At 41.0% G+C, this 72,089-nt stretch overlaps 1 protein-coding gene across 1 annotated transcript; it reads left to right on the top strand.

The window, feature by feature from the left end:
- The first annotated feature begins 40,463 nt into the window (after nucleotides 1-40,463).
- prkx (protein kinase X-linked) lies at nucleotides 40,464-62,469 on the top strand. Its single transcript, XM_053417263.1, has 8 exons — nucleotides 40,464-41,124; nucleotides 44,639-44,807; nucleotides 46,183-46,446; nucleotides 52,295-52,414; nucleotides 56,927-57,022; nucleotides 58,373-58,430; nucleotides 59,757-59,834; nucleotides 60,115-62,469. Exons 1-8 carry the CDS (start codon nucleotides 40,977-40,979, stop codon nucleotides 60,238-60,240), a joined length of 1,059 nt encoding a protein of 352 aa, XP_053273238.1. The 5' UTR covers nucleotides 40,464-40,976; the 3' UTR covers nucleotides 60,241-62,469.
- The last annotated feature ends 9,620 nt before the right edge of the window (nucleotides 62,470-72,089 follow it).

Genomic DNA, 72,089 nt, shown 5'->3' with positions numbered 1-72,089 from the left:
GGATAAGACCACTGAACCCTCCTTTTGAACCAGAGCCAACACCAATATGAATGGCTCATTTGCAATGTAAAACAAGATCAATTAGTAATCCAGCATGGAGGGTGCATGCAAACCACCCTTAACCTAAAATATAAAACCTGCTTCTTGAAATAATGGCATGGTGTGCCGTTTCAAGTCGAACAGGATTACACAGTTCTGCATGGGCTACCATGGATTGTGAGACTGTAAAGGAATTTGTTTCTCTTGAAGGGAAAATAAACCTAATTTATTGCACAATTGTTCTTCTTGAGTCTTTCAACGCCACCGCAAACCTTTCCTTTTGACTCTTTATCGGGGTCACAGCAATTGTGTTGAAGTAAAGATGATTCTGAATGCATCACGACCTTTCCACCCCCAATCGAAACAGGCCTTGTCTGTCATTTCTTATCTCTTTCACTCTTCCTCTGCCCTCTATTCTCTCATTCAAGCACTGCCATCAAGCAGGCAGCAGAAAAGATTACTGCATAATTCAAGATGCAGGGGTTGAGGACCTCATTTGGGGGATATTCCATCTCTTATCCCATATTGCAGCCGAGCAAAGAGCTTTCTCCTTTACCCCCAGCTGTGGCGCTTACCAAAAAGAAACAGTGTTGGTTCTCATGAGTGGCAGAAATGCTCAATTATCTTGTTAAGGCACAGGAATCATTTCGGTTTGCCAGGATCAAGTAACCATCAGAGGGAATGGGATTCATATCTGTAAGCTCTGCATATGCTGAACTAAGACATTAATAGGAGAGTGCCGCGAAGTAAAATAAGGCACGAGGCTGAAATTTCTCTCCTGTCTTGCTCAGCTCTTCAACCCCCTCGTAATGGACTTCACACACAACATTATCCCCCATGGTGGTTGCTTTTCATTGAACCTGTCTTGGGATTCATCTCTGTTTCCATCCAGTGAACCTGGGTGAGTGTGCTGTTGTGAGAAACCTGATAAAGACCAAAGCTAGTGGAGCTCAAAAGAGGAGCCGTGCATTCAAAATGGTTCCAGTTAGAAAACAATGGAGCAATATTCTGTGAACGATCTTACCTCTGCTTAGCTATTATATGAAAATGCAGTAACATGCAGACAAGGACCATTGGAAGGGAAGGGACATTAAGCATTGGAGGCAGTGTTTTGTTCCCGGCACAACAATGGCAGTGGATTTTGGTTCATCTTTTCTATTGTACAAATTCCACTGATCCTCATCATTGAAAACACAATCGGGTTTATAGGCTTTTGGAAAAAGAGCCGATTTACATGGCCATGTTCACAGACTCTACAGTAAAACTGATCACATGAATGGAGTTAGTACTTCAGACAGTGTAACTGATTTCAGACCTGCCTTGCAAGCCCGAAAATCTCCGGATATTCCTCGGAGGAGCTTGGCCACACCTTGATATACAAGGTTATTGTAGTAAAGGCAAAACACAATCAAACTAAATCAAGGAATGAAAATGTTTGACCTCTTCTGAGCCTGGTCAGCCAATCTCAAAGCTTGCATGTGTTTACTTGTCATTCTAAGAAATTGTGACAAACTACATTTCAAATGATTGTGTGAACTCCTCCCACCACTTGTGGTTCCCCAAAGCTCATCAGCATCGGATCAGGGATATGTCTGGAGAATTGGGTCTGGAGCGCGTTTTGCTTTTCACACAAGCTCAACGCAGCAGGAGTTTCTCTGCACGGACGCATTCACAAAAGCAACAAATCCTTGGCATTATCCAGGCGAGGGGTGGTGCAGCTGGGTGCAACAGGCGGAGGCAAGAAGCAGCGTATACATTCAGCTGTGGAGATCACATAGACACTGGTGTTGGCTCCTATCACCACAAACACTAATGACACATCGGTCAGTGTGTTCTATGTGTATGACATCACTTTTACACCGGGAGATATTTGTCATTTTTACCCGTTTTTATAGCATCAAATAAAAATTTTGAAAGCAACTTCGAAAAAAACCACATTTCACAAATATATTTGTGTACCTTTTTTAGTTTGGTCAATGTTCCATCTGCTAACATGGAGGAGGTGGGATTATTGAACATCTGGCTTCACTTTTGAGGAGGACACATGTCAATCCATCTTTAAGAGTCAAGGACTTCAGCTGAGAAAAATAAAACAACATTGTATATTTGTAATTGTTTAAATAATCAATTGAGTTTCTGGCGGAAAAACCTGTTGTTTTTCTTTCTCTTAATTTTTGTATTATTTGAGGACAAAGATTGAAATAATCATTACATGGCTCCAGTGAGTAAAACCATTGTTACAACAGGTTGGTAGGTTCATGGACACATGCTCAGAAGATATAATTATACCCCCTGGGCCTTTGCAGATGTTGACACACTCGCCTTAGAAAATGTCTGCATTAGGAAACATAAACATTCAGATATATCTATTATGCCATCACTGTTTTAATGCCACACTGAGCTCACATGTTCAGTTATTAACCACAGATTGTCATTTCATCTTATTCAGTGGGCACATTACCTCTGCACGTATGGACGAGGACTCCAAGCGAATAGTGCATTATAGAGAGAGAGAGAAAAAGCTGATCAAAGCCCCCCCCTTTGAGAAACAGCTTCTGAGCTCGTCCCAATTAATATAAAGTGAGCAGAAGTATCCCGCTGCGAAGCCATCACATAGGTATCATGGCCGTACGTGTGTCGCATTTCAGTGCCGCACTTGACAGGAAGTTCAAAAGTGTGTTCATATCTGGCCCACTCATTGGCCCTGTACTCGTCTATTCCTATTTCCACACAGTCAAATGTGAGAAGACCTGTTTTCTTGGGCCTTTTGATATTTACATTTCAAAGCCAACAGAGCACGTGCGGCAGGAAGCGAGGAATGTGGTACAATCAGCGGAGCTAATGGATGGAAATGTGGTCACCACTCAGGAGAATTTGATGTGCCCCATAAACACTGTTGACCTATCAACGTTCAAAAACTAGAACTAATTTCCCACTCTTGTCTCTGAGTCACAACACATAAATGACTGCTTATCAGCAGGTAGTTTTGGGGCGTAACTGGGAGAGACATGGAGGTCCTTACAAAGAGCTACTCTCTACAGAATGGTTATCCTGGTGAAGAGACTTGGAGCTGGGGAGGAACAGGCTCAGAAGTGCCCTGATCTGTATGGGTTAGCCTTTAGCCTAGTGCGTAGCCCGTCTCGCTTCCCTCATTTCGGGGAGAACCTTTTTCCCAAATAAATGTCGTCTTTGAGGCTGGGAGGACCTGGAGGTTAACAGGCACCAAGAAGGAGACAAGGAACCTGTTCTATCTATCCGGAGTCTTTATTTCTAGATTGAATACTACTGCACATGACACAAACATTTGCAGATATGGAGCATCAGAGCTTTCTTCGGGTACTGGATCACACCGAAGGAGACCTGGTACAGCTTCTTATTGAGGATGACCTACAGGCCTACACTCTCTGAGGTCTACAAACTGCTCCAGCTTATGCTCACTATACCAGCTACCAGCACATCAGCAGAGCGCACCTTCTCCTTTCTAAAGAGGATAAAAACATAATCACCGAATACGTCTGGACAGGACAGACTGGACAACCTAGCTTTGCCAAAATGACAGATAGGAGAATGGCCTTCCACTTCAAATAGGAGTTAAATGTACTCTCCATTTTTCGTTGTGGGTCACCTGTTGAATTGAACTAAAGGTTCCTTGCAACTGTGTGCAATTTGGGATGTGGTTGTATTGCTTATTGTGTCTTTGTTTGCATGTGCAAGGCTCTACGTGTTTTTGCATGTAAATTCAGCACCAGTGACGGCACCGACCGCTTCAGGCTACCCGAATAGATGAGATTGTTGTTTATAGCCTCTGGGCCTGGTAGTTGATCGTCTTTTAGGTTGTGTTGTAATGTGAGCGTGGGTGTGTATGTGTGTGGGAGAGAGAGAGAGAGCTTGTTTTAGCTAACCTCAGAGATGAAAGGCTCTTGTTTAGTGTGCTGGTTCGACAGGATGATCGAAAGTTGTGTGAAAAACTCACTCAAATGAATAATTTTCCTGGAAAATGGGTTTCGTTGGTGTGTCACTGCATATGTGTGTGTGGTTGGTTGATTTGTGTTCCTACCACATGAACAAGTTGTAGCTCATGGGTGTGAACATATCATTTGCCAGTCAGGTCAGCAAGCTGCTAATTGTGTAGTTTAGCATCTCAATTAATCTTTAAAATGAATCAATTACAAATTCAATTGTAATACGAATAAGATAAAGATAGCAATGTTTGAATGAAATGAAGTCAAATTCAAGAATTTAGTGATTTAGAAAAAGCATAATACAATGCTACATCACCCTGTTAAGATGTTTTTTGTAAACTAATTATTTGAGTTATATTAATATTTTCTGTAAATTGTATCCACAGTAATGATAGTACTACACAAGAGGATCAGTATTAATAGGTTTGAAAAGAGAAGATTAGAATATCAGATATATCCTACCATTTTGGCTTATTGAAATATACCATCTGTATTTTGGTTATTATCTGACTAACGCTGTTAAACAGACATTTAGGTTGCGTAAAGAAAATCCGGACAAATGGTTGCTTAAGGATTTAGCTCCAGGCTTAAAGAAACCCTCTTGAATGAGTGTGTGATGAATAAGCTGATTTAAATGTAAATTAAATGTTTTGTGAATTAGCTGTTTCCAGCATTTAGACTGGACTCCATATGCCACACCAGTACAGAGACGCCTGTACTATATGGTGGCATTCAGTGTTTGCGACTGTTTTAACACCCCAGGCCATATATCTCCCATTACTCTGTGAGATCTGCCACCCTCTGAGCTCATCTATAATTCAGTGTGAGTGCGCTCCTTGACACAGCGCAATTAATTAGTCTTTTTGTTCATTAAAGGCATGGCTTTTAGAAGACCATCATGTTTTATTTTTGTTTTAATTACTTTGTGCTTTGGCAGGGCTCTATTTCAAAGATTTATGGGAGGCAGGCCCCAACCACGATCCAATTAGAAGGAGATCTTCTTGTTTATCCAACCTTACGCGGAGAACCGAACATCAAGTGAGGCTTTCATGGTGTCGGAGAAATGTACGTTTCGTTTTACATGTGATGCAATGAGATATTCATACCTTTTTTGAATTGGTCTCCAGTTCCTTTGGGTCAATTGAGTTGACACGCAGTTTTAAACAACCAAGAGACTGTACTGCAGATCAAGGCAACACTTTGTTTGACAAGAGATGAAAGCAGACATAATTTTCACTGTCATACATTAATGGAACACACTAATTCTCAAACTGTAAGTTATGGCAGTCAATAATTCTGCTACTTTGAATAGGATTGGAAAAAAATGTGTCATATGAACTATGTACGCACATGAACTACACTCAAACCAGCAAATGCAGTTGGTAGCAGTGCCACTTTGTAAAATAAACATATACTGAATATACTCACACGAAAGACACATTAATTCCTGCACAGTTGAAGTCTCACAGGAAGTCTCTGGTCTGGTACAGTTCAGACACAGAATACATCCCTTTCTTTTTTCAATGGCCCGATAAGATAAGATAAGAAGTCCTTTTCTTAGTCCCACAATGGGGACATTTGCTGTATTACACCAGCAGGAGTTAAAATGACATCAGCAAGTAATAAGTTGCATGCAATACTTAGGTGTAAAGGATTATACTAAATATAGAAATATATGAATGTAATTAAACTATACAGTCAGAGAGAGGAATAGATATATGCAGTAAAAGAATATGCACAGGGATTGCACATTAACAGTTGATATTGCACGGGCAGATGAATAAAGCACAGTGAATACTGCACAGTTGAGACTTAAAGTGCATAATAATTGTGCTGAATGTGTATTTTACTGGGACCAGAGCTGGTAGTCTCACTGCTGCAGGAAGGAGCGCTGGCGTGTGATGCTTTGCACATTCCCAACACGTGCAGTGTCATCCAACTCATCCCCTTAAAAGAATATATAAATACATTTAGGAGGAACTGCACGTCCAACTTAAATCAAGCACTAAATTATAGCATTCACACACACGCCAACCCCCCACCCCATGTTTCTCTCCCTCGTCTGTCTGTCTCCCATCCCCCCCAACTGTCTTTCTCATCCCCCTGTTCTGTTATTGTCTGTCGTTTGTTTGATTTATGTTTATTACGTTACAATGTTGTCAAAGCACTGACAAACTATAGAATTATAATAGACGTCAATAAAAGAAACAACAGACAATAACAGGGAACAATAACCTGAATTATTACGGAAGTGGGACAGGTGGTATCTTGCTGCAGGTTTACAGCAGCCTTCCCTCTTTCCCTGGTAGTCTTGCCCAGTCTTGCAGATAAAAGACATTTAGTTATTTTTGTAAAATATATATCTGTAATGTCTTTGCAGTAGTTGCAGTTTCTCAAAAGGTGTTGGCGGGCTCCGGAGAGAGGACACGTCTAGATGTAAATATATATAATATACTTAATAATGAATGGCCTATTCTAGAGTAAAGACAACAACACTTTGTACAATTTGGATGAGTATACGCTGAACCTTTAAGAGGAGCAGCTCGGCCTCTGCTGCTTCCCTGGACATAGTAAGAACACAACCTCTCCGGGTAGCCAGGTCTGCCAGTTTGTGCTCACCCACTCTGTACTTCAGTCAATGTCTTCCCCCCATTACCTCAGTCAGCTCCCCCTCTCTTTTCCTTTCTATTTGTTCCTACCCCTCCTCTCTGACTCAAACACACACAAAGCATTGTATTCATTCACTCACCTGGATGAGTCCCATGCAACAACACTGAAGGAGGCTTTTGTCCAGAAACCCAAAATGAAAGAGCCTGTTGTCTCTGAGGTCTGGAAACAAGGATAAACCCGAACACTGCTCACTGCTTGTGAAGACAGCCTCATTAATACTCTATTCTTTGTTTGCAGACACCTGCTCCCTCTATGTATCTATCAGGGGTGCCGTCTGGGGGAGAGTGGACGGAGAAACGCTGAATGCCTCTGACACGGCCATTTTCGATTCCAAGATCACTTCACAGCTCCAGAGCGGCTGACTAAACACACACTCCAATCGACTTTGGGTCACTTCCTGTTGTGTGTTTTTTCGTTTGGTCCTTTAGAAAAGTGACTTCTTCATCTAAGACATACTGCCTGCGTTAATGACACTCTTCTCGAATGTGGCTCCTTCAAATCAATCATATCATATTTACTTTCTTGTCCCATAGGGAAATTTGCCTCGGGCCAAAGTGCTAAAGCAGCTGCAGAAAAGTACATTGTACAAAGAACTACAACAACAAGAAATATCCCAGCATGCCCTTCGCTGCTGTGAGATTTTACCCGTTAATCGCAGTGTAAACATCAAGCTCCGTTGCCTCAATGCCTCTTGCCCTCATTAATTGTACCTTAAGTGACGCTAAACACAAGCAGCGTAACTGCTCAGGTGTCTCTCTCGGGCGGCAGGAGGATTCTTCACTTCAGGGCACCACTTTTAATTAAACGTGGAGTCATTAAGTGTTGATGAACTTCCAACCGAACATCTGTGGTTCTGCCTCGTGTAGACCCAGCAGCCGTGTTTGACACGTCCCCGTGGAGCTGCACACAGTTCGGAGGAAGTCAATAAGCCGTTGAACTCTTCTGCACAATAATGACAGGCTATAACATCTGGATTAATCTAAATCCCCCCTCTATTATAAAATAGTTAGGGAAACCTTATGGTAAGTAAAGTATCATTAATTCTTGCATGATTCATACATTATTCTACTCATCATTATTTAAATCATAAATCATCTGTTCAAAGGATCATTCCTGACCTTGTACATGAACAACAAAAAAATAAACACACTGACTAAGATGACTATATCATCATCGATTATGATTTGTTAAACTGGTTCTGGGAACCCCCCATCCAATGTTTGAGTATTACGCTTCCACTCAAAGAGCTCAAGTGACACCTGTTAAAAAGCTACAACTTTTTTATCATGTCAAACTGCAGCTCTGTTGTTAGGCAATACCATATAAGTGCTAGCTGGTGACCACGATCACAGAAAGCCTCTGTGGATCAGACCGTCTCACGTCAGCTGAGACGGTCGGGTCTACCCATCCCACAAACAGACTCAACAGACCAACTTGTTAACCACCTCGTTAGTGCTATTTAACACAGAACCTGACATTCCGAGACAATTTTCAAAAAATATATATCTTGAATTAAACTTTGATTATGTTCCGGTCAACTAAAGGCTTAGGACAAGTTTGACCCACAGCCAAACTTTCTTTCCAACCCCTGTTCTAGACGTTATTGATGTTGTGCAATGCAGAGTATCAGCAGTTGAAGGTGGAAGGCTCTAGTTAAATAACAGATCAAATCCCCTCAGCTGTTTTCTATCACCATGCAATTTTGTTCTTCTTTTTGTCATGGTATTTTGTACCTTTCCCTTTGATGGAATCCGATGTGTGCTGTTGTGAAACATCTTTGTCAGAGATACAGCTTCAATTGCAGGCTGCCTATCAATGTGTCTGGCTGTCATTTCACAACTTAAATAGATTGAGCCTGCTTGCAGAGTGTTAAGACTATGATTTTTATACCTTCTGGATATCACTCCGGTAAAGGCCCTGAGGAGAAACAAGTTGGTGGAATAAAGATATTTCTTCCCGTCTCAGCTAGTGCTGCCGAGTTGTTTGTTCCCATTTGATTCTATGCTACTGGAGCTCCTTGTTGGCTCGTGAAGTAGTGACAGCGCTGTCCTCCTACAGAGCTAAATATCAGACAGAAGGATCAAAGCAGTTCCACCAGTCGCAGCCCTTTTGAAGCCATGAAAGATACACAATTAAAACCAAGCAAAGTTTGGGCTTTTATGCTGTCTTTGTTTACTGATCTGTGAGGCATGTGTGTTTTGGTTTGTGTTCCTCCCTCCTGTGTCACTGGGCGCCATGCCTCAGATCTGATATTTATGCTGCGGGCCAAAATTCAGCATTGGTCCACTAAAAGAGAGAAGGATGAAAGTGAGAGACACATCTGGCCAACTGCGAAGTTACAACTCCCTCAGGACCTCCTCTGAGCGACTCTGCTGGCTCACACTACTGCTTCGGCTTTTAATTAGACAGGTAATTGGAGGGGCCTCATTTGCCCGGCTCCATTTTCCAGAACTTATTTGATCTTCAATGGCCTGCAATGTCAAGATACAGCAATGCAGCATCACCATGCAAAACAGGTAGACATTGAAAGTCGATTGCTGTGTCAGAGGGGGCTAGGTATTGTATGCCTGAATATGAATTAGATTGAATCCAGCCCTCATTAAGCTCTTTAACGCACACAAATGATGTCATAGCACACATTTTTATTTGTCAAATAAAGCAATGCATTACATTAGAAAGTCTATGTTCATCAGTATCCCATGTACACAACAAGCCAGCCTATCCACCGCTACACACTGGCCCAGTCAGGCTGAATAATAACCACACTCCTGCAGCAGGAGCATTAATGCAAACAGGGCACAGAGACTTTTCATTGCGATGCAAGCACACGTCCATTTCAAAGGACACCTTGCACCACATTAGTTTCATAAAAGTTTTGAAAGTGGAAAATTTAAATGGAGGAAAGCAATGGCCCCTAATGTTTCCACATTAGGGGTACTTGGGGCACTGCCCCACCAGATCCAGATGCGATGTTGTGCAGAAAGCTCAATACATCTGTACTTTGTGGCACAATATATCTTATTTTATTTTATGTGCAAAGTAGCGTGAATGTGTGTGTGAATAAACTTGACTCACAAGCATTATAGTCTTGTTTTGGAGTCATTTGATTAGTGTGTGTTTCTGTCTGTGTGCTTGCTCTGTGAAATGAGCTTCTCTCTTGCCGTCCGTCTCTGCTCTGGGGGCAACGGCGCAAGCTTAAGACTGTTACCATGGAAACACCAATGAGCGTGAACCACAGAGGCCGAAGTTAACATTGGGAGATGGGCGGAGATGAGGCACTTTCAGATGTGCCCCACGAAATCTGCCTAGCAACTCGACTCGAATAATGCGAAACGCGACTCGAAACTGCTCGGCTTCACCTGAGCTAACAGGCTATCCCCATCAGTGAACACTGACCGGGGATGTGGAGAGGTTTCACTCACATATCGGATGAATAATACGGTTTGATCTTCGGTTTGTTCTCCTGACAGAGAAGCTAAAGATCTCTGCGCTCCCGTTTCTGTGGTAAGTCAAGTTTAGGATTGCATTTATGTGTTGGTAGTGATGAGCAGGTACCTGTACATGTTAGTTTAGCTCTGCTAGCCTGGACAGTTATTGACCCGACATGAAGGGTAGGGAGAATCCTCTTGGATTTTTGGACAGATCAATCCAGGTTCGTCTTTTTTTGTTGTTTCTTCGTGGAGTCGAACCAGAGACGAACCAGAGACCTTTTCTGCCCATAGTCCAAGTTTTTGCCACTAGTCCACCGCCTCTCCTACTGTGATCAACTGAAAAGTGAGTATTTAAAGTCACATCTGCATTTTAAGAGCAGCTGTTTGAAGTAGCATTACGTCTCCTAAAGCTCTTTATTCAGAGTATTGATGTTGACGTTGATGTGAAGCTATGTGTCTGTATAATCTTTTTACTTTTTTGCAATCATTTTACTTTAATGCTGTATTATAGGCAACATATTTGTGTCGCGCTGAGCGCTAAAGCATGTAAAATGTATTTGAAATAGGATTTCTGCTCCCTGCTGGCACTCAAAATGCAGCCCATAGTATATCTTACTGGTCTATATAGGCCTACTGCTTATAATAATCAGCTACCTCTATTTTTGTGACGGTGACATGACATCATACAAAATTGCCCTACCAGAAATTTCAGGCTAAAATCGCCACTGGAGAAAAGATATTCCTCGAGTCATGTGTTCTTTTTAACATGCTGCACCCCATGCATGCTGCTCTCTGGGTTAAAATAATTCCACGACCTCAGGTTGTCCTGTCCATTTCGTCAAATGTCTGCAGCGAGTGCACATAGCTGCAGACCGGGATCCAGGGTGAGTTTGAGTGAGACGGAGGCCACAGTCCTGCCAATCAAGATCTAAAATAGCATTAGTTACTGAGTTATAAGCCTGCTTAGAAGTGGCAGACAACAGCTCACAACAACTTGACCTTATAAACGGCCTTGAGATCATGATTTGGCACTATATAAATAAAACTGAATTGAATTGAACTAAGTAGGATATAGTCCCTACTTTTTATTGGATATCAAGTGTTTACAAAAAAGTTGTTTGCACATTACTAATTTGCCCTGATTATAGTCAGTACACGTTGGCTTGGAGGTATCATTTGGGTTCTCTTGACCCTGCTCTCACCCTGAATGTCCCAATAAAACCCCATTCAATAATCTGGAAGTTCATTTAAGTGTTGCTCGATAGTACATATAAATGTAATACGACAGCCAAAGCTGACACAAAATAATTCTTAGCCTGGAACCACCCTTTACTGGATATTGAAAATGACATGTCTGCATGTAACACCGCCCCTAATACAAAATGAACTACACGCGTGACAATGCATCTGCAAAAATGTTGTCTTTGCCACGGATGTGTTAGACCAGTGGTTCCCAAACTTTTTACAGTCTCGTACCCCTTCAGACATTCAATCTCCAGCTACGTACCCCCCCGACGCACGTATACAGCCTATAACACTTGAAACTTTGAAATTGTCAGGGATTTCAGGACTTATAATAATCGTAGATGACAAAATAATGTCATCTACGAAATTCTTAAGGATCATTTAATCGATTGTCGATTAATTATGCCCATCCCTAGTTTTGACTAACGGTCACTAACCTACCTGTAACTTTTTTTGGCAGTGTAATTATTTTGCTGAATATGGGTATTTTTGGCAATGCGAGTTGGCTATTCAGACTATTTAATATTGCGCGATTATTTATAGCTCAGTTTGAAAATGTAATGGGCTTTTTCACTTTGAAAACGCAGATAAAATGTTCTCCCCACGTACCCCCTGAACCACTTCGCGTACCCCTTGGGGTACATGTACCCCAGTTTGGGAACCGAGGTGTTAGACAGACAAGGAAAAAATGCTGCAGTAGAAACTGTCCCTCCTGCAGAAGAGTTCTCATATACAGAATATTGGGGTTGATGGATGCATTTGTGTGTACATGAGATATGCATGGCTAAACCAAATTACATTTCATTTTGGGAGTGTTTTGTTTTTTAGAAGCCAAAAGAAGTAGAAGCACAACGCAACAAAAGCCAGTAATTGTATTATTGGTATAGTGAGTGATACTAATTTCGTGGAGATTCATTCATCAGCAGTCAACAGTGCTTCTTCTTCACGAGATGAAAGATGCTGGTTTTCTCTGCCGTCTCCCTAATGTGACCTGCTCCATCAACATGACAACCTTGGCCCTCGGCGGCCCACCTTAGGTCAGTCCATCAACACAACTGGAGAGTTTGGTCAGTCAGTGCCGGAGGGAGAGCTACAGATAACGTTCTCTTCCCACTGAAACCACTCCTGTGCTGCAGTCTTTGAAAAGTCAAGAGATAGCAGAGGGACGAGCTAGAAAACAGCCAATAAGTGGGATTTCTTTTCGGCAGACGTGTACCCGACCTAATCTCAATCAATCAACATTGTCTGGGACTTTAAGCTCCTGCTATTGCAGATATTCACTAATCTGGAGCTACAAGGGCTACTGCATTGAGATGAATCCGGTGCAAATTGGATATCGCAGGGGGACAGTGCTATCCCACTCCCGGGTTAGATTGCTTCTCAACTGTTCTTCATTAGAGGAAAATCGCTTTGGGCTTCACACTGGACGGACAGGTAATACAATTCTGTTAAGACTTGAGGATCCAATGGGCAGAAATTAGAGGCCATTCACTGACTAACTGTCTGAAAGCACATTAGCAGCAGACAGAAACGGCAGCCTGGGAGACCTGTTGAGGAGCACAGCAAACAACACATCTTAAAGTGGGAGCAAAGTGATTCCTTAACTTCCTGTGTGGATTCCTTCACTGGTCTTAATGTTGTAATAGGTGCAGAGATGGAGACAAATTTACACAGAGTAATGACCACTAGAGCTTACAACTAGTTTGATCAAAAGCCATGGCATTTAATGAAATACTGAAAAATGGCTGCCATTTAAATCTCTCACTGTCTCTGATGATCTAAGCAACTTTATAATAGACGTTGGACTGTGGTTGAAACTTAAAATGCCATTTTGAGCATAGCACTCATGAAGTGACATTATAACTTGTATATATATTTGTTTTCTTCATCAATAAACCTAGATCAAAAATTACATTAAATAGTAAAACAGTAACACATGATGGTAAAGGCCTTACTCTCAGGGATGGTCAAAAGTCTAGAACTGCAATTGATCTACAAGTGTCAAAGTATCCTATAAAGCATCTTATCAAATACGTTAATCATAAACATTTATTACATTTGTGTGTTATATGGGAAAACATTGCTTGAAGCATTTGCTGAGGCCAAGAGTAAACTGCATTTTTCCCACCATAGCTCCCGCTGCCTCTCCTCCCAGTGGGTGGAATCCCACTGAACAAGGCTGGATTTCACACTGCGTATTAGTGAGGAGTCTTAGAGTCTGAGATTATCTCAGTGTTGCATACAGAGGACAGAAAAATTGGAGAGGAAGAGAAAGGCATGACATCCCCTAAAGATCATGAATCACATCCCAATCTCTAACCGGATTACATGGTCGGCACTTGGGCTTTCAGAGCCACCAGAGTGGCACACTGCAGAGACTGGCCTTGAGGCTTATGTTGTGGCCTTATGAACTGACGTTGAATCAGCACTGCTATTTGGAGTATCAGGGTTAGGGTAATTATTATTGTTGTTGACATTTCAGTTGTTAGAATATGTTGAATGTATTCAAATAGACAAATGGGTTTCCCTTACTGTTACAATGGGGAGAGTAAACATCATAATGGACAATGTTAAAAAACAAAAACAGCCGTGAAACTTATATTTCTGTATGGAATGAGTTTATTATTTCCTGACTTACATTGAAATTATATACTTTAGCTGTACCCCAAATCACTGACTAATCACTAAATAGTGCGGAATACAGTGAATTTGCCATTTTTTGGTGCAATCCAAATTTGTATACCCAATATAGTGGAGTCATTGCATCCCACAGAGCATCGTGAAAAGCTGTGTGCAACCGATGGTCACTCAACGAGCAATATATACCATCATGCATTGCACTAGCGCCATTGACAGGAAGGAAAATGGCAGAGGGAGGAGAGGAAAGCCTTCTTTCTTTAATACTTCTTATTGTTATCAAAATATTTGAACCATCGCAAGGATAAAGACAAGCAGGTTTATTTTTGCAGATACTTTCAAGGTGTAAAGTCTTGACGTTTTCCTCAATTCAATAACTCAATCAAAATCTTATTGGCATGGCCCATATTAAAAAAATAGAATCCTTTAACCAGGAAAAGTGAAGGTGCCAACACAACTTATTTTGATGATCGTGTATTATTTCTATACTAATCACACAGATTTGTTAAGATCTTTCTTCCCACACTCCTCTTCCTAAGTGCAACTCATCGTAATGTAGACCGAAGTTTAACTTAATAAGACTCTCTCCTCGGAAACTTGCTTCTCTTTTACGGCACAGTGTGCTATAAATGTGGCATTCAAATCTGGGTTACATTTCTCAACATGATAATATCAAACAAGTTTACTTCAAGGAAATGTATTGCAATACCAATTGGGTAGATAGAGAAGTAGAGGGACAGGAGCAGTGAGTGCAGCCTTTGAATGGCCGAGGAGACATTCGGAGGAGACAGCAGTGTTGGTACACGGACTTCTCCGCCTCTCCCGGCAGCCAACCTTATCGGACACTCGCTTGTGAAGAAAGGCTTCAGGAAGTTTTGGTGGAAAGTGAGGCAGGTAGACTTACAAAGGCCCATCACTTTCTTTATATAGTGCACTGCCTGTCCAGAATATAGATCGGGTTGCGGTGCGGTATCTACTCCTCTCTGTTCTGTCCTTGAGAGGCGAATGGAATGGAAAGAGAGACGGGGAGTGTTTCTTCCGTGCTAGACTTCTGGAAAAGTCGGTCCGTCTGCAGAATAAACAGAACTGGCAACATTTTTGATAGCATTGATCGGACAGAGATGGGGGGGGGGGAACTGAATAGCACTTGGGAAGTAGCTCCTCAAGCATGTCCGTGTAATATTATTTACATACCCATTCCCAGGAAGATCAGGCAGCAAATAACATTTCCATTGCTCTCTAAATTATGAGACATGAGATTGAGATTCACACATTAGCCTGTACTTAAAAGTTCAGGTTCACAAGTAGGTTCGTATAAAAGGCTATCACCTTTTCTACAAACAGTTTTGTTAACATATAGACAATTTGTATATTTGCAAATGTTTTTTAAGGAACAATTATTTTAGTATGTGTAATTAGGTGCAATGAGGAAAGGTTCTATGTATTTGGCCAGTCGCATATATATATATATTGATACAGATGTTAGATCTTGCAATACTACAATCCACTTGTATTGAATCCAACATTATTGGGTTCTGTTCTCACAGTACTTTGTTAAGGTTTGTGAAAAATCCTGGTCGGATTTAATACAGAAGGTTCATAGTGACTTCAGACACAACCTGTTTATTTAAATTTAAGTAAAACTATCATAATTTACTGACTTTATCCAAAGTGTTGTTGTTGTCTAAACCCTGAACAAGGATGCAGCATGTGAAAATGCTTACACACTGAAAATGAATGCTTAGACGAAAGCATCAACACTTATTGTGATCATAACTTAAACTGAGGCACCAAATGTACTAACATACCTGGTAATTGTCAACACCACACCCACACACACACACACACACAGAGACACCTGAAATAATCATTTTGAGCTTTAACACTGCAAAAAAGATCTTCGATAAGAAGAACTTGCCACATGTAGTGAGAGCAAAGAACAAAGTAGACATGTGGAACAAGAAAGGGATGTGGAGGTGGCTCAGTGAGCTACTCTAGGTGAACCAGGGAGAGGGGATTGGCACAGTTGAGACTAGTTGGCCAATCAACTCTCCCTGGCTTTCAAAAGGCAGCAGCTGAGCTGCCAGAGGGAGAGACCCGCATGGGGAGAGCTGAAAGCTAGACATTCAGCAGAGGCTGCTGGAGTATCTGGGTTGACTGTTGTGAGTTTATTTCGGAGTTAATTAAAAGTATGCTGAAAAGCAACACCTTTGTCCGTGGCTGTGTGTGGGAGACCCCGGTGTCCTCGTCAATTGTCACAGGGGATCGGGCAATAGACAGAGACATATTTCAGATAAAGTGGGTCCCTGTGTTGTCCTGAGTCTCTACATGGTAGGAACCCTAACACAAACACATTAGCTTTGTGTACTAAACTGTTCCTATGTACATCATTCTGCATCACAGAACAATACAATGAGGCCCTACTGTACAGTGTTAGGTCTATGTCACTCAGTGAACAAAACAAATAGTCACTTTATAGTGCTGTGAAATATATGTGTAATAGCAAAGTTTTGACTTTAAAACAAACCATTGCGATGCAGTGGGAGATAACAACACTACCGGCCTACGTCCACTACAGGAGCAGATCAGTGCAGATCAAACAATGATTCCACAATATCAACCGTGTCCTGATTTCAACACTCTGCTGCATCTTGCGTTCCACTGAAGCAGCTTAACAGAGTTCCATCTGAGAGGAACATCATTCGATTCAAACTTCTTCACTTTGACGAGGTGCGAGTGAATGTAATCCGCATACTTTAATACAGAAATGGCAATAGATTGTGTCCCATTGGCACAACACATTGTCGTCTTGTGTCTTGAGTGACACAATATCTAAGGTCTAATGTGTACATTTTCTGATTTAGACTGTCCTGGGGCTGTGCGCACAAAATGGGGTCTGAAATTTGCATATGCCAGTCCTCGCCCAAACGTTGGGATTTATGAAAAACAACCTAGACGAAAAAATGTGCGCACTTGAACGCAAACTCTGACCGATGAGCACAAACATTTTCGGAGATGGGAAAGTGGCCGTGCATATGTGAGGTGGTGAACTGAAGCAGACTATTGATCTACTTCATCATTACCTTTAAAACCAACAGCTTTAGTGGTGCTCGCGCGACATGTCTGTTCCCTATGAACCTTCAATTGAAATATAAGATACAAAACAAACTCTACCATATTACGTTCAGATGTCATTAAACAGCAGAGTTGCAGAGTCAAGTCATTAATAGCATTTGATAGTTTCTTCTACTACTGTGTGTGTATCATTAAGGATGAGTGTGTGACATTGTTGCAGTGAACGTGACTGTGCCATCAGGCTCTAAGAGCTCACTGGAGATCACTCACAAAAACCAAAGAAATGCTCTTCACTTTCAAACTTCTATTTCCAAATAATATCCCAGAGTGGAGGTAAGGATAGGACACACTGATGTGTGAAGTAATCAGGAGGAAACGAGGGTTCAGCGATGACTGATCGGCTGATATAGATTCGGTAGATCTGGAATCTTTGTGCTGACCTGAGTCCAGTATCACACGGATCGACCCGACGGAACCAAACCCTCCCAGTACAAACACAAGTATAAAAATATATTTGTTAAATTTTATAGATTTGGGAAGATCACAGCTGCTCTGAATTTAATAATCCTGCAGTTTTGGGTCATTAATATACGTACAGGGGTTATAAAAAGTTCCCTAACATTAAGTGTGAAGCGATAAATAAAAGTATATATAAAGAAATTGATAAAACAAATTGATGAAACTTGAAATATATTAATAAATGTATAAATAAAAATATATAAAATAATGTAAATTTTTTTTAATTGTATAAATACACATTTTGTAATTTATTTAGGCATTTGATTATATAATTAGGTATTTATTTTTGTATCCTTTTGTTTATGTTTTTGTATAATTATTTATGTATAATACTCTATATATAGTTTTGGCCCAGGAAACCCTCCATAATTGTAAGCTTAATGAAAGCAGTGAGACAAAATGTCACTTCAGTCTGTTCATAATGATGTTGTATGATGAACAAGTGAGAACCTAACAGAGAATGTTCATTCTTAATTCATTGGTTCATACAGAAATAATACACTTACCTTGGCCTACAATCTTTTTCTTTAGTTAAACAGCATATGTAACTTTTTCTCACTGTGGATGTTGAGCCTTTTCTTTCGGCTGCTCTTACACAGTGTCACAAGGTCAGTTTCCTCTCGGCTGGAGATAAGAGAGGATTCCCCATCAGCGCTAACAGAGGTCTCTAAGAGCGCCAGATAACACCGCACCTGCATTATCTTTCATGTTAAAATCCCTTGCCTTCTTATAGTATGTTAAATGATGGATCGTCCTCTTGGAGTTTAAGGGGCCTCCGTACCCCTGCGGCCTGGAAACCCTGGGGCCCGGTGATAGATCACTACTTTTATCTCATCGGGCTGATTATTCCTCCTCTATCATCAGAGCTAAGTCTGAGCAGGAGTGCGATCGCCTTGTAATGTGGCTTGATTATGCTCAAGTTCATTTTACCTTGTTATCAGCAAGGATTTTACACACACATACACACACACACACTCACACACCAGCAGCAGTCTGTCATTATTGTGATGATGGTAAATTGAGACTTCCTGTTTGAAAAATGGATGGCAAAGGCATAAAGGCAAAAGCTGTCACATGTTTTTTACTATTTGTGGTAAATATGCATTTAATATCATCCTCACTGGTGTCATTGGTTTTAAACCCAGCATCACTCAAGATACTAATTGACATATAGCACACATTAAGGAACTGGCAGCATTTTACAAGATCGCCGATTATTAATGTCATCAATAATCCGAGCTAAACTGTATTGCTGCATAAAGTCAGAGTCTTATCATAATTCAGCATGAGGTCTGACCTTCAGCTGGGAATGACAGCCGAGACAATCTGATGACACACTCGCCTTGCTGTGGCTCACTAGTGTGTTTCACAAAAAATGTGTCTGTCGCTGGGATCATTACTCACACCAGGGTGACACCCAGAAACACAAGGGAGGAATAACACACATTGGACTGGCCACTCACAATCCAGCTTTGTGTCAAGTTATCAGAAATAACAGGGTAATTAACAAATGAAGACCGAATTAACAAACAGTGTTGTGCACTTCCCCAAATTTGGGAGACAATCGCACACAAAAACACTACCAAACACACACACACACGCAGACACTTTATCATACACATATCACAGAACAAAAGTAGATATAGTCAGTGATGTGTTATGTGAACAACACGAGCGATGGAGTGAAAGGTTGTGTTAATATCTCAGTTTAATCTTTTCTGAACACTTAAATGCGACAGGATTCATCCTAGTTGCATGAATATCTACAGGGTTTGGTTCTGTTTTACAAATGTATGACCATGAATGACCTATTATGGTATTTTATAATCATGTTTCAATGTTTGTGGTTTTATTTGATGGTACTAGTAAACACTCATTTAAATCAACAAAATATTGTTTTAACATTTAACTTTAGATCTATAATTATCATTATGTGTGGAAAAACCCCTCCCACACAATAAAGATAATTATGATTATAATAATTAATAATAGTATTGTTGCTTGTATTTATTTACTAATATGAATTATAAGTTAACCTATACCAAAAGCATTGCAGATGCTTGATGCGATATACTGTATATACTCATGTCATTGTTATCATATTGGCAACAATATGTCAATGAGGTGAATGTACATTTTTGGGGCAAAGGGAAAAAAAACACAACCAGCACAATCAGCACAGTTCAATGATACAATACACTTACAAACAACAGACAATGTGATCAAAAGGAGCCTTTTGGAAACAGTTTGATGCAGTTTTGTTTTGGAACCGGGATATATATGTGGATACACTTTTAATTTGAACCGCTGAATTAGTTAAAATGTGACACTGTTGCTGAATTTGGCTTTATTGATCTGGAAATCAATGAAGGTGTAATTTGTCTTAATGTCATGTTCTGTTCCTGTGTGTGTGTGTGTGTGTGTGTGTGTGTGTGTGTTTTAATTAATATTTTTTCTCCATGACAGATTAAGTAAGGGGTAATCAATTCAAATTCACAGTGGTCTAGAGAGAGAAAATACCCGCATGCAATTGCCTGGAACATCATAAAGTCTAAGCAGCATTATGATTCAGAGAAATATATATGTATAAACATCTGTATTTGATCAACAACTGACTGACAGATCAAATGCAAAAATATTTTAACAATATTTATTGTCAGTTTTAGCAAGAACCTCTTGAAACTCCTTATTCATAGGGTAAGGGTTAGTCCCATTTACACACATGTATTTATTTATATTTATACTTATACAATATGAGTACACAGAGAGTAGCAGTAGACTGGAAACAGGTTTACATGTTGATTGACAGCTGCGAGCTACTGCCCCAGACTTTAGCCCTCTCTGATTTGTTAAAAGGGTGAGTTCAAGGAATCTGGGTCACAAATACTTGTCAGAGGAAACTTGTCAGCAATCATTCATTTTTGCTGTAAAGTTTGGCATTTTAACATGCTGGTGGTATGGACTTGGTTTTGGGGCCAGTCTCGGGTCTGTAAACAGCAGTTTTTGGCACTTCTCCTATTGGCTTATGAGAAGGCATATGTATTTTAAGCTTTGATTTACCTCCGGCTGCTCTGCTGAAGGCAGCTCCCAGTCGTTGGTGGGAGAGCTTAGCAGAGAAAAGGTGAAAAAGAGACAAGATTATTCCATTTTTTTTTTTTTTTTTTTTTTTTTATCGCCATGCACCCATATTGTCAGAAAATGTTAATATACGTACAATCTTTGGCCGAACCACATAAGAAAAAACGCCGGTACAGCCTGGAGAAATTACTGTTATTGGGCTCTGAATGGAATTGGAGCCCTGTGGGGGACTCTGACAGCGCCTTTGTTGTTTGTTGTTCCATCTCATGCTTGGCACTTCGCTGGCAGCTCCTCCATGGCTGTGTCTCAACACTGTGTTAACACAACTTTACATGGAGCTCATGTCGCTCCCGACAGTGATGAGAAGCGGTGAGCAACAACCTGCTGTGTCTGTCGGCACAGGCTGGAATGCAGGTGATGCCTACAGGTGTGTCTCTGTGTACAGTAGGGTGGAATGTAAAGCCACAGCTCTGAATCACCCACAAATAAAATCAAGAGGGGAGAAAATCTATAGAATTATTCATGGCTCCTCTTTTTTTATTCAGCGGAGAGATGACAGTGTGAGGCAGCAGCAGCAGCGACAGACATGGAGCCCCGTGGTACGCTTCTGAGATGAGAAAATAAACTGAATCAATATCCCCTTTGTTGATGCCATGTGGCAGAGATTGATACTCCGCTGGTGCATATGAAATATGCATGCCTTTCTAAATCCAAAAATATTGTTTTCATGAAACCGACCCATTAAACTGCAGCAAACTTTTAGATTGTGTTACAGGCAGCTGAGAATACATACACATACGCCCTCAATACTGAGTGATGCATGAAACCCAGGTTAATGTCATTCAAGTTTTATAATGTGATACACAATATCATTCATGATAATAATAACAGCTTTTTAAGCAATGGAGAATAAGCTTGCGTAATGTGCCAGATCTTAGAGAAACATTGTCTGACCAGACAGTCACCTTGGATGATATAAGCTTGGCCCCCAGCTCTATTGTTACTGGAGAGTTATATTTGACCCGGACATGTAATTTAACCGACACATAAAACAAGTCTCTAGAACAGCCTTCTCCCACTAGTGCAATATCTTAAAATTGACAGAAACATAAGTTATCTAAAAAAGATGCTGCGATATTAGTCCATGCATTTGTAACCTCCTGACTAGATTATTGTCATGTTTTATTACATGTCCTAGTTAATGCCCTAGTATATAATTGAATAAATAATGTCTAAACAGTGATAAACTAGGCAGTTTAACAGAAAGCGTGAGTATGATTATCTGTGTGTGCGTGCAAGTTAGTGTCTGTGTGTTGGCAGACAACCGGAGGTCAGTTTAAGTTTAAGGTGCTTAACATGTCACATGTGTGTTTTTTATTCCCATACTACAAGATACATACATAAGAGGCCAAACGTTTTAAAATATTTTTTTTAATTAACATTTCAAACACGTTGAGATGTTGTTTATGCATCTCCACTTGCTCTGCATGTCCTTCACCAGATGGGTTAAGAGCAGAGGTTAAATTTCCCTACCTGCATGAGTGTGCCTGTGCATGTCTGTGCATGTGTTTGGGACAAATAAATGTATCTTAATCTTAATCCTAATCTTTATTTATTTATGTTAAGTAGCAAGTTAATTATAATGCCATTAGCAGTGTGGGTACAAAAGGAATCCAGATACCGTTAAAAGATAGTGTTTGATGGTTATCTATATTTTGTAGCTTCCATCATGGACATGGAGTCATGTACCTGTTCAAAGCAGATCCAAAGAAATATTTGAGGAGGAATGATTGAATGCCCCTACTCCAGGGATCAGCAAACTCCCAGGTCTAGCTGGTGCTTGGAACTTCCAACTATGTTCCATTTTGTCTGGTTTCTTTGTTTTGGCAAATATTGTTCCAGATTTCATGTGCAGGTGGATCCAAATGCAGAATGCGTCGGAACAAGAGGAGCACGGTGGCAGGATGACGACATGATGTGACCAGGAAATGCGATGAACCAGGAAAAGACGACAAACTGATAAAGACAGAGGGAAGCACAGAGACTTACTGTATATACACAGGGACAAAGCACAGGGGCTCAGGCGGATGGCCCAGGGGATGAAGGCTGGAGATCTGCTGTCGTCTGACACAAGAGCCGGAACCTTGACAGAGGCTGCAGGGTCCTCAAAAAGCCAGACGAGTCCCAAAATACGGATTCCTGGTTGTCTCAGGGGAGGTAGGTGGGAGGCTGGCAGGCTGGATGTTTGCATACTCATGACTCTAAGCAACATACACAACAGTATAACATTGGCCCAGATATGAGGTAATAGTTCTGGAGAGTAGGTTTGAAAATAAGTGTTTATCCTCGTACACTTGAGAAGAAGACCACCCAGTGTTACACAGACTCACAGGAAATCTTGTCATACAGCCCAAAATTAAAGCTGCCACAGATGATGAGCTCAACAAATACTGTGTAAAAAGCCTCCTGTCAGAGAGGAGTATTATTAAGCTTCAATAGTCTGACAGGAGAGAGTGTGGCTCTGTGACTGATAGACAAGATACACTTGTGTGGTATTTTCCAAGTTACTGTATTTCATGTTTTCAGTTCTTACAAAATAACCTAAATGCTGCAAGTTGTGTCAGAGCCTCACTGATCTTGATTGTAAACACAAACATGTTTGATGATTGGCTCAGAGGGAATACTGAGCAATTGCCAATGGAAGCGAGCTGACCGGGAAGTATCACCAACCAAGAATCACTATACTAACTTATCGTACAACATATAAACATAAACCTTATGTATACCTGCATGTATATTTACATAAAATGTCCCCACCATTTAGTGAGGTGTGGCTTTTCTCCTGTGTCTGGAGTTTACACACACACGTGCACCTGCAAATCCAAGTGTATTGAGGAGATCCCTTGCTGGTTTAAGCCAGGTTGGCTTTACATTGATATATTTATTACTATGAATATAAGAAAGCCCAATTTTCTGCCAAAACATTTAAAATGCACACTCCTTGCACACAAAGAGTGAGATGATTGTATGGTTTATGTTTCTGCAGGTAATGCACAATGTGACGGACCAGTAACTCTCACATCATAAACACACACACACACACACACACACACACCTACTCAGAATGCGAGAGAACGATGGAGAGTTAGCTGTCCACCAGTGTTTCCTGGTCAGAGCGAGAGGATCAAACATGCCCTGGAGGCTGGAAGACACTATGTGAGTTTAATGTTTCACATCAAACCAATGAATCGCGAGTTGCCAGATGTCCAGCAGACACAAGGGACTGAGGGGCAATGGATCAGAGACATTACTCCATGCTCGGCTAGGGAAGGAAAGACACAATCAGCCACAAAACCCTCTCTAAGATCCTTCATTAGGGGGTAACTGCTTCCCCACTACGGCCCTAAAAGTATTACTAAGGAGTACCCGGGTCTGTGTTGCAGTTGAAAAACTCCATCAACCCTGGGTGTCACTTCTGTCTAGGCCTACTGTCCTAGAAACACTGTCATCATTATTTGGCTGAATGATATAAGGCTTGTCAAACAGGCACCAGTATCTTTTTATTTAGCCGTGAAAACAATATAAGCGAGTGCTTGTACAAAATGTACTTGGAGATTAGATTTGGTTCTTTTTCTTCCTAATTGTGAAAACGTACTGCAGTAAGATAACTGGAATGTATTTGCTTCATTTGTGGATAGTGGACGTTTGTATTAATTGGAAAAAGTTAAAAAAGCAATATAAATACTAAAGACCTTTATGCATTGAGGCGCATTATTTGGAGCCGGTCAACAATTGACTGCTCCTCTGCTCTTTTATAATCACTCACACGTAGAACATTGCATAATAATAATGATTTCTTTTAATAACCTGCTGAATTTTATATTTGTATGTGCTCGTGTAGAAACGGGGCATCGCCTCCTCTGCAACATTTTTTGCTGAGCCATCTTACATCGTTGGCCTTTGATAGGTCTCAGCGGGCGATGCTGATGTGATGAAGACGCCCAAAGGAAGTTGATGAGTTTCATTATTGTGTTAATTACTTCAGCAAAGTAACAGAATGACACACGGAACAGTCTGATGGATAATAATGTACAGTGGTAGGATATGATATCAGGGATATCCTCGTTCATCCGTGGTACCGCCCTCCTCTCTCTTCCTTCCGGGGCAGTGGTGACTGGGAGCAGCTGTTTCAGATCTGTCTTCCTCTTTCTCAGCTTCTCCTTTATTGCCTCGTGTACGTCCTCTCCTATTGTTTGTGTCTCAAGTGGTGTCACACTCAACAGGTCCTCTCTTTGCTCTTTCTTCTCTAGCGATTTTGTCCACAGTTACATCTGTAGATTCATTAATGGCTAAGGATATGCATGCTGCACTCTAAATGACTGCATCAAGCTGTGCCAGTCAGATTTTCTGGTGGCTGATGAAGCTGACTTTGGGATTTGCTGGATTTCTTTTCACACAACGTTTTTTTTTGTTTACCTTCAAGTAACGTCTTGGCAACGGCGTCAAGTGCTTCTTAAAAACTGTGCCAGCATTTTGTTTTTTTATGTTGCCCCACAATCCACGCTATCATTAGAGAACATTCGTTTGCAAGTTGCTGGGCTGTGGATGAATGTGTGATGAGTAGGTAGAACTGCGATACTGGGCTCTCAGGTTGGTTATTTTGCATGCCCTCACTTCCACGGGTATGTTTGCTCGAAAGAACTATGCACTGTCTCCTTGTGGCGCGTCGCATTGCTGCTTTTAAATGTTTAAAAGAAAACAAATGAGGATAATCTGACATTGAAATGATATATGGGTATCATGAAACAGCAGTTTTGAAACCATTGTGTGAGTTACATCCCAATCTGGTTATTTTAAGCAGATTGTTGTTTATAGGTGCTAATCCATCAACCAACAGGTGCTGGGCGGCACCCTGGGGCTGCAGCTGCGGTGCCGGTGCCTTGGAAAACAAAGGCAGCTACTCTTCGGGCCCTTCTGCAGTCTGTTTACACCGTCTTGACGACGAAAATAACCCATTTGAGATTTGGTAATAGCTGCAATCAATAACTGATGTGCTTCTGTCAGTGTGAAGAAGTATACAACATGACTGATTGTTTACTATCTGCAACATGGAAAGTAGAAAGTGCATGTCCGGCATGTTGTCTGTGTTCCTCCATTTTATTTTTCGGTCTCTTCAATCACGTGAGTTTTCCACCCTCCAGATCAGAAGCGGTGGTTCTAATGGTTTACCATGATGGTTGTCTTTTGTCCTTGTGTCCCCCTCACTCTGTCTTCTATTTTTAAGGGCTTTCTCTCAACCGCTCTCTCTCTCTCTCTGGAGTCAGCCAAAAGTGGACACACCTGCATCCCATCATTTTCACCACCACCAGTATATATGTCCAGTTGCTGCAGCAACTCCTTGGTTCCGCTTCGTCTGCAAAGTCACATCAGCGGTAAAATCGTCTGTATTTATATAGTACTCTTGATAATTACCCAAAGTACTACCGTTTTACTTTCACCCACACACACATTCATACAGTGCATCTATGGGCACTCTCTGAGAAGAAACACGTGAGTGTCTGTAAGATCCCAAGTCTCAAGAATTGCCGCTGTGAAATTGCTTCCTACAAAGAGCAAATTTGTGCTCTCACGTTCTGGCCGAACCGTCAAAGTCCCAGTGTGATTCACAGATCATCTCGAGTTTAGAATAAGCATTGGTCTTATCTGATGGATTCTTGTAGTTTCCTTTCTTTGTTTATTTGGATTTCCTCTTATTTATTGCTTTTTAGTATTTGGTGATGCCCACTAAGATCTTATGGAACTCACAGACAATCTATAACAGGCTGAAGCTTATTAGCTGCAACATCATAGGCCTCCATAATGATAATAACTTGTATTAAATCCAAGAAATGTGATGTGATATTTATCCAGGACACCCACCTACTGGCTCACGAAGCACAGCAGCTGTGCATTGACTGGGTGGGCTTCATGGGGGCATCCTGTGGAAGTAGCAATATCAGAGGGGTAGCCACACGGATTAACATCCAGTTTACTGTTTCAATTGGTGAAATACAGTGCAGATGAGGCTGAGGAATCCTGATTGACTGATTTGTGAGATCCAGAGCAACGGTATTATTCCTGCAAATATAGACGACCCTGCCTTTTTCAGACTTCTCTGTCATGGGTGGAGATTGTAATGATGTAATGGACCCAGTATTAGATTGTGGATCTCTGTCAGCTTGCACATCTAAAGCCCGTGCCGTACTCATGGGCATGTCCAGATCGCTTGGTTTGGTTGATGTCTGGCGGCTACAAAATCCATGATCAAGGGATTACACATTCTTCACCTCACCCCACAGCTCAGTCTCTAGGATAGTCTTCCTTCTGGTTTCCCATCCATTATTATCCTCTGTAGTGTCCAGCGACATTGTTAATATAATTCCATCAGATCACAGTCCAGACAGATAGACCAGATGGAGATTGAACTCCAGCCTCTTATTTGATAAGACTTTTGAAGAATCCCTTAGATCACAAATGACCTTTTACATAGAAACCAATCTACCGACAGCACCATCAGAAGGTGTAGCCTGTGAGGCATTAAAAGCTTTCTGGAAAGGTCACATTATCCAATACTGTTATTTTTAGAAGAAGCAAAAACAATGCTAAACTACAGTAGCTTGTAAAGTCAACCTTAAAAAAACACATCCTCTATAAATCTCACCAGACTGACTAGACTGAAAAACATATTTAATTCAATCGCGAACCAGAGACCAAAATCTGCCGTCTTAGATTGCCAGTTGCAGAGCGGGGTGGACAGGATGCTGTGTAAGGTTTGACCATGTCTTGGATGAAGACTGGACCCGATCCGTTTCACAGCAAGGAACGCAAATGCAAGTGTTTTGAAATGCATGCGGGCAGCCACTGGTAACCAGTGAAGGGAGCGGAGGAGCGGAGTAGTGTGAGTGAACTTAGGTCAAAGACCGGTCGAGGTGCTTCATTCTGGATGAGCTGCAGAGGTCGGATGGCACAAGCAGGCAGACCAGCCAGGAGGGAATTGGAGTAGCCTAGGCGTGAGATGACAGGGACTTTTATGTCAAACTTTATACATTTGAGTCTAAGGTGAACAAAAAACATCACAAGGATTATTTTAAATAATATTTCTGTCAATGGATCCCTTTCACATAAATCTTACACAATGGACCTTTTATTTTCTCTCATCTCTCAATCTCCCTCAGTTGTATGAGGAATAGCGTCAATGTTTAGTTTCACCAATCACTGCTTGGTAGATTACTGATGTAATAAAAAATCTACCTTTTAAGATAAGCGCCAGGGCTGAGCTTTACAAGGCCTATTCTGTAGAATTAGCACCACTATTACTCGATACCTACAATGAAGCTCTACAGAATAAAGAATACATTCATTTTGTATGCAGATAAAATTGTCTTGCTGGTCTCAGATCCTGATTACACTCTGCCCACCCTGCTTAAAATGATTGGATAGTTTTCATCCATCTCAGGTTATCAAATTTGACTACTTTTTGCAGGCTCATCCGGTCCGAATCCAAATACACTATTTTAAACAGATTGACCAACTTTGTTGAAAGTTTTATGGAACAAGAAACGTCAAAGAATGAAACTGCAAAAACTGCAGAGACCAGCAGATAGAGGAGGGCTGGGTATGCCTTATCTGCTTTCATGCCCTCCATATTCAGAGAGCCTGGAGAAAAATGGCCCAGATCTTTAAATCTGATCCCTCTCTCGATTGGCCTGCTGCGATCTGGCTCAATCCAAGACTTTGTATAGACAAATCATACTTTGTGAGGCGGTCATGGCTACAAAGAGGTATTCCAGTTCCATCCCACTTATATATGGATGGCATTGTGAAATTATTTGATGCCCTTAGACAAGAATTGAACTGACCTCAGAACCAATTTTGGAAGTATTTGAAATTAAGGAACCTATAGGTTCAAACTTTTGGCTCGCTCTCAAATGCCCCGCATTAGAGATTAACCTTAACATATTTGACCATGAAGCCTCTATCTACAATTCTATGAATTTCACAGCCTCAGACTCCAACATGTTATCACTTAAAACCCCTTGGGAAAAAGACTGAAGCGTATAATGCACAGAGGAAGAATGAAGCAGAATTTTAGAAGTGGAAACAAAATGTCAGGGGAAGTACGGACCAGACTGATCCAATTTAAAAATCATAAATAGAGTCTACTGGACGCCATCAAAGTAGGTCTTATGGATGGCTGGGAATGCTGGAGGTGTCTGGGTGAAGCTGGTACTCTAGCACACATGCTCTGGAGCTGTCTGACATACATAGTACAGTGTATAAAAGGATTAGCTCAAATATCCCTTTCTCCCCCAGTCCATTTATTTTGGATGATCTCTCCAAGCTAACTAAAATAAGTTCACCACTTGCTAATTTGACCCAGACTGCCCTCATGTTAGGGAGGAAACTTATGGTCAAGGATTGGAAATCCTATTTGATATTGTCACTCTCCTCTTTGATACTGGTTTAACTCACTGGGTATCCTGGCTGCCCTAGAATGATTATCGTATTTTAATGTAATTATTATAATGTTTGTGTACATTGAGGAATATTAATATACATTAATGTTCTCCGTCATTGTAAGAAAATATAATAGTACTAATCCTAAAGTAAGAAACCAAAGCTCAAACCCTCTGAGGGTATATCTGAGATGTACAGCATCGGAGCACCAAAGCATTTGGCTCCGAACACCACAGATGGAGACAAACTTAAAAGAAAAGCAGTGATCTGAAGGACAAGCACTTGAATGTTGTGAATTTTTGACGTAGGCTAAAACAATCACTGAAAACTAAAACATTTCAAGGTAAAGGTAAAGCTCCTGCCTCATCGGTATTTTATCCATAACCAAATCAGAAAGAGCTGCTGCTTTCACGGACATGAGAGCAGCAAGTGTGCAATATTAATTAGCCTTTCTGACACAACAGGCAACACAAACCATCAGAAGCCGTACGACTATAAAGATGTAGAGTATATTGTTGACTGTATGAATGCATATCTGCAATTTGTGGATACAGTGTACACGTAATGTTTTGCCCCGGGGTGTGCAGACAGGTAATAAACACCCTGCACAGATTTGAAACAAGACTATTTTTAAACTCTCCTGCCAATTTACAGTCTCTTTGGGTGATTACCACCAGAATAACTATGCTAATTGTTTAATAAGCGCACTTTGCTCTGCATCAAAGGAGAGATTTTTGCATAATATTGCCTGCAAGTTCAAAGCTGTCGTTATGCTAAACAAATGGCCCTGACTCTGGAGGCTGCTTTTAAATGCACCAAAGAGAACAGGGTTAGAAGACGGTAATGTAATTGCATAATTAAAACAAGGTTATCAAAGTCGAAAGCTTCACACTTTTGTCATATATGTGCCATTAAAGAGCTATAGGCTCCTTCAGTGCTCTGCGCTGCAGGCCTCACAGATATTAATTGAGCAATAGTGTCAAGCACTTAGGCTCTATCTGATGTGTTTTAATTTATTCACTTTATTCTCGACAAAAAACCCTCTGGCTACACAATAACAGAATCACTTTTTGTGTGTGTCTATGAATAAGTCCCGCAATTGTCCATTGCAAATTTCTTAATTGAGAGGGGTTGAAGTTCACAGGAAAAAAAACTCTACATACTGCTGCCTACCTGTCATGTGGTATCTCCACGGGGGGGCAGATACAGCCTTGTATCTGTAAGGAAGCCCTGTGAGGTCTGAGTTGACTGGCAGCCAGTCAGGATCACGATAGTGAAACTGGTCGCATGGCTCATGGCCACAGCATTAATCCTTTCACGCTGCACCTTTGACATTTGAACCACTTGATCACATCACATTTAGTCCTCACACGGGAATGAAAGGTGCCAAAATACACATCCTTTACTGAAACAAATATTTTCTGAACAATGATTTAACATGCAAGGGTCTGATGTCAATTTTTGCAAAGAAAGAAAGAGAGAAATTCAATGAATAGCATCGTTTTTTCTCCATCCCTCTTTCTCTTCATTTTTGTCATCTTCCCATTCCACTCCTCTCCTTTTCCTCAGTGTATTAATGTTTAATTTAAACTTCAAGTGCAGAGCAGAATCAACAAGAGCATCCTGCACCTGCGGCAGGCAAAGTTCCACAGCGCCCCCACATGGATGTGAAGGGGATGACCCTCCCCTGTGTAGTGAGGCGCAGTAGGAGCAGTTCAGTCTTAGCCAGAGGGGCTTTGCTATGTTTAGTCAGGAAGCTATTATGTAAGTTATCTTTATGTACTCTATTTCTGTGATAGACAGCTTGCATGAATGTGTGTGCAAGGAAAATGAGAGAGGAGAGGGGCATGAGAAGTATTTTAATCATCCCCGTTGTACAGACTAACGAGTACTGTGTCGTAATTCTCAGGTTGACAGGAACCCAATATACACCATACAGTCAGGTCCTTGATGGATCTTAAGCTCCCTAGTTTGACAAAACTTGGTTGAAATATTATTTGAGAGGGTATCTCAAGGTAATTAATTTTGGCAACTGATCGGCCAAAGGTCAATAAAGGTCAACAGAAACATAATTAGATAAACACATTGTTCCACGATATTTTGATACAAAATAGGGCTTGAAAGACTGTCTAAAATGAATAGTAATAATATTTTCTATTTTTAAGTGATGACAGGGAGAAGTCATGAAGGCATACTGAAAAATAGATGTTCGACTAAAAGACACAGCCAAAAGCTACATACAAACATAACTTGATCAAATGGTTTATATTATATCCTAGTCAAAGTGACAGACTTGTTTATGGGTTCCTTTAAACACTCCAGTACACCTCAATCATCAGTGCTTCTCAAATGTTGTCCTTATTGTTTCCATAACTTGCAAATGATCTCCCGATCGCGCTCATCTGGCTGGGACATAAAGAAAAATAGAGCCTTCAGGTGTTTGGAGTGTACTACTGACCTTATGCTCAGTGTCACTGGCCTGGTCTTTGTTAAATAAAAGCCAAAGAATCAAAAGATAAAACACAATTATTCAATCAGTGCAAATTAAAGAGTTTGCATTGGCTAGCCAAAACATGTAATGTAAGTTAGTCCTATCAAAGCAGCTGATCTGCAAAACTGTCCAAAGTTCTGTTTGCCTACTGTACATGGTCTTCATATGATTAATATGGAATATGTAATTGAGCGGAGAGATTGTCTCGATATGATAGAGAGCTCTGCAGTTCTCTGCAGCTCCCCCCCCCCCCCCCCCAGTGTGTTTCACAATATGTGTTTTTGGCCCCCAGACTGCTAGGAGCCTGGGTGTGACACTGCTGACACTACAATATATATATTTTGTTAATTGTTAGCTTGATTCCGGTGCGGCATCCTCTTTAGATTTTCATTCAATAACTCCTGGCTTCTCTGGCTGCACACACAGAACTGACAAAAACCAAGAGAAGGGACCAGGTTTCTCCTGTATTAGCTTCCCAACACTGGCTTCTGGTTAAATCTAGAATAGAATTAAAAATTCTCCTCCACACCTCGAGGGCCCTTAATAATATGCCACCATGATACCTCAAAGAGCTGATCAGTACCATTTCAAACCACTAGAGCACTGCGCTCCAAGAATTCAGGCTTACTTGTCGTCCCTAAAGTCTCTAAAAGTAGAGTAGGAGCCAGAGCTTTAAGCTTTCAAGCCCCTCTCCTGTGGAATCATCTCCCACTTTCAGTTCGGGAGGCAGACACCGTCTCTACGTTTAAGAGTCGGCATAAAAACGTGCTGCTATCCTATTAAGCTGTCAACTTATGATCCTAACTGCTGTGATTTGGTCCTCATTGTACAAATTTAATTAGAAAGGCAGCCTCCCACCTTGAATACGACCAAGACTTGCAGAGACTTTCAAAGACTGATAGCCTATTTTACACAGATGTCATCACTGATAATGGTCTAGTCCTGAGAGCATTAGTAGACAGTGGATCCATGGCATGCACAAAATAAATATGGCGTCTGACATCAATCTTTCACAGTCTGTCCCCAACGTGGAAAGAAATCGGCTGAAGACTTTGTAATTGTTGGTTTTGGGGGTCACCTTCTCTTGCCTTCCGCCATGTATGACCTCATAACGCCAGTTAATGGCTAGAGAGGGATAATACCTGTTCTGGTGGTGCCAGGCGAGACTGATGACATGATCCTTGGCAGTAGCTTGATCAACTGGCTCGTTTCACAGATGAAAGAGACTTTTAGTTGTCTGTACTTAACATCACCGGTGGATGGCACCCAGGCTGATAATCTACCCCACTTAATGTCTCCTTTGTCAGATTTGGATAAATGTCGTGCCAGAGCGACGCCGAACAGGATCGGCAGGGCTGAACTCAAATGATGAGTCACTCTACAACCGAGGTCGGAACATTTAGACTGGGCTGAGTTGCATTATTCTGATATATCTGCAGTGGGAAAGGCAGTCATCTTTGAACCCACCCTGTCCGAGACCAGACCTGCAGAGATTCTTGTGGGGAGTCAACTCATTAAAGAGCTCCTGGAACCTGATGTTCAGAAATCTCACACCGACCCGTACCATCCTATGAGGAATAGGGTTGTGGAATGCTACAACAGGACTCTTGGAACCTTGATCAGTAGGCAAGGTGGCAAAAAATGCTTTAGATATTGTCCTTCTGTTGAAACTGTACCCACAACGAGTCAACAGGTTTTGCTCTATGTTTGGCAGGACTCCCGGGTTTCCAGTTGATGTTATGTTCCAGCGTGCCCTTCCCAGTGATGCTGTTGTTGGTCACAGTGGTTTTGTCCTTCAATTGAATCGTGACCTGTCGGAAGCTGCACGCATTGCCCTGCAGAACAGTCAGACGGAACAGGCTCGTCAGGCTGTTCATTTGCTCATATGACTTGGCCTTACCTCCGAGACAACTCTTTTGCTAGAAGATGTCCAAAACACCATATATGTAATTGAGTAATCTGTCTGACAGCATTTTTATGTTTTGTTTTTGTTTTGCTAGTTGTTAGGTTTTGTTCAAGTCATATTTTCTTTGTATTGTCCTGTCAACACTTTGTTATATACCTGAAAATTGACACTGAGTGAGGCAGATCAAGTTTAAGCCGACAGAATTCTGAACAAAGAGCATCGAGTGTTACATCTCTCGACTTGTCAAGCAGCGGCAGAGAGCTGATTTAAAAACAGCTCTTTATAAAGTAAACACCCCAGCACAGCTAGGGGCATCCGACTAGAGATTCAGGTCAGGCAGCCCGACGGCTCCTCTCGTCTCCTGCGTTGAAACCGTAAATGTGTAAATTTTCCTCAGCCCTTGCACCAATCGCTGTGCTGCTGCTCTGCCTTATGTCAACATCCGGAGTGTCACACCCTGACAGGAGCTGACTCTACTTCAAGTGCCCGCAGCTACTTTTCAGGTGACTGAACTCGTGTTCGCAGTGACGCACCGGTGGCTTGGCTTTGCGGTTTGCTCAGTTGCTTCTTCGCGCTGATCCCAAGCCCTTAACCTTCAAGGCTATATCATTTCTTTCCCGGGATGATATTTATTTGGAGCCCCATGTTGCTTTTTTCAAATGCAGCCAAGGACACCATATCACATAAATTCCAACTGTGAGCCAGTTGGAAAAACATACATAGATTGATCACTGGATTGAGATGAGATTTTATTGAGATAAATGGGTGCTTCTTTAAGATTTTGAATATTAAATACAATAAAATAGTATAATAGAAAACAAAATGTAAATAACAGTAGAAGTGAAACTCAATATCAGTCCTGTTAACTAAACTAATATAGTATTAAAGTACTCTCCACATTTCTTCACTGTGTTAATCTGTTTCCGAAGAACACAGGGAATTTTGCTGATAACACTTGAGAATTAAACATGATCCTTGGATGTTGAATGGAGCCGCCTTAACAGAAGCAGGACTCATTCAGTGGGTTCTCGGACGCCTTTGACCTTTGTGGTTCCCTCTCGTTTTATCTCTGCAACCTGCAGGCCTGCACAATGTGTCTTTCACACCGCTCTGGGCTCTCCACACCTTATCAGTCCGAGCGCAGAATAATGGTGCAAAAACGCTCTCTGTTTGAGATTGATAAAGGAAGGGAGACAAACACTCGGGGCTTATCTGGGACGCTCCTCTCGAGAGGTGGTTGGATAGGAGCACGTCTGGACTTCGAGCCATCAGCGGTCTGCCTGTTCCGAAGAGAGGAGATACTTTCAGCATGGCTCTGTCCCTGCTGGGGAATCAGTTTTTAATTCCTTAAACATCGTCAGTGTCACCTCAGATGCTGGCCTTGTAGCAACAGATGGTCAGGCAATCCCAGTGTAACCGAAACAATAGCCACTTTGCAGCAAAGCGATCAAGCGGTGCGCGTCAGAAATGGGCCAACTCAAATTGCCCTTAAAATGACATAGAAGGCTCTGAGAATGAGATGGAAGAGTAATGTGGATAAAGTGCAACAGTGTGTTCATGTACAACATTGAAACAAGAATAGCTGATGTGCTGAACAGAGGTAAATAGACTCAGCGAAGGTATTACAGCTTTTGTGTTTTTATTTCTGTCACAGCCATATTCACCACCCTACACAGCTCAGTCCTTTGATTTACAGACTCGGCCTTCTCCAGTTTCCATCGTTCCTTATTTTCCCAATTATTTCCTCTAGAGATGGTGGAGGGGACTTCACTCCAATACCGACTCCAGCATCCAGTAAGGAGTCATACTTAAATCAAAATAGACCCCAATGCACAGGTTCCTGCGGGCGGCAGTGGCTGAGTGGTAGAGCGTTCGTCCTCCAACCAGACGGTTGGCAGTTTGATCCCCAGTTCTCCCCATCTGCATGCCCCTCGTAGAACGTGAATGGGTGAATGGCAAACTGTAATGTTAAGCCCTCTGAGTGGTCATCAACATTTGTAAAGTGCTATATAAATGCAAACCATTTATATAAATACTACTCGCTGACGTACTAATGTGAGCGAATGAATCACTTCCTGTTTTCCTGCCGCCGGTGGTGGTCACTCTCTCTGAACTAGCTCCTTGGACACTGTAGTTTCCCAAAAGTTAGAGAAACTGGCAATTTCGCCTTTTGTTAGAAAACATCTCATGTGTCTCCTTCTAAAATGAGGGAGATGCAGACATGTTTCTTGTTTTTTTTTCAGCCTAATTGAGACAGATGGAAAATGAGAATGGCTAGCCGGCCTCAGGCTCCGTCAGTCTGGATCTCTCAATTGTCGGAACAGCTCTAATTCCAACTTGTCCTGCTGTGTTTACTTACTGTGGAAATGTATGAGTAAGAAAATAAATAAAATCAGTTTGTCGGAGATGAAGCATAATCCAATTCAAGTCAATTCGGAGCTTCGGTCCGTATATTGCAAGGAGTTTATGTTGCTGATCTGTTTCATTTTCAGTTAAAACACTGCAAATAATTTCTCTACATATTGAATTCATTTATGAAATGGGGAGAGTGTGAGGGACGCATGCAGCAAAGGGTCAATTCTCTGTATGTGCATGTCCGCCAGCTCACCTGGTAGCCATGATGCTGCCATCACAAATCTACCTTTTGTTGATATTTGACTCACACAAAGAAACAACCAGTTGTTCAAGATGATTTCCTCCTGAAGTAGTTGGCAGTGGGCACAATGCACACTGTACGAGAGTGAAAGAAAGTGAGAGAGTGAAAGAAATTAAATGTCATCATTTTATACTGGGGGATAGCCTATGCCTCATTCCTTGACATTTAATCCGAGATATTGAAAAGTTAATATCTGGATCTCATGAAATCTTGATGTTCAGCCCTCTTTAATTAACCTCACTGAAAGGCCTTTAGATTCTAAGGTGAATATTTGCCTTACTGCTTTAATTCAATGTGAAGTTATAACTGTGGGTGTTTTTTTCATAATAATGGCAGCTGCATGGGAGCGCTTAGGTAATCCTGCCAGGTGACACATTTTAGAGACTTGTTTTTCTTATGTATTCAAAATGACGCCGTTTTGATTAGAGTATGAATAGCGGGGCTTGCGGACACTTGGATGACACCACAGGAGCATTATGGAGGCATGTAATGTTTATTTGTCTGTGTTTTTTTTTTTTAAGTCTGAAAATAAGTCCCTCATATCTTCAGTTGTACTGGATTTAGCTGCTACTCTGTCTACCCCTGAAATTCCAGAATTGTTTTGTGGATTCAAACATTTCACATTTAGCATTTTTGCTGCTGTATGATTATTACTGTTATTTTCTCTGGTTGGAAAACTAACATTTTTATGGCGTGTGTGCATAACCAGTTCTGGGAGGAGATCCACCAGGATCAAATCCCCCGACTCACCAAGAGGATGCCCAGACATTGTCGGGGGTGCATACATACACACTACTGATGAAATTCACCCAAGTTGGATCAGCTTGTGCATAAAAATTCTTTTTTCCGATTTTCAGTGTGGTTTTTACCACAAATTATACAATGTACGTGAGTTAAGATTTTCATATGGAATAATTCGTTCATCAAGATCTTATTTCCTTTTTTAGAGCAGTGTGTATAAGAAGGCCTTTAGATCTCACGGTGGCTCATGAGGAAAAATCATGTCATCCCAAAAATCGTCAGGGATTATCCTCTGGTGACCTTGAAAATCACAAGATCAAATGAACTTCATGAATCCGTAGGGGGAGTAGCTTCACTGAAGTGTCTGATGCTTTCCACAGCCGACAGAGACAGATTTAGATGTGCACACTGAAATGCCTGAAGTATGAGCAACAGTTCATAAACAACATTTCTGTCAATATTGAGAGCATTGAAGTCACAGTATGTCCGTGATCAAAATGTGTTTCTCAAACATCAATCATGTAAGGCATGGGTGCAACTCCTCGCTGTAGGTGTTTTAGTGTTCTGCCACCATCTGTCTCATATTCCCGAAGTCATTAATACAAAAATATTTTCTAGAAGTTTTCCTCCTGTTCTTAATTTTTCTACCTAGTTAGTTGCAGTAATATCAGAAAGATGATGTGATGGGGGAGTTGACCTATTTCATATCAAAATGGTCGGAATTCTCCCAAGGGTTGGTAAACCATGGTTACAATTTCTGGCGCTTTTCAAATTCACCACTGACACAGACATTCAAAGCCACAGCCGCTGATCTCCCTGGCAACATTCACAGCCTCACTTCGGCCCAATCCCATTTCACCCCATGAAACACAGGGTGTCCCGATACCTGTTGGGACAGAGGGGTAGGGCTAAGGCATAGGGCTGTATAGCCCTCGGGGTACACATAATACCGGCAAGCTGGGAGAAAGACCCACAAATGTAGTATTTTCTCCATTAATAAGGATTTAAAAATTAAGCTAATGATTGTTATATCTTTGTTTGATATAATTTCAATGTATTATAGTCACTTTTTTCACAACAACCTTAAAACAAAAGATTGCTACCGCGCTACCATTAGCATGCTATCATTTCCAGGCTAGTGATCTTTTTTTGCATGATAGTGGCACATTCACATCATTTCATAAAGCATCCCTTTCATTTTTAAATACTCGGTCTATAAAAGCAGGCTTTTAGCGGACATCTATGAATACTTCTTTGTTAATATGCTTACATGATGTTGACCTCATCAATTCATTAAGTCACATCAAGTGACATCACTTCTTATATTGTAGACTGAAATCCTCCCATAACCATCGCTCCCTTTCTCTGTGTTGGTCTGACAGCTTCAGAGCAACTCTGCCAGGATCATAGTGGAGTTATAAATAAGTTCTCAGCTTGTTAGGACACTTCTGTCTCGATCAAACGCATCTTTATTCCACGCCACACACAGTCGGAAAAATAAAGAATATTAATAATAAAACAGACAGCAGTCATTCTGTTTGCATTGTTGATGTTGACAGAAAACAGTGCTTTTTGTTACTTACCCTACACTTTAACTGACAGACGACCAGGATATCAATTCACTTTTGGATCAGAGGACGTTTGACTTCAATTTGATTGCCCTATTAGCCTGCTTTAAGCTAAAATGGCTAAATATCTGAAGCCTCAGAGCTTCCTGTTACATTTCCATAACCTGCATCTCACTTGGAACCATTCTTGACTGAATGTATTGCAAACAACATTGCTCATGAGGCCATGGATGCCTTGATTGTGAACAAGGCAATGTGTTATAATGCATATAACTGTAGAAAGCAATAAGATCATGAATACTTTAGTCAATGTCCGGTCATAATTAATTGAATTCTTAAGGTATGATGGCAGGATTTTCAAACAATCGGCCTTTCACATGTTACTCACAGTGTTTTCACTGTTCTCTGGCCTCACACCACACAGCTAGCCCAGTCGCTCCTTTGGGCTTTAGTTGCACTCACATTCTCCTACTAGGATAGTGGACAATAAAGACAACAGCACTAGAGTAGGCTTTAAAAAAATCTTAATAGGTAGTCACTGTCAATGAAATTAATTGGTGTATTCTCAAACTGGTATTCCTTCTGAAAAAAAGTGTGCGTGGTCCTATAACCTAAGTCTTGTTGCATTTTCTTTTGTTTGGCATAACCCCCCAAAAAACAGACAAATTAAATGTAGAAAAATACACTTTTTAAATATCTGTGATATGGATAATTACCCTGCTTTATTAAGTATGGAAGAGACAAATGCCATGCTGAAAGAGAGTTGTAAATGTGAAATACACATTTGTAGGTCAAGCAGAACTTGGGGGGTGACCTGAGCCCTGAGAGCAGCTGACTCCGTATGGACTATCTTAAGTCTGTGTTAGTGGCGCACGTCTTGTGTTTCCTCTTTTAACCCCTCACAACTCTTACCACCTGTCCAAGTGGCCAACAAAACTACAGGCTACTAGAGAGACTTACACTCTTTGGAATATGTGTAAACTAACAGCGAATTGAAATCGGCTAAATGAAAGCCAGCGGTTAATCAATATTTTGAATAATCCACAGTGGATCATATTACTTTGTGTGATGTGAGATATCAAACTCGCCGAGAGTTATCACATACTTTGCCGTTACTCTCAATTCAAAACAGGTTTTCGGACTTTTGTTACTTCAATTTTTTGGTGTTATGGCTCAAAGCTTTACCATTCTGTTTCAGTTTCAAAGCTGTGATCAGCCTTTGTTCTAACCCTAACCCTAACCCATAGTCCTCGATAAATTTCTTTCTACAACTTAGTAACTAATTGAAAAATATTACTAGATTAATCGATAATAAAATGTATTATTAACTATACCAAATAGATGCCAACTTAAATATTATTAATAATAATAAAAATAATAATGTCTTGAATTCAGTAAAATGCTCTTCACCTATTAATGCTTAAATAATAATATTTGTATCAGTAGTATAGTATTATATGGTTTATATCATATTTTATATAGTAGTTTTTTTTTCTTTTGATAGTTTCAACACTTTGGAGTAATTATACTTAGATAACCAGGTCTATACCACGTTGTATCAATGTCACAGTTTTAAAGTGTGAATTGTAAAGGAGTCAGGGCAGTTAAGGTCATAGATATATGGTCCTCTCTTTGTGGTCAAGCCCTTCTGCACACATGATTGGTTGACGTCCCGGGACAGCTTGGCTTTCATTGGCCACGTTTTGTCAACATGCAGCGCCTGTCTTCCAGCTTGGTCAAGACACAAATAGTCAAGTAAGGAAATACAGGAAGTTTCCAATTGTAGCACAACACATGAATCTAAATCAGGAGTCCAGCTTATGTTTTCATTATAAAATCATTAACTTATCCCCGTGTGGAAAACGCTCATCCTTAATGGAAACAGCGGCCCTCTCCTGGGGACTTTGTTTATCCCAGTCACGCTGGCCGATGTTTTATTTTGAAAAACCGTGTGAAGCCGGGTCTCTTCCTGGTCGATGTGGACAGAGGGAGACGCTGGGTGAGGTCTGTTGTTGGAACTGAGGGGAAATAATGGAGAAACGCCAGAAAAGTTGAGAGCGAGAAGCCGCGGGACTCGTGGCGTTAGCGCGTCTCCGAAAAACCTCTTTTCACCCGAACGGAGCTTGACGTGGACCCCGCTTCCACACCCCGACTGTGCCACTAGCTGCCCATGTATTGCTAGCTGCTAACGCTACACGCCGAGGCACCTGTCTCCAGCCTCTTTGTCTGAGCCACGTCGGCGGCTTCACGTCCTTTCGTTGCCAGTCCCCTGAACTCCGTGGGACAGATATCAGCTGTTCTGCTCCTGTCCCTCCGTCACCGCCGTCCTCCTTGCCCCGCCGGCCGGATCCGGACAAAGAAGATGGACTGATTCCTGCCTCCGTCCGGAAATGCCTGACACGAACCCTGTACGCGCCCCTTTGGATCTTTTTAATAAACCCGGATACCCCCGACAGTAAGGCATGGCGTCCTCTAAAGCGAAGGTAGGAGTCCACAGTGAGACCACCCCCATGAAAGACAGTAAAAGCAGCGGCATCGGTCCACCCGGAGAAGCGGTTCCCAACCACCGGATATACAGCCTGGATGACCTGGACACCGTTGCCACAGTCGGTGAGTTCCAATTTACACACATGCAAATGTTAGCAGGTTGGAGGGACCCAATACTAATAAAGCATCTAAAATATATATTTAAATGTATATTGAAATCTCATTTGTCATTTCATTTTTCAAACTGCTTATTTTCGACAAATACCATCTGTAAAGACTGGTATAACTGGGTATGAACCGAAGGGAAGGTATATGACAACACTATATTAATATAAGGCCAGCATAGCAAATTGTTTCGTTTTAGAATATTGCAGTGAAAGATACACAAACACACGTGTCTTAACCTGAGGTGTAGCACATTCGTGGCCCCGCTTGACTCTTAAATAATCCTAACCCAAACCCCCCCCTTAAAGTTTTTACCGTCCTCAGGAAGAACTAACTATAATTCTGGGCTAATCCCAAATTCAGTGGAAGACAATGACTGTTCAGTGCAGCTTAAGTGTCATATTCCACAAGTCAGAGGCGTGGACCCCGGCCTGTTCAGGCACCGACTTGCCCTTCAGGGAGTTACTCATTACTGTGTGATTTATCCACATGATAAAAGTTTGAGTCATACCTACATCATCGGGTTACTCAGGCGTACAATTTAGGGAGGAAGAAAAAGCACGCCTTAGTTTTCCACTTTACGAAAACAATGAATGTTTTAGCTTTCATGGTTTTTATTTTACATTTATTTAAACCGAATTATGCCAACTGCAATCTCCAATAGCCAGTTTGGAGCTGAGGGATGTCTGTTTTTATGAGGTTAACTAAGCTAGGGTAGTTTGGATAGTGTGCTGGAATATGTATGTCTACTAACTAAAATAAGTCCATAACATTAGCATACTTTGTATGGTTGAGTTGGCTCTGAGACAAACAAATTAATGATTCATGAAAATGGTTGCACTGTTATTGAGTGTGAAACACTAAGATTCTGGAATCTTAAATCTAGTGACTACAATAAAAAACACCAACAATTTATAACTATGACATATTATCTTTATTCATTCCTCAATCGTCAAAAACAGAACTGTTAACCCTTTGCATTCCGGTAATACATTGTAATAGAAGATGGAGAGATCCTTGAAGTAATTTTTTTTAAACAACAGTAAAATAAAAAAAATGTTTTGCTGTGTTTTAGTTTTTTTTTTACTGGGATTATTTAATGTTCAACCAATTGCCCATCACATAAAGTAATTGGAATCCTGTGTTATATATTAAGCCTTAACATACTGTCAAACCAGATTCAGTAAGGATATATTCAATCATAACGATAGTGTCTCGCTGACTCCTAACTTTTAATGAAGTATATTTTTGTGAAAGCAAAAACAAAATCTCTGCACAAACAGTACAGATATAACGATAAATTATACATCCTTTCAGTCTTTTACATTAGTAGAGTAGTGCTGTGTTGTTGACAGTGTAATGGTGGCCCATACTGACCTTAAAGGCCAAATGGTAATAGCTGAAATGATAGCAAGCCTTTTTCATTAACAGTAGTAGTTGTATTTTGCAGCCAGATTTAACATTCTGATTTATCATCTCATGCTGTGTACTCATGGAGGTAATCTCAATAGTATGCATGAGGTTACATGCAGAGCAACAAAGCCTGAACTTAATGTCTGCCAGGGAGGTGTGCAGCATGGAACCACATTTATCCTGTGCTGTTTGGGGGGGAGGAGGCTCCAGTCTTATGAGCCCCATTCTTATGAGCCCCATATATAAATCCAATTTGCCAAGCCATTTTGACTGATGAGAGGGATTTGCTGCCTCAAACAAATCAGCTGAAGCTCTTTTATCTGTCCGCTGTTGTTTCATTGTCATTGAAATCATGAGGCACATCTGCACTACATGATTAATTTGCTGCTGTCACATGCCTGTACGACCCGCAGAATATCACTCAAAGTCAACTCGAACGCTAGTCCTCTCACAGCAAATACATTTTTCATCCACATTACAATCTGAAAACCCAACATTGGGATTTGGTGGTGTGGTTCGTGTGAATCTGTTACTCAGAGTTGCATCCTGCGAGTACACCGGGGAGTTTCAGAGTTGTGTGAGGCTTGGTAGTTTTGAGAGGGGTGTAAATCACTTGCAGTATACTACTTTCTGAAATCAATGGTCTCTTTTTGGTTCTGTCTCATTTTCAGTCGCTTTTTTCCCTGCATAGATTCTCATAACAATTTTGACCCGGGTAATACCAATGAGGCAGATCTGTGTAACATAATTAAGTTGAGATTAGGTTCTTGTTATTCTTCTACCCTTTATGTGTTCAAATATGTAAACAATATAGTCGTTGTTCCGTGACAGGGCTGTTGAACAAGGTGAAGTTTCACAGCAGTTTAGTGCGCTGTACTTAAAGGCAGTGGGTTTAGATACCTGAGAGTTAATTCTGTAGAAAAGTCATAGTGAAGCTATGAGTTGTGTTGTGTATTTCCAGAGGGACATCTGTAAGTCTTATGAATGTCCTCAAGTAATATTACTGAAAACTTAACTATTTTGTGTTCAACATTATTATCACCAAACTATGTAGGGTGGAGGGCAAAAATGTATATGACTGAGCCAATGAAAGTTTATATTCCATAGATTTTCTCAGAGGCCCTAGATTTTGAAAAAGTGTAACATTCTAAAGAGTGATATTGAGGGTATTATAAACCCATTTTGTACCAGTTTGGTATCAATCATGGTTTTTTTCTTCAAAGATGATCTTTTATTCATTATGTGCCATTATTTGAGGTCTGTACCACGAATAAAGATATTTATAATTTATTTATAAAACAAGGTGTGGTAGGATTCTGCTCAAGGACATCAGTAAATGAAATTCTCAGCAACTCCGACGGAAAAGGCTCTGGCTTCAGTGGTGTACTGCTCTTTGTGTTGCCATGGAAACGCCAATCGGCCCACAACAAAGGTTCATTGTAGGTAAAGCGGAGGAACCAGACGGTCAGCATTTCTTTAGGAAGTTGCAACAGCTCCATGTCTGACTCAGAGCGGCTGTTGTCATGAGCCATTTATTGTTACATCTGTAACATAGGACTGAAATGCCAAAACTCTCTCCTCATCTCTATAAGATTGCCATAAATGCTGGTTCTTGGCTGTTCAGCAAGGCATTAATATTATCAGCCCACTACTTTCTTTGGAGCCATAGCACTGTCTCTTGTTATAAGCCTATAACTATGACCTTTAATTGGATGAAGGATTTTTTTATCATATTTGGACCGTAAGTTAATTTATCCATTCACCACTAGGCTGAGTCTCAGGGGTAAGCAGGGTTGCAACCAAATCCAATACAATTTAACTAACAGTTGACTCCTTCAGACGTAATAAACAACAGTAAAAAAACATAATATGCCTCCATACTGCTTGTGTGGTGTCATCAAAGCGTCTAGAAGCCCTGACATTCAAATTCGACTCGAAACAGCGTAAGAATTGGAAGAACTTTCTTTCAGTCATTTCGTTTTTGCACGCAGTGGGAGTGTTAGGGGGCTGTGGGTTCCTGTCACTGTGGCTAATGCCCCTCCCTCCTTCCCTTTCTCAGGCACAGGAACCTTTGGCCGAGTCTTCCTGGTCAAGGACAAGAAGAGCAGGGCCTTCTATGCCCTGAAGCAGATGAAGATCCCTGACGTGATCCGACTGAAGCAGGAGCAACACGTCCACAATGAGAAGGAGGTGCTGACAGAGGTCAACCACCCTTTCCTCATCCGACTGTGAGTCCACAGGCAGCCCCACTCACCAAATCTCTGGGGCCTGGGGTATGAGCTATTGGGGGAACCTTTTCAAGGAAAAAGGAGAAAGTTCATTGTCTGCTGGGAATCCCAACACATATATGATAAAGGCCGATACATACTTCTGAGCTATTCTAATGGATTGAGCTTAATTACATTGAGATGTACTCTATCAATAAGATATTAATGCAAATGAACACAATGTCGAAACAAATTATTTCAGTAAAACACAAATTATGCCACCAGTCATGATCCAAACAAGTTGAGTCTCTCCGGCTCTCTAATGATGTAGTATTCATCCATTTCAGCTCAGTAGCTGCTGGCATCACAGTCATGTTTTTAAACGTTGTGCCTTTTGTGGGGCATAAAATATAATCACAAGGGAAAATTGTTTTACACTGTATACACATGCATGCAAAAAAATATTAATCTACGAATTCTAGAACCGTGTGTCTATGCGGAAGGCATCAAGAGAGCTGTTCATCTTACCAGCTTCCCACTTTCTTTGGACCATGTTCTGTGGTCTGTAGACGAAGTTGAACGTGTCTACATCCTCACATAACCCAAGGGAACAGGTTTTTTCCCCTTTTCGGGATGATTAAGGAGCATGATGCGATAGACAGCACCACACTGCGATTGAAAATAAAAAAATCGTCTTTCTGCCTATATGTATGTGGAACGCTTATCTAGAGAAGCGTTCATACCACTGCTTTTGGCCTTAACATGGTGGGCCATCCAATCATTCTGACAAATAATACCAAGCAAAGTGACTTCTACAGAGAATGAATGGTCCAAATATAAATTAATACCACCAATAATTGAGCTCTTAAACCAAAAAATTAATAAATAACAAACCATGTTTTCACATCAACATCATAAAAGGGACTAAACTCTGATGATTTTTCTAATGTTTGATCTTGGTAGCATAATTCACCAATACTGTATATCTGTATGTGCCATATGTTAAGAAATACAACAAAAGTGCTTTAGAAAATGCAAAAGGAAGTATGGAGACAAATAGCAGTGTAGCAGTAATTGTCTCGGTGGCCAGCAGCCAGCACTAATGGAAAACACTGGAGCCTCCTCCGTCTTCATCAGTGACAGAGCTCTCTTGTTTTTATTTCTCTGAAGTGCCCTTACAGCTGAAGTAGTTGTTACATACTGCTCCAAACCACACTGGGGGATAAAAGATACAGCCTCTGATTTTATCTGATTTCCTCAACTCAACAGACAGTATTTTATGGTAACCACCAATGGACATGTAGGACAACTGTGGATTGAAGAAGACTTTTCCTTATGTTTAGCCTAAGACCAACTCATGTTTTTCCACCTGTATATCTTGTCTATTGCTTCTTAGGTTCTGGACCCACCATGATGAGCGTTTCCTCTACATGCTGATGGACTATGTGCCAGGAGGTGAACTGTTCAGCTACTTACGCAGCCGCGGGCGCTTCAGCAACAACACAGGCCTCTTCTATACTTCTGAGATAGTTTGCGCTATTGAGTACCTCCACTCCAAAGAAATCGTCTACCGTGACCTGAAGCCTGAGAACATTCTGCTGGACAGCGAAGGGCACATGCGCCTCACCGACTTCGGGTTTGCAAAGAAGCTCTCTGACAGGTAAGGGAAATAATATCAGTATCCATTTTGACGACCACTATAACAGAATAATCTGAATGAACCTAAAACAGATAAAATTGACAATGAATTGAGTTTAAGTGTTGAGGTATAAAAAAGGCATATAAACCAGTAAATTAATCAAGTAAAAGAGTTAAATTCATGACGTGTAGATGATGCTTATTATTATTTTGAGCTCAGGCACATCAGTCCTTACAGAGTTGTTTCTCGCACAATTCAGGCTGCAGGATCACTAGTGTGTACTTGCTCCAGCAACACAAGTATACAAGGGTTAACACACTCTGTGAATTGGCGATGATTAATGTCAGAGGACGGTTTCACTGCTTTTACGATTATCGCTACTATAGAAGGAAAAAATACACCAACAAGCAATATATAGCTAATAATTTGGCTGATAAACTAAAATATTCAAGACTCACAAGAGGTGATTTTACCGCACCGATAAATTGAATTATCATTAAAGCCGCGGTTGATTGCCACAGTGTAAAGATCAGGGTAGAAACTGTCCAGCATCAACCACAGTGACAACGGTGTCCAATACACAGGCGCGCTGGTGCTTGGTTTGTTTTGAAAGGGCAGGAAGAACTGTTAGTATTTGCTGGGCATAGCTAAAAGACGCTAGTTTTTTACCTTATATAAATAATAAAAAATACAATCATCATTTTTATAGATTTTTCTATAATTGTGTATCAGTCTCTTTTTTTTTTACTGCGGAGAGCAGAGAATTTAAGGAAACAACGCAAGAAGGAAGAAGAGAGCCTTTAAATTTGTAAAAAGCATTTTCACAGTAGAGAAAAATTGGATCCCTGAATGTGTCACAGGAAGAGGTTGAAGAACATTTCATAGCCATTCCCACTGACAGGCTACAATGAAAGGCAACAATAACAAATCAGGTAAAACACTACTTCGAGGAGCTGCAATTTTATCTCGCATCAGACTTCACCACAGCTTGGCAGCCACAGGGTGTAGTCATCATGGAGGGGTGCATCATCTCCTCATTGGCCTTAACCATGGCACTGGAGCTTATTATTATTATTATTATCAGAGCCTCAAAATGGGTTGTGAGGAAAACAACTACCGTTTGGTCAGTGGATCCACCAATTCAAGCCTATATGGAAGACATAACACTGACAACAACTGTCCCCTGAACCAAGAGACTTTTGAAAAAGCTTTATCAAAACATCACATCGGCAAGAAAAAAGATCAAGCCCAGCTAGTACAGAGGCATTAAGTCCCAGATCCAAGATTTCAAACCTATCCCAGCTCTTGCAGAAATGCCAGTTTGCTTGTGCAGGTATATTGCAAATCTCAAGACCACTAAGCAGTTTGAACAATTTAAAAAGGATATCACCGCTTACGTAATTTGCATCAACAAGACCTTGCCGCCAGGAAACCTCAAACTCTAGTGCAACCAGTTTGGCATTCTCCCAAAACTCATGTGGCCATTAACTGTATAAAATTCCCATCAACAAAGTGGAAAAGCTGGGGAAAAATGATCAGCGCACATGTAAAAACATTGGCTTTGACTTTTGATGGGTAAGAGGGGTTGCTCCCTTTATCATAAATTTGTTAGGGCTTCATCTTCAATTGAGACATGACAGGACTTCAGTCGGATACACTCTCTATACCAAAAATAAATTCTGTCTGAGAACAAGCACAGAAGGATATTAAATTGGCAGTCTTTAAGAGCCAATGCTGAATGTAGAATTGTATTTATACTTTTCTTTGCTTTTTATCCTGCACGGTGAGGGACAAATCATAGAATGAAATGAGGTATTTTTTCATTAATTCAAAGAAAAATATGACAGAAAAATATGCATTTCCAACTTCGGTGCGGCATTTGTTTCTGTTAATGTGACAGCACTCAGTTCATAACTGGAACAGATAGTATTGCTGTTGTGATGTCTACCTACTAATTCCTTCTGTCTGTATGTGTAACACATCTCTTGAACCGTTCATCTTATCAGCTTCACACTTGCCTTGTGTATTGTATGAAAGAAAGTATTTGGTTGTGATTTAGATAAGCGATCCATTCAATATTCACACAAATTAGGGCAGGGTTCCTTCAGTCTGCGGACGGAGTTGAACACGTCTTCTTGTATGTCCTCAGATAAACTACCTTGCAGCCATATCTGTCCTGCCAGATCATTTAGATAATTTTATAATTTTTGCTTAATCTTGTCCGATTGACACACACATTCAAGGGAGTCGCTGGTGCTGATCTATGTCATGACGACGGCATTCGTAGAATCATTCCTTTTAACAAGTTTTCTTCAAAGTAAAAAAACACAATTACCAAGCTTTTATTTTTTTAAAGGTGGGAATTTGGGTCCGAAAATTGTGTAGATAGCTTTACACGCGCCTGAAATACATGACATGTAATGCATGAAAACTAGTTCAGTAAATCATTCAAATTCATAAATCATGTCTTATCCACACTAGTGAACAGTAATAAAGAAAATTCAGTTTCATTTTCTGAAAAACAATGCCTATAAAATCTTCATTGCAGATAAAGCAAGTAAAATGAACACAAGGTTTTCTAACTTTAACTATATAACTATAACAAACAGCATAGTAGAGGAGGACTCACTAATGAAAGGGAATACTTTGAAGAAGCTCCAAAGCATTAACACAGGTAAAGCAAGCAGCCCAGTTCAAACAGGCAGGTTTAACACCGGCACTAGGTCTGTGAGGGTTCTTTCAAACATGAAACCAACCTGATTGCCTGCAGCGTTTCAACATGAGGCACGAGTTTGAAGGGATTTTGTTTGGGACATGGTAGACGATTTAAATACTTTGTAAATGTTTACTGGTATCATTTTTGGATAACTGCAAATAAGATCTATGTAGTATCCTGGTGTTGCGGTTTATTTCCTCTATGTCAGCATTTTGTGTGTCTGCTGCTGAATGACAGATGGGAATACACTGCTCTCAACACATAGTGTTTGATGCTTGATTGATTGTCAGTAGAAAGTGAATGACATGGCAGCTGTCAGTACACACTGATCTGATCTCATACTGTACATCTCCTCACAGGCTGCGCGTAGCAAGCTACATTGAATTCAGTTTCAGTTGGTAAAGAAAGTCTTAAAGTTGAAATCTCACATGATACAAATGCATGTATTGCATTCTGAAGTGGTTCTGATTACTCATATTCATCATCAGAGATAGATTATTAAGGCTGAACAGTAATGAAATGTTGGTAATTTGATTTATTAAATCAAACTTAAAAATGTGGGGCAGGGTGTCTCCTTGGTTGGTGCTGTGGACATTTCACCTGGAATGTCAATATAAAAGCAAATTATTACCTATTGAGAAACAGATAAAGCAATATCAACATCCGGTTCCCCTGGACAGAAGAATATTATAATAGGATATATATGTTTAACAGAGAGACAAACCACTTAAATGCTGAATAAAAAGGATGTAATGCTGTTATGCAACCCATAAAATCGCTGACCACCACTGACACGAATCGACAGAAAACCTTAAAAACAACTCAAACCATAGGATTTTGGAAGCTTTTATTCTGATCCTGACACTGGATCTTTTAAAGGACCCCATTCCCCCCGCAATGTGCACCTTATTGATGTGTCATTGTTTGAATCAGCGTGGAGCTACAGGAGAGATGAGAAAAAGATGGTCAATGTTTAATAACTTAAGAATGGCCGGTGGGGGAATATAAATGTATGGCAAGAGTAGATTAAAATCACTTGCTTGTATCTGTCAAACAGCCCGTGGGCCGGACATAGACATGAAGCTGGACACAGCACAAAATCTGAGAACCAGTTGCAATTTGGCTATTCATTCAAGGCTTTCATAAGCATTAAACAAAGTGACATCCGATACCCTCTTTTCTAACATTTCCTATTGAGGACTTTTCCTCCAACAAAATCTTTAGCTCTGTAGCTAAGGCCCAGCCTCATGTGGCCACAGTGTGTAGTCAGTTCCTGGATGACCAAGCATGGATTGTGACGTTTCTCCTGACCTTTCTTCTGACCTTAATCCAGTTGAGCCCCTATGTATCGGTGTATTACTACTGTGAAACTAGGAGGGTTTAACAGTAGATAAATAAGGAGGACCCATCCTCGTCGTTTATCCATCTTTTGTGCAAGTGTTCAGTGTCCTTGAAAAGCTCATATTATCCTCTGGGAATTTGAGGGAATCCTCTCAGCTCCAAGCGACAGTGGCACTCAAGGACAAACTTTCCCTGACTGATGTCGTTTACTCTGAATTAGATACACGGCGAGTGAGGCCTCTTGGTGACCGTTGCAAAATTGAAAAGATACACTGTAGAGTACAAGAGACACCTCTCCATCTATCCTACATTCTCATCACTGCATCTTCTCTCCAGTGTGTTTCACCCAGCACTGCGTTGACCTACGCTAACGTGTAAACATAATGGAGTAAGATTACATTTTCACCCAGACTGAGAGAGCAAAACAGATGGGGAGTAGATACATGTCTAATGTACAAGTGACCCACTTATATAAATGGATGGTAGCGGAATTGCCTGGGATAGGAATACAGTTACCTCATTGCTGCCAGTTCTCTTGTACTTTCTATGCTCAGGGTGTGAGGGAGTGTCATCAAAACTCGGCCCTCCCAATGCTACCACAGTGTCCCCTGCTGGCAAACACACTCATCAACACATGTAAACATGAAGCCATGTGTGATATCACTCAACAACAACACATTATTTCCTCCATGGCCTTGCCTCTGCCTCTCTAGTACCCAGGCTTTATTCCCCCGACAGCAACAGCCCCCTAATTCTACACCAGGACCAACATCATTACCATACAAATCACTGTTGCCATAGCAACTGGCCGAAAGAGGTCATTACCCAGGTGATATCAGTGACAGGCAATGAAAGGCTGGCACCGGGCCAAGTGCTCTTCATCAGAGGACGAGTGTCTTTGAGGGAGAACAGTGGGCACATTTGTTACACATGCAAAGTGTCAATCAGCTACTCTGTCATCCACAAGCCAGAGACACAATCTGCTTTGGACTTCACCGGTCATTCTTCACTTGTCTTCCAACACTTGTATCTGGGCTCAAGCCCTAATTAAACGTTCTCGCTGTCCAGCAAGTAGTGACCGAGTCTTCCAAATCCATTCCTGCTGCAGCCATAGCCCGCTCCTGTGTCCTCATCGTACTATACAAGATAACAAAACCAGGTCGGATGTCCCAGACAGATCACTTTACCAAAGTGTGTTGTATTACCCATGCAATAAGAGCCTCTCTTCTAACACACAGTATAGAATGTGTAGAGCCAATAAAGATCCCTTATCACCTGTCAAACGGTAGTAGCCACATCACACTCACAAGAAGTGACAATGTGGAGGATGCTCATGTTTTTAAATAAGCACAGGGACAGGTCTGAATGTATTCATGTTGGCAGCCTACCTTTAAGAATCATTTTAGGTATAATTGTATGTGATTGCTTGAATCTTGATTACAACAAAAGTGTATATAAGATACAGTGAAGCACCAAACATTTACTTACTGTATATACTATTTGAGCTTAAGCTGATGAGAAGTAAGGAGAAAAAGAAATTGCAGCTTAATGAGCAAGGAAAATAATCGTGTAGTGTAGATCCTTGATACAGTCTGTACATTTTCTATACACCTGCTGATTCATCAATCAAAAATCATTCAAAATACTCTCAACTAATTGCTTATGCATAACCTTATGCACGGGGCTTCTGAAAATCTGACAAAGACTCCTGGAAATCAAATGTAATGATGCTAACAGAATAAACCGTTGCTTTATTTCAACAAAGACACTTTGAGACACACATTTCAAAGTCATCTGCTTCTGTCTGATCAGGACCTGGACTCTGTGTGGAACGCCGGAGTACCTGGCCCCTGAAGTCATCCAAAGCAAAGGTCATGGCCGAGCAGTGGACTGGTGGGCCCTGGGCATCCTCATCTTTGAAATGCTGGCTGGGTAAGTGCTTGGGTATGTTGCAGCACACACCAGACTTCACCTATTTGAAACATCGGGGGGCGCTCTCCTCCACCACAGCAGCAGAACCAGCAACAAACACTGTGCGTCCAGATTCTTTTCACAACACACACAAATAAACACACAAGTGAAACACAAATTGTAACAGATAAGTCTGAAAAGAGGGAATAACATTAGAAAATTCAATCATATCTAACTCAGAGCCCTGAACAACTTCCCTGGAGTAAATGATCAGTTGTGTTAGAGGGCCGAAGTTCATTTGAGACCGCTATTGTGTGGACTTTACTGATTGTGTTGCACTATATTGTTTAATTTTTTTAATTCTATATTTGTATAGTAATGTCAAAGTCCGTTTTATTTGTGAAAAAGAAGGTGACTTTTAAAGTGGAGAGTCACAATAGAATACATGCCATAAAATGGAATTAGTAAAGTAGGTATATTAAATTCATTTTATATGCCTTGTAAGAGTAAGTCAGATTATTCTCATACTGCATATATTTATATCCTGTCTTTACACTGTATATACTAGTTTAATTCCATTCATATTTTGATATATATATATTTTTTATATTCCTTACACATGAGCATTGCATGTTACTTATTATTTGCTGATATTTTTTTACTCTTGCTGCTTTACTGCCAAATTCCCCCCTGTGGGACTAATAAATGACTTTTTATCCTATCCTATCTTATCTTATAAAGAGTAGAGCAGGGGTGGAGTCTGTAGTGGAATGGAGGAGTTATCTATTAATAGAGTCACTGCTATTGTATCAGTGTGGTAAATCTATTCATTGCGAGCTTATAGGATACTGCAGAGCTGCGACAAATTAATCCGTGAATGGGATTCATTGTTATAGATGGAGAACAATGACGTTGATCCCCTTGAGAAAGCACTCGAGTTTATTCGAATGTTCTCCATCATCCGCAGTGAATAATGTCTTTGCCTCGTTGGTGTCTAAGAGAAAGAGCCTGAAGGTTGAGAATGACTTTGATTGAGACTTTGCTATAGGGACACGACAAGTGATATTCTAAAATCCAGCTGTCAATTAATCGTGCCAGTACAATAGCATTGCCCTGGCTGCAGATTGTATTCTATCCCTTAGCAAAATTCACCAGTTTTGTTTTTATATTGACTTTTTTCATACACAAGAATAAAAGAATATATCATGTCCACCCTCAAAATGGTGTATTGCCTCTGGCATAGTATGTCAAGAACATATGGCAAGTACATATGGCTTTTCAGTAAACCCACTTCCTACAGAAGACATTCACACTGCTGATATTGTGATCTGTGATCCTATTTTTAATATTTGTTGACTTTTAGTAACCAAGTAGGACCAAAGCTAGAGACATTACTTAACTTTTTTGCATCTGCGTCACATACATACATTTTTTTTCCTGATTAGACAAAAAGACAAATAGTCAGTAATAAACTGAACAAAAGCAACATCGAAAAAGTAAATAGAAAAACATTTCTGCAGTTTGATTTCAACATGTTGTGTGATCGTCATTTACATTTGTCTTTGTGAAAGGTCATCCGATGGACTTAATGTGGTTCGATGGTTCGTGCAATTAATGACAACAGTTGATAACCAGCTTCGTAGAGCAGGTTATCTCGGGTGATTCCTGGAACCCCTCATTAATAGCTCAGCTAGTAATTCACATTTTTAATTAAAATGTTATTGTTTTCTTGGAGACATCCAGTGTTGAGAAATTCCGCTATAAAATGTAATCAAACAAATGTCTGCCATCCATCATGTAGCCTTTGGTCCAGCATTATTGCTTTCACTCTTGAATATGGAGCAGCTTTCTCCAGTACTGCTTAAAGGTTACCTGTGCGCGAGCCCAGCCTACCATCACCCCGACATCCATCTTCTTTATACTGTGGTAAGGAAAGCTGTGGCTCTGAATTATTTGTGGTGCTGTGACCTTTAAGGGCAGGCTCTGAAGTGTTGCAGGACTAGCAGAGAGGGGACCCTTGTCCTGCCTTCAGCAAACTACCAGACATGTCCAGGGAGGGGCACTAAAGTCAGAGTTTTGCATTCACCATCATAATTAAATACATAAATAAATAGACAAGTATAGTTAAGTTTAGTACAGTTTTGTTTGTGAGTGATCTCCAGTTCGCTCTGTGCACTCTGAGCGCCAGATGGCAGTCACGTTCACTGCAGCAATTTGATGGGGCCCTCACAGTATTAGAAGATAGTCTTAAAAAACGACTAATGACCAGGCTCTGTTACTCCTCTGTTTAATGGTATCTGAACGTAATTTGTTGTAAGATGTAAGATTAAAAGGGTTTGTGTGGAACAGGTATGTCGCGCGAGCACAACTAAAGCTTTTGATTTTAAGGTCAATGAGGAAGTGGATCAATATTCTGGCTTCAGATCACCACCTCACTTCTGCATTGCCACTTTCCCGTCTCCATAATATTTGTGTGCGTGGGTCAGAGTTTGCGTGGAAATGCGCAAATTTTCCTGTTGGCTTAAGAAGTGGCGTACACACGTTTCAGGCCCCATCTTGTGCGAACACAACGGTTATAAATGAGACCCCAGGACACTGTTTCTGAGTCTACCTAGAGGACTCTCTGGTCAGTTTTCCACACTGTGCTTAATGGAAACTAATCCTCTGTGTATATGGAGTTGTACATGACTTTGGATCTGAAGTCAGACTTGTCTCATAATGAAAATCTGCCTCTTGTGTTAATCTTAATCCCCCCCACACCCTGCCGGTCCATCTCAGCTCAGTGGAGCGTCAGGAGAGTGCAAACCTTCCATTCGGCCCTATTATGCACAGACAGATGGTGAATGTGATTTCAGTGTTGGTAAAAGTCACAGAAATGTCAGTAAGACACTGTGACCTTCCACTCTCCTGTTCATCAATCTGAAGTACATACATTATCTCGAGGCGCTTTACGTAGTAAGGTCAGAACCTTAACATGTATAGAGAAACCCAATAGTTCCTACATTGAAAGAGCACTCATTAACTGGAAGGATAGATCTAGCACAGCGGTGTCATCACAGAGAGGATAAAAAGTTAGACAACGGCGAGGTTCAAACAGGGTCAACACTTATTAAACATGATAGACAGGATATTGGATAAAGTGCAAAAAGAAAACATATTTAGGTAGGCTTCATTCTTTTTTTATGTACATGTGCCAGATGTTTGGCATCCTTTCTTGGCTGCCAGACACGGGGATCTGGAAAAAACATTTTAATAACACCAATATAGTGCATCCTTTATACGGGCCGGCCAGTTAAGATAGACGTATGATATTTTATCACGGATATAATTTTACCACCCGCCTTAAGTTTGACACGTATGGTCTGGCAGGACAAGACTCAATGTGCCCTTACCGGTTGGGGTGAGCAATTACAAAGCTATGTCAGTGAACCACACTATTGACATTTTTACCTTTACCAAAACTAATTTGCTTTCCAATGCTCCACACTGAACGGCAAAGGGCTGCTTAAAAACTTTGTATTACACTGCACTTTGGCTATCATTAGAACTTCTCTCTGCCTTTCACCTTCTTGATTAATGAACATACAGTGAATGTGAATAACAAAGATGTCCCAGTAGTCAGGTGTAGCTAGGGGGGTGTTGACATTTATAGTATCCCACTCTAAAAGAATGTAAAGGAGATATTTTGTTCAATGGATGCAGTTTGCACTGAAGGCAGAGAGAGTATTTAATATCCCATTAAATGAATTTTCCTATCCATGTAATGACAAATTACGAACAGTCATGAATACATTCCCCCATAAAGTACTCCTACATTGTTTAGTATCAGTATTTGTCACGAGATACTTTCTATTCTTTCATGGGCCGTCAGTTAAAGTCAACAAATGGTCCTGTGTTTTTGTCTTCTCCCCATTTTGCACGAATGACCCAGATTCTTCAGCTATGACAGCATCCGTTTTGAAAAAAGAAAAAAAAAACATCCACAAGGGCAGTCTGTGGTGAAAAGCCAGCTCCCAGACACCCCCATCCACAGTCGACTGACTGTGGAGCTTTTTACTGGGAAGGCAAGCAGCGTATGACAAACTGGCGCGATTATGGGCCTGTCTGCTCTGTGCGTAATGTGTTTAGTGGCTGGTCCCATTATGCAATTTGTGGGTAATGACTTGTCCAGGCCAAAGCAGAGGGAAGAACAGGAGAGCTGGGAGAGCACTCAGTGGAGTGGAGCAGCAGAGGGTCTGTGGGTGGCAGAGGCGCGCGCACAAGCACACACACACACATACAATTTGTCAACTAGCTGTAAACAAAGGCTGCTCTGTCCACAGCTGAAAGTTTTCATAACACCCCAATTCAAATGTTGACCTCGCCACATGTCCATCCTCCATTTTGATCAGATTTACACAGTTCATTGTGTCTTAAGTTCTTACCTGCCTTTCCTGTTTTCTTGCATCATGCTGAGTAAAAATATGTTTGCACACTGTGGGGTGTGCGGCTTCATAGGGACTGGCTTGAGACGACATTTATTTCTCTCCACAGGTACCCGCCCTTCTTTGATGACAACCCATTTGGAATCTACCAGAAAATTCTGGCCGGAAAACTGGAATTTCCTCGCCATCTGGATTTCTACGTCAAGTAAGTGCTGGACATCAATATATCCATTTTCATATACATTTCCTTTATATCCTTGCATGTATGTATATTTAAACACTGTGGTTCAAAGCGTGGGATTCAAGTATGACTCTGGTTTGGCAGCTAGGGGGGATTATTACATTACATTTCACTTAGCTGACGCTTTTGTCCAAAGCGACATACAATAAGTCCAGTCAACCATGAGGGTACAAACCCAGATCAACAAGAGTCAAGAAAGTAGTTTTTTAATTCAAGGTGTAGTCGGAAGAGATGTGTTTTTAGTTTGTTTAGCGGAAGATGTATAGCCGTTCTGTTGTCCTGATACTCCCACGAGTCTCACCAACCTTTAGAACAGCTTGATGAAGCTGGCATTTTCAGACTAAAGGGCAGTTAGTTGAGCACAGCTTGTCCCATTGGAGACAAAAGGTGTGTCCTTATTAGGAAAAAAGTGGGCATTTAATGGCCCGCTTAAAAAATGTGAGTGAGTGAATTTGCTCTCAGTCCCGACAGAGTATACGGTGTGCCTGGAGAGCCAGACACACCGCTTCCCCTGACAAGTCAGTGAATCCAGAGCTTCACTGTTAAGCCATCCATTTTGTGTCCAGCAAGATGAAGGATTTTTTATTTATTTCACCATTTGCATTAATGTTACGCAGTTCCACGTCATCTTCTTCCCTCCATCAAAAAGTGAAATGCCTTCCCTTGTCTCCAGCAGCAGCGGCTGCCGAGCACTGGAGAAGTGTCCCAGGGTGACCCCGCCATAAAAGTCTTGTAATGCATTAGTCATCAAATTAGCAGCTAGTTAAGTAGTCAGAGCAGTGGTCCCCAATCATCAGTCAGTCACATAAAAGATTTAAATGCTACGTTTACATATTACATTCATCACAGTAAAATTTTGCATGTGCATTTTCCAATCAGCCAGTTGTGTGGCCCCAATGTAAGAACACAACCGAGCTCTACAGAGATATTAGGTATTAGGTTCCCTTGCTCTCTGCTGTATTGTGTTGAGGTCTGTTGTTTCCGATGGTTTGTTGTGATGTTTTATGAGTTGATAAGGTGTGATGTCCCTGTCTGCATAACAAATTTAGCTTCGGGTAATAATAAAGAAACCTTCAACCAAATCATGCCCATGACTTAATGTTACAGTAACTGAACATTTATTTTCATGTAAAAAGTTCCCCTCCCTTCTCATATTTGTCTTTCTTAATGAAAACCATTAAGAGACATACAAATATTTTCCCATGGGTGCAACCCTCTGGCAGATTTCCTTTTGACAAAGAGGGAGGGAGAACACTTTTCAAAGATCTATTGTACAGCTGTGTATTCACTGACTGCTTCTCTCTCCGCCCCCAGAGACCTCATCAAGAAATTTCTGGTCATCGATAGAGCCAGACGTCTAGGCAACATGAAGGTGAGTAGGTTAGACTCTCTGTCTCCTCGAGCCCCGTGGCAGCTCGCCATATTTCGTAGGCAGTCTGACGTCAGCAGTCGGAGACCAGATCAGGACATAACCGGGTCAACACTGGACTGAAGTTCCAAGTGGTTTGAGTTGGTCATAAATGAAGAGAAATGATATTGTCAGACTGTGAATGCTGATATTTGTAATATGCTTGACTTGTTATCTAAATATTATTATTCCCTAATGAGAGAAGCAGCCTTACTCTCTTACAATGCTCAGCAACACAAAGTTACACAAGCCCACAGAGATATACTGCATCTGCAAACCTTACAAATTGGACCTCAGGAGACTCACAACCCCATCAATCCTGACCACCACCCACAGCTTCAACTGAGGAACATTCAATGTAGTTGACTTTTGGTAAATCGAAGATACAGACGAGTTAACATACAAGTTAGCAAACCGATTAACCCTTTACATTACACTGTCCAATGGTCATGCTAACGGTAACTACAGTGAACTGACACTTACCCTGCCAGTGATGACGAAGCTATCTTTAGCCGGTAGACTCCATAGCTGAATATTCATCACAAATCAAGATTTCTAAACCTCCGAATTTTGTAACCTTTCAAAGTAAGTCTCTCCAGAGTAGGGGATGGACATCTAATCAGGTATATATATTATAGATGTCTGGATACTGCAGGTCAGAAACATTTTCAGTTGCGTCCGTTTCAATACTAGTTATAAGCTTTATCAATCAAGTTTTGCAATATATCCTTCAACATCCTTGGAACTAAAAAGCACAGTGAACTCTGACAGCTTGAAATCAACGCTGGCACCATTCATTTTGACTCAGGCTTTTCCCCCGCCTACATGGCGGTGTAAACAAAACGAGTCACGTGACGCCTGGAGCTCGATTGCCTGCAATCTTGCTCTCAGGCTGTACAGCGCTGCAATAATCAGGTAGGACAACCAGTGAGGAGACTGAGAGGCAAAAGCCAGGGACACTGAGGTCTTTGTACTCACATTTTAATCCCTTCCTCTTTTCTTTTGTGGAAATTGTGAGAATGAGTGGGTGATTTCAGAAACATTAGGGTGCAGGTAATCAAGGACTTGGGAAGCAATGGGAAGTGAAGTGACCTACTGTGATCAGTGGCGCGAGTTTCAAATTTAAATTAGGAGACGAGACACATTTAAAAACAAACAAACAAAAACGGAAAAAAAGGGAATGAGAGTCGAGAACCAAAACAAACAAAAAATAATCCCAACAGAAATCTTTAAAGTCTCTCAAGAGATCACAACCGGGTCAGAGTCATGACGCCATGTTTTCTCTTTCAGAATGGAGCAGATGATGTGAAGAAGCATCGCTGGTTCAAAGCAATTGACTGGGAGGCAGTTCCTCTCAGGAAACTGAAGGTGAGAATTAATAATAAGTGTTAATATCTTATCTTACAATATCTTTCATGAGAATTCAGTAGTTCAGTCTGTTAGTGTCATGGATGTTAGTAATTCTTGCTTTTCATTCCTAAAAAATCTCTTAATGTGTAAATACTCAACTTAATCACTCAACAACTCATCAAATGTGATTTGTCTACACTAAACAATTAAAAAAATTGTTTGATTGCGTTAATAATTTTGATTACAGCAGTGATCTCAGGCCAGCACTTGAACCTGTATTGTTGTTCTGTGTCCTCAGCCTCCTATAGTGCCTAAAGTTTCCCATGAGGGGGACACCTCCAACTTTGACGTTTACCCAGAGGACGACTGGAAGAAAGACCCCCCTGTGCCTCCGAAGGACTTGGAGATCTTCAAGAACTTTTGATCCGTCTGCCTGGTTTATTTATTCGTGGGATATCCTGAGAATTGACCCAACATATTGTGAACGTACTGTTGCAGAGAGTCACATTTGATCTGTAATAATGACCTACCAACTCCAAATGATTGACGCTGTGACCCGTATCATACCACGGAGATGATTTGCTTTTTATATGTTTATTTATGTGACCTAAGTCAAACTTTTGCTGTTTTTAAAAATTTTTATCATTTTATTTCTGAGCCTGCTCATATGCAAAAAGTGTTGTTCAGTTGAAACCAAAAGACTGTTACTCCTGAGGTGGAAAAAAGAGAATAATCAGGTCTTTTTTTTATATTGTTTTTATATTTTCTCTCTTTCTCAAATGTCAGCTGGCAAGTGGTTGCTAATGTGCAGTTTGGGACTTAATTTACTGTGTGTAGTCACGAGTCATGCACTTTATTTGAAAATGCGTGACCAGTAGCACTTGTAAAAAGGTGCCTTACACAACAGTTTATCGGGTATGATGTCTTGCAATGCCCTAAAGTTCACAAGAAATCTCCTGGCACTACTAATGGAAATTGAATCGTGGGACTGTCAACACACGCGTGGTTTGTTGCTGAACGTGCCGTCTCGTCTTCCACTGTAAAAGTCTTATATCTCCCATCTCTGCTATTTCCTGTTGCACCTCGAAAAACAGCTTTATTCACAGTCTGGACTTTCTTATCACAATAGCCATGTGAATTTAAAGGTGCTGGGACGTGGGGCCCTTGACATATAATTAGTCCACCGAGTCAGTTTTCATCCACATGTCATTGTATCATGTAGTCGAGGCTTAAAGCATATTTATATAGTGATATTTCAGGACATTATTGGCCTTTGAAATAAAGTGCATACTGATCTCTCCGTTTGATAGGCTGCCATTGAACCTGCTGGTGAGGGAGGGATGTTTCAGGTACAGGTGACACCAGTCCTATACTGAGGGCATTTTGGCACAGTACTGCTCTGTGATTACTCAGCCCTCCGCCCACTACATGTGTTTAACAGGAGGAAATGGTTAAAGCACAACAGATACTGCGAGGTCAAGGGGTTAAGCACAAAGAAGCAGCCTTGATTCAGCAGGAGTCAACACTTGAAACAGTTCTGTGTGTATTGCATGTTTACTCTTAACAATGCTTGTTAAACTGTTCAGCAGACACCCGAACACTGTATCACTCTTTATTTTGCCTCATCTGTTATTTGAATCCCCCCCCCCCCCACACCACATCTGTGTTATTTGGTTTTGTTTGCTTTCACATTGCAAACTGTCATGTATTATCTGTACCAAAGGACTGAAATGACCCTCAGTACTATTTGAGGTAATGTCAACATTTGCCATATGGACCTATAGTGCTTCTTTTTTTTTTATGTGCCTACATTACCCACAATGCTACTTGGCCATAGTTGGGTAGGGACATTTCAGAGATGTGTTATGCTAATTGTGACTCATAAAATGTTGCCTCCAGGGCTCTCTGCTAACATGAACACCTAACTAGGTCTTTTTTTTTTTTTTGCATAAATCTAAACAAAGTCTCCCGTTTGACTCGTCACATGTGGACACTCAAGCCCTTGCTACTACCTCACCTGATTTCTTAAAGCCTCCTCTGGCAGAAAGCCTTGGAGGCTCACTGCTCCCACGGCTGATTGTAGCAGCCAATGTATCCCGCAGCGGAGATGATGGGGGTTAAAGAGGTCCGGTATGTCCACACCCTCTGATATCTTCACTTTACAACTTGTAGTATTCAGATCCAACCGTCGCCGACTCAAGTGACATTACCTGAGGACATTGCTCAGACTCCAGATGGCTCCCTCTGGACACGTGAAAGGCATGTACAAGTGTTTTCACACATGCATTCATACTGCCCAACATCTGGAGGAGGACTAGTAAAATGAGATACTCACAAGTGCAACCCCAGAACTGTATACTCAACTAATATATATGTCAAATAGCATGAGGTGTCTTTCCAAATCATGTCCACACAGAGGGACTTAAAGGGTGCAAAAACGTAGTTTTAACAGATTTGCAGAATAAATCTTTGCTTGGCATTGAAGGGAATCGAGTGTCCAGTGTTGCAGGATTTCTTCTTGAAAGTTGAAAAAAATGTGAATACTTTATTTGGCATTTCTATACTTACATTTCTGTTCACATGTCATACTGCCTTTACAGAATCAAAGTATGTTCTAAACTATTAAACCAATATCAACACGGCTGATAAACCATTTTGAGTCCACTTGTGTAAAATTGTCAGATTCAAAGTATCGACAACTTCGGTATAAAAATAGGAATGCCTTTGGAACATGTCTTGCTTTAGTATTAATAAGAGAAACATCTTCTCTAATTCAGAATCTAACTCCTGCTGCTGCTTCACGGTACAAATATGAAATGCCACTGGTTTGTCTGCGCTATATGTAGATGTGTAATAATATATATGGCTCGTCGTACTGTACCTAACACACTAGGTTTTTTAATTTAAGGGTTTTTACACCGTTACTATAATATTGATATTAGAATTCAAATCACATACACATCAGCCCCTCCCTTCTGTAATGAACATTTCATATTCACTTCTGTGTCTCCTGTTTGTGATGTATATTAAGAATCGTTGCTCTTCACCCTGCCTATAAATTACACTCCACTCTGTTTTTAAAGCTTTTGAGTGCTCATCCATTCAGAACAAGTTTCCACCTCCAACCCAAACCCATGTTGTTTTACAGAGCAATGTGTTATATAATTGTCAGCATGTTCCTTGACAATCTTTGTTTTATTGCCGCAACTAGCCATAGTTTTCTACCCAGTAGCTAGAGCTGCATGGTGATGCCTTTACAGGAAATATACTTTCAAAGCCGTAGCTCTACTTTCAATAATAGAGCTACGGCACGTTACCGAGAACTGTGTTTCAAAAAATTCAATGTGACAACAAAACTAAATCTATAGCCACTTTTTGTTGGAGGTTGTGCAAGTTATTGTGAATTCATGTTGCAAAATGTCATATTTGTTGTCAGAGCCCCAACCCCTCTGAACTGCTCATGTTAAGGATTTAAGACTTCTAACTTATGTCTCTCAAAACTCCTTCTCTTTTACCATCAATACTGTTTTAAGTTCAAATTTTTTTGATTCATTTATTTGCTGGATTTCGATTTTTGATTCATTCGATTTGTTCTCTTGGTGAAATACTTTGTAACAGCGGTTTCAAATATTATTATTATTAATTATGTTAATAGTAGTGGTTAACAGCTTCATCAGTATCTTACTCCCTTTTCCTGTCCTCCATTGGTCCGCTGTAGCTATTAACTTTCCTTTAAGACCGATAGAAGACAAGTTTACATTATATCGATTCTGCTATTCATTATAATTATTAATTCATGTTTACACAAAGCATCTCATCTATTCCCTGCCATGATCTTCTTCACCTTGAGTCCCACGTTTCATAGTTTCCGGATAGCATTGGCCTCATAGGTTGGCGTCTCTGTCTCACTGCACATCACGGGTTACATCTGTGACAGCTGGTTTGCTCTCAGGGGAATGACGGCGTGCCAAAAGCTGCCGGTCACAGCTGTTACCCTCCTCGGCTGAAGACAGAGGGCTTGTACCCCGGGTGGAATTATGAGCTGGCATTTATTTCGAGGAGATGCTACCAGGCGCAGGCGATTTCCTGGCTCCTCGAACAGGGCGGCCCTCCAATTTTCTCTGTCTCTCACCAGTGGGTCTTTAATGATATCAATGCCTGTGAGGGGGCATCAGATTTGAACTGTCATTTTTTTGGGGGGGTTGTCCGTCTGTCCGTCTTGAAAGGAGTGTCTAGAGCACAGGTGGTTACTTCTCTTCTCTTGTATGACTAAGAATACATTGCTTTGGTTTTGACCACAGAATGAATCTGCATGTCAAGGTGGAAATTATGAGAAAACTAGAAATTGCTCATATATTCCTCATGACTCCTCAGAGACTGCATGTCTGTGCGGTTGCGACATTGTAACCATGCTTGAGAGTGCTGCAGTTCCTCTTACTGCCATGTGGGGCTGCCAGTGTCTGACCTGTTTCCAGGGCTTTTCTGCTGTGCACATTGATAATAGTGAGAAGGTTTGGGGGATAATGAGGCTTTTTTGTTATGTTAGGTCACTTTAATCTTTAAATCTAAAGGTGTAGGAGCTGTGTTGATTTGCAGAACACCTTGTTTCAAGAATGGTTATTATGTTTACGATGGAAAAGTGAGTCATGATTTGTCTGGAGTCCATGCCAGTCTACTCTAAGTGATGACCGCCAGAGCTAGAGCTGCACAGAGCTAATAGCCGGCTAATAAATGCCTTATGCTTTCGAGGTGAATTAGGTTGAATGACAGCAGAGGCTGTGGGAGAGTCTTTTTTCCCAGAAAGCCTCTGTGACAAGGAAAATTTGATACCAGGAGGTAATTCAAAATTCTTAGTAGTCTTCCGAAAACTTGCATTTACCAAACCTTTGAAGTAAAGTGGCCCACCCCATCCTGACTACCTTTTTTTTCATCTGTGTGACACATTATGTTACTTCCCTGCTTTGTGTTGCAATAGATGACAATAACTAGAACAGAACACAAACATGTCCTCTGGCGTGTGGACGTGTTACCTTTTTCTTACCAAATCCGTCAAACAAGTGAAATAGAGTCAAAGTCAGTGGACTGATGATGTCAGTAATGACAGGAAAATCCTCGAAGAAGCTGTTGCTCAACAGTTTTGTGATTATTTGCACAGGAATGGTTTGTTTGAAGACTTTCAGTCAGTATTTAGAATCCATCATGGCACAGACACGGCACATTTTAAAGTTACAAAGACATGTCTTTATACTTGTCCCGTAGGATCTTTGTGCTACATTCGACAGCATCTGTTACAGAGGCTGGAACAACATGCTGGGATTAAAGGAACAGCACAAGGCTGGATTAAATTGTAATGATCGGATAGATTCCAAGTTGTTGACATTTGTACAGGTTGTCCCCAGGAAGCAGGCGGACTTGATAGGATTCACAGAGGCTTAAATTATAACAATTAAGTGTGCTGATTGTGAGAGTGGGGGTGATTTTGGCAGGAGGTTTCCCAGAGTGGTTCGGGTTTAGTGAGCTGCTGGTGGGCTCGAGACTTGGCAGGGCAGGTAGGCTGGCAGACCGCACAGACAGAGTCTTAAATCAGATTCAGGCAAACGGGTTCCGAATTAGCCGGCAGAATGACTGGAAGTCCATTTCAATGTGACAACAAACCACCGCACAGAGAGTTGGTCCAGCAGGAACTGAAGATCAGGACAGAGCACGTACACTGGCAGACCAGACGGAGCTGACAGAATGCAGGGGTGGGGTCAGGAAACAAACTGACAGAAACTCTTAAACAGCAGGCATTATGACAGAAAGTGATTAATGGGGTTCCACAAGGCTCTGTATTAGGATAGATAGTCTTCTGTTTATATATGCCTTCTTTAGGTAACATTTGTGGAAAGTACCACATTCAATTTTCATTGTTACACAAATGACACTGAGCTGTATTTGCCATCTCCTGTGAGGAATCGTGGGCGTAAAACAAGTCTCTGGGACAGCCTTGACAAATAGATAAACATCCTGTCTCAAAAGGATGCTGACTGCTAGTTCAAGCATTTGTTGCCTCTAGACTGGATTATTGTAAATAAATCTGTGAAAAGACTGCAGTTAATGTTCCTGGCTCCTCTCCGGTTGAACCAGTTCCCTGTTTGGGTTAGGGAGTCAAATACCATGGCTATGTCTGAAATCACTCACTAACTACTTTAAAGTCCACTATATTGTCAGTTTGCCGATGTACAATAGATGGTCAACCGAGCAATATGTGTATGTGGGGATTCCGGTGTGTGCATGGGACTTTTCACAGGACACTTTACTTAAACGACTGTATTGCAATATAAATTTACAATAGCTGAGAAATCAAATGACATTTTCTGGCTGCATGATTCCGTTCAATGAAAATACCGCACAATAGACCATACATTAATCAAATACAGTGTAATATTAATGTAGGCGCTGCACTGGAATGTAAAAAAAAAGATCTTTTGACATCATTTTGATTGTATACACTTTGTGGAAGATAACGAAGTAAACACCGACTGGCTGACATTCTGACGTTTAAGGAAACACTGTAAATACACAGTGATCTGACACTGTTCCCGGGAAGTCTTTTAAGTGTCATTGGCTCAGTGAAGCCCCACCCGGCCTAACAACAGGGGGTGCTTGTTTACGTGCCCTGTGATATTGCTCTAATAACAAGTCGGCTCAGAGGGTCATGTCGGCAGCGGTCAGCTGGCATTCCTCTCATCAGCACAGGTTGTGAACGCACCACACCTCTCGCTGGGAAAAAGACGACACCTAAATACACCATCCCCTCCCCAACCCGGGTGTGTCCCATCCACCTGCACTTGGGCTTACCCTTTTAAATGTCCTTCCGATGCTCAGGACAACTGGAACTCTCCGTGAAAGGTTGTAAAGCCGCCCGGAAAATGTATCAACGTCAATTTATAGATCAGAATTTATATTTGTCTCAAATACCGCGAATTTGCTTTTCCAGCGCTTTCAACATGATCTCATCGGCAGATGGATTTGCTTAAAATAAATTCTACAACTGTATTGTTGGATTCCCGAATAATTTTCAACCTTTACATTAATGTTTGCCCTTACTCTGATTACATATAATCAATATCTGATTATACCCACAATTCTGCTTCCTTCAACTGTCTCTTATGTAGGCCTGTTGTCTTGTTACTTATCCAATTTTCTTGCGGGATTGTTTTCCATAGCAGTTCGATTTATTTTCCTCGTGAGGCTTTTCTGAAAATCTCTGAACTACAGTTTTACAGCATCAAGGAAAACCTACAGCAAAACACATGGCTGACGTACACAGCTTCAGTTCCCATTAGGTTCGTATTTGCTGAGTGCATTAAATATGTGTTTACTGTCTGCTAAGAGGAGGTTGCGAGTGTTGGGGCAATATTGTGGAGTGTCCCGATGGATCTACCTTAATCTGTTTCAATTAGAAGGTACAAGCCGTCGGAACAAAGCGTGGCTCACTTTTAATTAGAGAGGCAGTTCCTGGTCCTAATCACTGATGCTACACTGAGGTCACCACAGGCTGCAGGTGCCTGAGGACACTGAGACATGTCAACAAGGCAAGTATTTGAGTCTATAATATTTAAAACAGCATGTGATACTCTAAACCGTACTGTAATAAATTAGTAATAAAGGCTATAAATATATAGTGATTTTACTTGAACTCTACAGTATAATATAAACTAAATAAACAAAGGTCCTATAGATGTATTACTTTCATACATGATATACAGTGTACCTATATATTGGTAGAAATATACTTGTTCTAAAGAGAAAATATTTTTACTGCAAATATGCCTAAATATATACAGTATATTAGTATATTCCTCTTCTATATCTCCATCTGAAAATGTGTTATTTGGATAAACCAACCCTTTGATAACAAAAATAGGACTTGATGAAGTTACTATGTTTTTAACATCCTGGTTAGCAAGATTAAACTCGCGATAGATACTTTTGCCATAAAATGTTTTGTACATTTGGTATTTGTACCATGTCTATTCCATATTTTGTATATGTCAGGTTGGACTTTGCCAACAATTTAAAAGACTGCAGCGCCAGCTTGTGTTGTAATGTGCCGCTTCTCACATCGAATACACACCCGTCAGCACAACAGCTCAACAGCTGGATGTGATTGGGGTTCTCTGCCCCATCCCTAAGCCCTGTGGAGACACCCGCCCGCACACAGTCGCGTCTCGCCGTCTCTATCTTCCCAGCATTCTCTCTCACATCCAGCCGAGCCTCTGGTGAAAGCCAAATTTCAAGGCACCAGTAGGAGACTGATCACCCGGGCTTCTTTCAATAACCTCCCATGTGGTTTGAATGTATTCCTTACATTTTTCTAAAGCTTCCTTATCACTAGAAATGTTCCGTTTCATTGATGGATTTTCATATTAGCCTCCCCACCCCCACCAGCCAATGGACACTACTTAGCTGTTTGTCCATGCTTGTTTGGCACATTAAGCCCACTTAGCCTTTTGACCCCCTGAGGTAGAGAGTAAAGGTTTTGCTTGGGCCGTGGTGCTGAGCAGAGTCTCTCCTGTCGAGCAAGATGTGGGATTCAGTGCAATTGAAAACATCTTCTTGGCACTTGAGGAAGGAAACATGATACACAGACCGATGGCTGTAAGACAAGACAGATGGAGAGATACAGAGATCCATCATTGTGCTGGCCGGGAACACTACTGCCTAGTTCACTTGGCTCACCACGTGTCAATGAATCATCTTAGTTCCTGACGGTTAATGTGTCTTCTTAACAAAGCTGCTCATTTGAGTCATGCTGAGCTGTATGCAGACAGATCACTTGATCTCAATCACGTAGAAGGTCACAAAGACTAGCTACCAGACTACCCCCCCCCCCCACCACCTTTATACATAATGAAAGGAATGATTCAAAGTGTCCAGACATCACCTGTTCTCATGGAAGTCTGGATGACTGACTCTGCCATTTTACAGTGGGTTATGTGTTAGGCTGTTTCGTGGTAAGGTGGAGGAACTTGCCGTGGCCTCCTCTGGTTGTTCCGACTGCTTAGTGCTGACAAATAGTCTGCCACATATAGTGAGCTACTGGCTGGCTGGCTGTAGTGTGGCCCAGTGCTTCCAAAATCTCTCCTCAACTCTGTGTTGTCTTTGTAGTTTTGACGCCAGGAAGGGAGAGATGGTTACGTACTTTCCAAAACGTCCTCATAGAAAACCTTCATGGTTTTGCACTTTGTTTAACCGAACAGTGACAGAAAGAGTTTTGCAAGAAAAAGGAAAGAGTCGCTGTCCACCGGGGTCTCCCACACACAGCCAGATAATATCAACAAATATTTAGCCCTACACTGGGTTTCACTGATGCGGATGGGTTTATTTAGGCACTGGTGAGAACAGATATAATCCAGGCAGGCCAACATTTCTTTTCAAGACATATCCGACACAGAGGTATTCTAATAAAATAGGATTTTACAAAATATTTGGATTGTCATGGGTACTATGACTGTGTTCCCTGGGAGATTACTGTGAATGTGACATGGAAATGTACAGTCATAGGGCGGCAACGCTCATGAGGTTAAGTGGGCGAGTGTACATCAACAACGAAATTTAAAAGGTAAAAAACAATGTTTGTGGCTGGAACATCTCGTGAATTGTATGCTGATGATTCAGATGTATAAGAATAGGGATTGTGATTGTGAAATGTCAGATGTGTGGAGTTTCCTACCAAATGCAGGTGTTGATGACCTGTTGAAGCACGTTTTTCCTTTTCCTGCTCCTTTCTTTTCCCATGTGCCTGTTTGGCATCGGCGCCTGTGTTCCTCTTTCCATATGCTCATCCAGACTTCTCTGTTGTACTCACTCACCATGAGTTTCTGTCTCAAATTGCCCATGTTTAACTCCCAGTAGTGAGACACCTGCTTTCCCATCTGCCTCCTCGGAAGCTTCCCATTTTGTTCCATTTCATTTCCGATACCACGGATACTACATGTTAATAATCATGTAACTTTTCATTCGAGATATTTCCCAGATGTGAAGAGCAAACAACTCAGTTAGTCAAAAAGCCCAAGGTTTGCGCTATGTTATTTCTGTGACCAATATTTGATTGATTACTAATTGATTGGGATTTTGCGACACAACCTGTAACAGATCCTCCATTTTCTTGTCAAACTTTCTCTCATTTGTTGTGTTTATTTAAATGCTTTGATTTTGAGCAATTTAGCAGTTTTTTTTATTTTTTTATAAAAGCGATTGTGTTCGACAATTACTTCTGACATTTATTTTCTCTTAGAATTATTTTATGGCTAAGTACTTGGTGAATAGAGTGGAGTGTCCTTAATTTGCTGATTTCTTTATTTTGTCTGTTCAACTAGTTAAAAACCTCAAAATGTTGATTTTAGAACATAAACAGGGAAAAAATATGAATTACTGTCACTTGCAATTTTGATTTTGATAAATGCATCTTTTCAAACTGAGAGAACTGGTTGGTAGCTCGGGTGCATGGCTCTGGTGTGTCATGATTCTACTGGGATCTTTTTGAAAGACTTCCTGATGTTGTGCAGACTTTGTATGCTATTGAAGTTTACCTTATTTGGCTTGTGTTTGGATTTCTGGATCTAGGTTGGGTTATCAGTTTGCAATCGGAGTTTTTCATTTTGTTATCTATTTTGAAACCCCGCTCCTTGTGTCATTCTTGCTTTCCCTCCGCCTGTGTGATCTCCAGCACCTTTCCTAATGCCTTTCACCTGTGTTCAATTACCTTACATCCATTGTGTATTTAGTCTCCTTGTTTCCCTTTTGTCTTTTTCTGCTCATGTCTCCGGTTGTTTTCTAGTGTTTCTGCTGTTTCTAACCTAATTAGATGACTTTGTTTCTTGGCTTTTTGGAGGTTCATTTTTGAGGAGTTTTGGAAATTATAGTTAGTCTACCAGTGACTATAAGTATGTTTATTTAATCAAACCATTTTGTCTTTGCTGCTAACTCCATCCTCTGCATTTGGGTCCTACAAACCCTAAAACATAACACTGTGGTAATTCCCGGAAATCCTTTTCAATGAACATTATCTTTTTCTGTCACTGATGATGATAGTGACCGGATGCTTAACTGGATTAGGGACATGGTTGTACTGAGGATTGTATTGCTGTTGGTAATTAAGAATAAGTTCGTATCATATTGATATTATTAAGAGACTCCTCTCTGTTTTAGGTCCCATGTGTAAGGCGATATTTAGTTTCCCCCTTGAGGGATTAATACATCTTGTTTGATATAGCATATTTTAGCACCATATGCTACAATTTCCCATAGTTTCAAATGAGCTTGTCAGTCTTTGCCCAACATGAATGTAACTCTGTTTTCATCATCATTGATTGGAGCATGATAACACAAACAGCCTGCTATCAGCACATGAATTGTGATTAAGCCTGAGCTCAGCACGTCTGTCTGGCCTGAGCAATCCTGTGGTGTCTGGAGTTTTACAGGGGTGGATTCCCAGCTCTGAGGTCACTGTCTCTCACTGTGACCTCATATGAGAAGCATTTTGTTCACTTTCAGGTTATGGCCGTGGGATAATCTAATAAAAAAGACATATTCATCCACATCCATTGTGTATGTCTATGCTGTATAGCTAATCTTCTACAGTGCTACTCTATGTTGCACTTTTTCTATCCCAACGCCATTAACACGCTGCACGCTTAGCCGTCAGGACCGATTTGGGATTTAGTATCTTGCCTAAGGAGAATAGGTACTGAGGAACCTGGGATCGAACCACAGACTTTCTGGTTTGTGGACAACCCGCTCTAACTCTTTAGCCACAGTGGCCCCTTTTAAAAATAGAATCTTCATTACCCATCTCTCTACAAATTTGGGAAATATTTTCTGTCCATACAAATGTGTAAAAGCATACACAGGCAGACCTCTCCTTTACTAGTGTCTGCCCAGTTGCAGGCTTTCCCAGTTGGCATTTCTGGTTGGTCGATATACTGAGCCTCTAAAGATACTAGGCACACCTGTCTTCAAGAACCAGTATGGCACATAGGATCACAGCAGTTCATTTTAGTTCATTTTATTTTATAAATGTGATTGCTTTCAGTATTTCACTTTATAACTGTGGCAAGCAACATTGCCTTTTGGGGTCTCCCAGCAACATCCAGTGATGAACCAGTCAGGTTTCAGCATCTTTATTAGTGAACCCGGAGGAAACATAAATCCAAACCACTAAACACAAATTGTCCATGTTTCTGCTGGCCTCTTGGCAGCTCAGCTCTGGCCTGTGTCAGTCTCTCC

Source organism: Pleuronectes platessa, chromosome 24 (assembly GCF_947347685.1).
Source record: "Pleuronectes platessa chromosome 24, fPlePla1.1, whole genome shotgun sequence".
Classification (NCBI taxonomy): Eukaryota; Metazoa; Chordata; class Actinopteri; order Pleuronectiformes; family Pleuronectidae; genus Pleuronectes; species Pleuronectes platessa.
This window is presented reverse-complemented; position numbering and strand designations above follow the sequence as displayed.

Bases quoted from the DNA above. Each gene is read 5' to 3' on its own strand.
- prkx (XM_053417263.1), top strand. From the start codon at position 40,977: ATGGCGTCCTCTAAAGCGAAGGTAGGAGTCCACAGTGAGACCACCCCC. The intron at 41,125-44,638 runs GTGAGTTCCAAT...TCCCTTTCTCAG, and splicing joins GGACACCGTTGCCACAGTCG to GCACAGGAACCTTTGGCCGA. The intron at 44,808-46,182 runs GTGAGTCCACAG...ATTGCTTCTTAG, and splicing joins CACCCTTTCCTCATCCGACT to GTTCTGGACCCACCATGATG.